This window comes from Pteropus medius, unplaced genomic scaffold, assembly GCF_902729225.1.
Source record: "Pteropus medius unplaced genomic scaffold, Ma_sr-lr_union100, whole genome shotgun sequence".
NCBI classification, from domain to species: domain Eukaryota; kingdom Metazoa; phylum Chordata; class Mammalia; order Chiroptera; family Pteropodidae; genus Pteropus; species Pteropus medius.
Window position 1 is genome coordinate 27341679 of NW_024349519.1, and position 72089 is coordinate 27413767.

General features: G+C 36.9%; 3 protein-coding genes across 9 annotated transcripts in view; 1 reads left to right on the forward strand and 2 right to left on the reverse strand.

Annotated features, from left to right (window-relative positions):
• CFAP96 (cilia and flagella associated protein 96) overlaps positions 1 to 598 on the forward strand; it is an 18660-nt gene extending 18062 nt beyond the window's left edge. For all 6 annotated transcript variants that reach the window (XM_039882678.1, XM_039882676.1, XM_039882674.1 and 3 more), the window contains exon 8: positions 313 to 598. In XM_039882678.1, the coding sequence (XP_039738612.1) occupies positions 313 to 361 (49 nt within the window). In that variant the 3' untranslated portion in view covers positions 362 to 598. The remainder of the gene's footprint in view (positions 1 to 312) is intronic.
• CCDC110 (coiled-coil domain containing 110) overlaps positions 1 to 18175 on the reverse strand; it is an 18843-nt gene extending 668 nt beyond the window's left edge. The window contains exons 1-5 of the mRNA XM_039882666.1: positions 18126 to 18175; positions 17658 to 17762; positions 11865 to 11920; positions 11510 to 11575; positions 7241 to 9356 (exon numbers count right to left, since the gene is read on the reverse strand). Of these exons, the coding sequence (XP_039738600.1) occupies positions 7241 to 9356; positions 11510 to 11575; positions 11865 to 11920; positions 17658 to 17762; positions 18126 to 18135 (2353 nt within the window). The 5' untranslated portion in view covers positions 18136 to 18175. The remainder of the gene's footprint in view (positions 1 to 7240; positions 9357 to 11509; positions 11576 to 11864; positions 11921 to 17657; positions 17763 to 18125) is intronic.
• Positions 18176 to 26772: 8597 nt separating this feature from the next.
• PDLIM3 (PDZ and LIM domain 3) lies at positions 26773 to 56566 on the reverse strand. 2 transcript variants are annotated; one of them, XM_039882684.1, is made up of 8 exons: positions 56326 to 56566; positions 47135 to 47286; positions 45755 to 45839; positions 38268 to 38455; positions 32759 to 33022; positions 31027 to 31157; positions 29257 to 29368; positions 26773 to 27747 (listed from the first exon to the last, which is right to left on the reverse strand). In XM_039882684.1, the coding sequence occupies exons 1-8, from the start codon at positions 56416 to 56418 to the stop codon at positions 27558 to 27560; spliced, it is 1215 nt and encodes a 404-aa protein (XP_039738618.1). In that variant the 5' UTR covers positions 56419 to 56566; the 3' UTR covers positions 26773 to 27557. The 2 variants fall into 2 exon arrangements, with proteins under 2 accessions (XP_039738618.1, XP_039738617.1); XM_039882683.1 differs by lacking the exon at positions 32759 to 33022 and having other exon boundaries at positions 56326 to 56564.
• Between the last annotated feature and the right edge of the window lie 15523 nt (positions 56567 to 72089).

Consider the following 72089-nt stretch of genomic DNA (forward strand, 5'->3'; position numbering starts at 1 on the left):
AAATCTCTTCCTTTTTACATTATCACAAATATTATTCTAAATCAAGTTTTAACTCCCCTTACCCTAATTTTAAAACTAATAAGCTTCTGGGTGGTAATATTTAAAATTGGCCCCATAAACCAACTTTTCCTTCTTAAATTATACTTTTATTTTTTTTAAAGTATATATGACATATAAAGTGAAGCTTTTTATTTTGGTGTGAAAATATGGTTTTGGATTGTTAACTTTTTATTGTAAAATGTTTTTATGAGAATGTACAAATGTATTACTTGCACCTATAAAATTAGATGATCATTTATTTTTTAATTTTAGGACACTAAATATGAAGAACTACAAGACTGCTTCAGTACAGTCCTATTAGCATCTGGAAGACAAATGGCTTTCTAGATCCTGACTACCATTAATTCATTATCAACTGCTAATTATTTGAAAAATATAAGATGTTATGGAACAGATAGGTCAAGCATTTAAAAGAAATTTACTACTACTAACCTAATACTCTACCTTGTTTTAGTACTATTACTTAAGGAATAAATAGTGTTTAACATATAATTACTGATCTGTGTTTCTGAGGAGAACATGATGTTTAGAAATTTTATAAAATCTTGAAGTGTAGTCTGTCATTTGAGAGCTTTTACTCAATGTAAACAAATTGCTGCAAGGTTGGTGGATGTGGGGGCTGGAGGGGTAGAAAGTACACAGTAACTTCTTAAACTGCTAGTTCTTCTTGGACGTATTTGAAAATTGGATTGATAGCCATCCAAGTGTCATATCCTGTTAAAGCATTCTTAGCATCAAAGATAAATATTGATTCATTCATATTGCACAGATTCATGTATACACATTCTATAGTGAGGCAAATGTCTCAATTTATGAGGTATCATGCCTTCTATATATGGCTTCTTTAAAGCATTAGATTAGCTAAGGCAGCCCCAGGATGAGTTGGGGGAAGGGAGAATGGGGAACGCACTCTTAGTTAAGTACTTTATAAAATATTACAAAGTTACATGGTAAATGAAGTTCGTCCTTGGTAGCCTCTCATGCTTCTCTGTAGCTGTTCAAAGCTGCCTCTCCTGGAGCATCTCCCCTAGGTCTTCTTACTCTCTTGTTCCCAAGTTCACTCTTCACTTACCTTACCACTTTTAAAAATATTTGTTAAAATATACAATTTAAATATATTACTGTAATTCATAGTGAGGACTCTATCATCAGTCCTCATTCAGTTTGGGCAGGAGGTGGTTGAGCTTGTGTTAAAAAGAGAAATTTATAATGTTTATTAATATAATGTATTGGGGAAGTTATTTTGATTCAGATGCTTTCTTAGGACTTATCCCTCTGCCATTCTAGTCTTCTCAGAGCTGGAAATCAGAATGTATAGAGGCTGCAGTACTCTTCTTTTGGACCTGGTTTTTTTTTCCAATGGGGGAAACTATGTCAATCCAGATATACATCTGGCTTTTAAAGGGATTACAGATAGCACAGAGAATTTTTACTATTGTCAAACTCACACACATACATATATATGTGTGTATATATATATTTTTTATTTTCATGCCTCAATTGTTTACTTTTTTCTAAGAGAAATTTAAAATTCTTATTTCTTATCCAAAGGATAGTGTGGAATGAACATCCTAAAGACATTATCAAGGGTGTACTTTAACTCAAAGGGGAATACGTTATTTTCACAATAGGAATGGTTTTGCTAGGTGTGCATAACTGAATAAAATTCATATAGTTACACATCGATAAATGTTACCCAACAAGACTTATATATGCCCCCTTTTGAGATAAGAGGTTTGTATTTTCAGATTTTATTAAAATCTACATAATTGCTCATTTTTACCTCTGCCTTTTGTTAGCTATAATTAATTTTTATTACTGGGCCTCTCGTAGCAGTGCATACTTCACATAATATTCATAGATGGGAATACACATCTAATGTCTTACCGAAGAGTATAAAAAGTAGTATGACAACTGGCAGAGCTTAGCTAGAGTTTACATAAAAGCACTGTGTCAATTTACAGAAAAGGAAATACAGAAACCAGTAATAGGAGTAATGAAGCATGTAGAAAAATTATAATTTTTGAAATGTTCAGTAATAGGGGAACACACACACATTTGATTTTAAGAGTGCAAACTATGATGTCCATTGATTGTTTTCTTAAAACAATTGTCTCTTCTTTTAATTTTGAAAATACAACGATACGACATTAGGTAGTTTTCTGTGAAACAACTCCCCTCCTACACACTTCCCCCTGGCAGAGACATGAGGAGTTAAGAGTTAATGGACACTGGAATCTTCTCTTGACAACTCAGGCATCTGGTTATCTACTGTCCCATTATGATGCCTGTGTGACTTGAGTAGTTTTCTGTATCCACCACCGGTAAATAATGGAAGAAATAAGCTTGCTTAGCAGCTGTTAAGCTCTGCTAAGAACAATCCAACAACATCTATTAAAGGTTCAAAATTGAAACAAAGATTGAAGAGGTTAACCTGATCATGAAAGAGAGGCTTAACTTTAAGAGCAACTTAGATCAACAGGAAACTCCAACAGGAACTGGAAGAAAGTTAAACAGTAGCCTATCATATTTTTGGAAATTTTGTCTTGCTTCTTCAGAGACTGCCTGCTCCTTTGTATGTTAATGTTCTGGAATGTGCTTTAAGCTAGGCTCACTAACTTTATAATATTTTACACTAGCTGTGTAAATTGATGTAGATCACTTAAGCCCTGGAGACCCTTTCCAGAAGAATGAAGATTAAATTAAAAATGTTTCATAAGATGAAAAAATTATATATAAAACATAAAAAAAATCTTCCGTCAAATCAAGTAATTTGTTCTAAATAAGGTGTAAGGTAATTTGTTAATTTGAATTTTCATCAATTATAACAGTATTTTAGCATGATACTTTGTTTAAAATGTCAAAAATAATTAATAGCTAGTACTTAGTGTTTACTTATCAGGTTTCATTCCATATGGCTTATGTGTTAATATGTTTATATTTACTAATCAGTTAATCTTCATTTAACAAATGAAGAAACGGAGGCAGAGCAAAGTTAAGTGACTGATCCAAGGTAGCACAACCAACAGAGGCCAGGGAGTCTGGCTGCTTTTAACCACCTATTACATTTTGTTCCCAGGCCACTTCCCCAGTTTTCCACAGAAACAATGATCCTTCTTAAACGGCTTCAAGTTACATTATTCATTTCACTCTGCAGCCTTTATTAGAATTAGAGAGCTCTGCTCACTTGTGGGAAATCAGGTATAGAGCACAAGTTAGCTGACACGAAGAAAGACTATTTCCAATTTATTCCTCCCTATACTTATCAAGGGGCACAAGTTAGAAGCTGTGGGAGATAGGTAGAGAAACATATTCCCAAAGTTATACATATTTTGAAAAATCTTCATAATGCAATATGTAATCTTTACATTTCAGTTAGGGACCTCAGTATCATCTTGTCTAAACTCCTCGATGCTTAAGACTCTTCACAACAATTTCTACCAAGTGAATGTCCGTCCAGTCTGTGCCTGGCATTCTCTAATGTGATGACCACCTCTTCATTCAGCATTCATGTAACAAATATTGATTGCCTTCTGTGTGCCAGACATGGTCCTAGGCACTGGGATGCAGGTGTAAACCAAATAGATAAAAATCTCTGCCATACATTTGTTTAGGAAGACAGATGATAACATCGAGTAAAGACAAGTGCTCTCAAGAAAATAACGCAGGGTAAGGAGATAGAGAACAATGGGAGTGTGTTTGAACTATTTTTTTAAAAGATGGTTAGGAAAACATTGAGGAAGCAACATAAGAGAGACCTGAATGAAATGAGGGAGAAGATAGTTGTTCCAGCAAAAGAAATAGCAAATGCAAAGACCTTGAGGCAAGTGTGATCTTAGAGTGTTTATGAAACACCCAAAAGCCCAAGGTGGGTACAGCAAATTGAGAAACGTAAAGGATGTTAGCAGACTGGAGAGATACACAGGAGCTAAATCCTGAGGGTCTGTAGGTTATGGTAAGGAGTTTTGTTCTGAGTCTTATGAGAAGTCATTGAAAGTTTAGAGGACAGGCATGTCATATTAATAAGTAACATTTAACAAGATTTCTTGGTTGATATTTGGAGTATTGATTGAAGTAGGGAAAGAGTGAAAGCAGGAAGGCCACTGTAATAGAAAAGACTTGGTGACAGCTTAGACCAGGGTGATGGCAGGTTGTGGTAATCTTAGAAAACAGTTTGGAAAATGTTTCTGATATAGAACTGAAATCTGACTCCTTAAAGTTTTTACTCATTAGTTCTTTTTCTACTACTTAGAGATATATAGGAAATATACCAATGCTTCTACAAAGGACAACTCTTCACATATTTGAAGGTAACTTTTCTTTTTCTGGTTGTTTATTTCTTATGCTTTTCAGTTCCTTCACCATTCAGTCCTTTCTTACAGAGTGATAATATGTCTCTTTTTAAAAGGATGAGGCTTAGATTGAATGTACTATTTCTTATATGGTCTGATCATCCCAGACTATATAAGAATTGTCATTTCCTTTTTTAATATATGATATTCTTATTAATGCAATTTAAGTTCTTCGCAAGCTCTCTTCAGACTTCTGTTTTCAACTATTTATAAACCATATCTCCAGCTTAAAACATTTTCCTGAATCAGATTTCTATTTATAATGTCTTTTATTTTTGAAAATACCACCTAGATAGCTCAAATGTCCTGCATCAAAATGGAATCTATCATTTTCCCCCTTAAATTAGCTCTTCATTAATTATTCCCTCTCTCAGTTAATGATACTTCCAAATATCAAGTAACTTAAAACTACTTTTGAAATTATTCAGAAATCATCTTTTACCATCAAATCCACTATTTCACTAACTTAAAAACCCTTTAGTGTGGATTCCCGTTGTCCTTAAGATAAAAGCAAAATTCATACCAAGGTTAAAGACTCTCTAAGATTTGGTTCCTTTTTCTTTTTTAAACTCCATTTCTTATTAACTTCTGAACCTCTTGCTCTTTTCATTGCACCTAGGGTAGATTTTTTTTTTTTTTACTTTTTAAAATGAGACACATTCTGTCCTTTGCCTGGGGTGGATTTTATCAATTTTCTATAGCTTGGAAACTTTCCCAGCATCTATCTTCATCTAGGTTACTAACTCCAACTTGAAGTCTTTCAGATCTCTTCTAAAGCATCCTTCCTTAAGGAAGGCCTTCATGATCTTTGAGACGAGGTTAGGGCCCCCTGTTATGCATTCAAATAGCACCCTCTAAGTTTGCATTTATAGTATTTATTAATGCTCATATTGTCTATGAGATTCTAAGTACTATAAGACCATATCTATTTTGTTTATGACTGTTAGCACCTAGCATAGTGCTTGACACATTATGTAGGCACTTAGTATTTGCTGATTGAATGAATAAATTGTACTGTGGTGGCCATATTTAGTCATCTTTCACCATCACCTTGAATTATCTGTAATTCTTTGAAAGTGTCATGTTATTTTGAGCTATTTATTATGATGTGCTGTTTTCCTTTCCTGGCATACCCTACTCCTTTCAATGTCTTGCTCAGTCCCCAGTTACTACTCAAAACTGAGCTCAATACATTAAAACAAACAAACAAACAAACAAACAAACAAACAAACAAAGACCAAAGCTAAATAATATGATGGAAAACTTATAGTTCTATATGTTTATGTTAATATTTGAAAAAGATTGAAAAAAAAATAAGATAGTTAATTCAAAAAGAGAGAAAACAACAAACCAGTTGAAAAGTAGATTGAATAGCTTAGAATCAGTGTTTTTGAAAAGTCCACCTAGCAAAAAGAGAGAGGTGAGAGAATACAGACTATGTTATGAATTCTATAACATATTTAAGGAAGAGATAGTATCAGTAATACCAATCCTACACTAATCCTTTCAGAAAAATAGAGGAGGAGGGACTACTTCCCAACACATTTTATGAGGCCAGATTTTCCTCATACCAAAACCAGATAAAGACATTAAAAGAAATAAAATATAAAGACCAATATCCTTCTGAACATAGAATAAATCCTTAACAAAATATTATTGTATTGAACCCAGGAGTATATATTAAAAGGATAATTACATGACCTATTGGAGTTTATTCCAGCAAAGCAAGGCTGGTATAATGTTTCAAAATTAATCAAAATAATTACCATATTAGCAGATAAAGAGGGGAAAAACACGCGTGATCACCTCAATAAATGCAGAAAAAGCCTTTGATAAAATTTTACGTTTAATTATATAGCAAGCAGTCTTGGAAGATGCAGATAGTGTCTTCCTCTGGAGCAAAGGGCAGGTTTGTTTTCAGCCTTGGAAGCTAGAGATAGTGTCTCCTCTGGAGCAAGGACAGGTATGCTAACTGTCCTTTATGATAAAGGTAATGTTTCCACCTAGAGCAAAGAGCATGCTTACTGAACTTATAAAAGATTTGAGTTCTCTGTCTGAGTTCTCTCCTATAATGTAACTGACTGTGTGGCCCTTTTCATGTTGCCTGTAGGAATTGAGGCTTAGAGAACTGATGCAAAAATGCTAATACTCTGGCTACTGCTGTTGCTGTAACAAACTGTCCTTTATCTCTGACCCAAGAGCCTCATTTCTTCCACCCCAACCCCCCATGACACTGTCAGGCTAACATATTAGCTTATAAGTTGAGTAAAAACTCAGACTGTTCACAGTTCTTGACAATAAAAAACTATATACCTAATTCCAATTTCTAATTAAAAAAAAAACCTAGTCTAATCAATCACAGGGTAATTGTAGTCATATATAAAAGCAAATTTAAAATTATTTTCTGGGTAAAAAAGCACTTGGACAAAGGATTTCAAAACATTAATTTTAGAGATTTATTTACATATCTTAGATGGAAGCAATTGATACATTTTACCTGGAATTCCTGGAAAAAAAAAGAAGAATTGTTTTAAAATGAGAGCGCTAAGTATACTTCAGAAAAAAATAATAATTAAAAAAACACCTACTCCCTCTCAAAGTTGCTTCATGCATATACAACGTGTAGAAGTAATATAAATAAAATGACATGAATTTTATCAAAACAGCAAAATCCCTAAAAAATTCCATTACGTACTAACTGTATACAAATCTTACAAAACTAAATCTTGTTCATCTTAAAAGTTTTCTTTTTGCTGTCTTCTGACTAGTGCCCAGTAGGCTAAAAGAATCTTAAATACATCTCTACTAATCTACCACAATATACATACCTTTCAAATCAGAAGCTAAATGCCTATTTCTGGGGCTAGAGGTATCTTCATAAGTATCACAGTTGTCATAATGGAATTTCTCTCTTCTTGAAATGTAACCAATTTTTGATAGGTCACTGTGCTGACTACAGATTTTTTCACTTAGATTTAAATATTCTCTTTGAAGATTCCGCATCTCAAATTCCAAGGTATCCCTTTCATTCTCTATACTTCTTACATAGTTTTCTAAAAGTATTTTGTCTTCTGCAAGTCTGCTGATGCTGTTTTCAAATTTTATATTTTCCTGACTATGTTTTTTTAGTTCTTCTTTTAGAATCTGATTATCTGTTTTAATTTCCATTAACATTTTTGATAACAGTTCACATTCATTGCTCATTTCAGATAAACTATTCTTATAAATACTTGCTTCCGATTTTGCATTTTTTATTTCTTTTAGAAAATTCTCTTCTGTAGTAGATTGGTATGTTTGAATATTCTTAATTTCTCTTTCCATCATTTGTCTAGCAGCAGTAGATTCTTGTAATGTTGTTTCAAGATTAATTTTTTCATTTTTAACTGTTTCTATTATTTGAAGAAATGTGTCTTGTTCAGTTTTTGCCAATCTTTCTTTCTCTTTTAGCTGCATTATCTCTAGCTGGTTTTCTTTTAGTTCATTTTCAAGTGAGCTTTTTTCTTTTAGAAGCTGGTATGTTTTTTCCTCTAACATTTCCTTTTCATCTTGTAGCAATAGAATATTTGTTTTCATTGATTCCATTTCTATACTCATTCGATTATTTTCATTATTGACAATGGCTAAATCATTTTGAGTTTTGTGTTCCTTACCTTTTAGTTGATCAAATGTTTCTATCATTTGTTGCTTCTCCAAAGAAAGTTGACTATTTTTTTCCTCTAGAGTTTTATTTTGTCCTTGGAGAATATTATATTTACTAATTATTTTTTTCAATTCTTTAAGACATTCTTTGCCATCTTCTTCTGTTTTAATTAATTTGGACTGAATAATGTTCTTTTCTTCAACCAGATTCTTAAGTTGTTTTTCATATATTTCAATTTTCTGTATCAGAGATTGTGTGGTAAAGACAAGAGGTTTTATTTTGATCTTAAGGGTTAGATTTTCATTCTCTAGTTCTGTTACTTTTTTCTGTATCTGCATAGATTCTTTTAGATAATTCTGCAAGTACTGGATTTTTGCAACACACTGCTCAGTAACAGAATTGACTTTGGATGTTTTGTCATTTTCAGATATTACCGATCCTTGTTTTACTACAAACGGTTGCCTTTCTTTGTCTTTCATTTCATATTTTGCTGGATCAAAGAATGAAAGTGTATGTCTTGGAACTCTGGAATGGAATTTTAAATCTGTAATATTCTTGCCAGTGATAGGAATTTCTTTATTGTTTTTCTCATTCTTCTTTCCCCTGTGTGTTTCACTCTTAGATAACTTTTTACATTTCCTACAAAAATTCACATGAAATTTTGACACTGTTTCCCTGAGTGGGAGTAATTTGTTTACTAATGCCTCTAATTCGGAAATTCTCTTTGATTTTATATCTTCATTTAAGTTACTTTCTATATTTTCTTCCTTTATAAAGTTAATTTTTTCCTTGTGAATGGGAGACAGGTCATAGTTACTATTACTTTGAACATCTGTATCAATTTTTAAAGTTTGAAGTTCATTAGTAAGTGCTAGTTCTCTGTCGTGTGACTTTTGAAGCTCCTCCTTCATTTGTTTTATAGAATGGCAAATATCATCTAAATTTTCACAAAATCCATGCTCAAGAACAGGCATAGTAATTTTGGATTTATCCAGAATTACTGTATCAGCTTGTGACATCACATTTTGAGGTGCATTAGACAGAAAATTATAAAGGTTATTATAATTCTTCAACACGTCAGAATTTTCTGAAGGGTTCATAATTACATTTGAAGCTGAATTATCTGTTGACGTTCTTAGAGTTAATATGTCCTTGAAATGTATCTGAGATGGAATATTTATACCTTGAGAGGAGCCGTTAACACTATCACTACTGAGTTTTTCTTCCATTGAATGAAGAGTCTTGGAATCTTCTAAATGATGAATTTTCTCCAGAGAAAGGATTTCTTCTTGATTGTTTATAGGCTAGTAACAATAAAAAGCACACTATAAATGTACTATCATTAGCCACATGACCAGCAAATTAAGAAAATATTTTGTGGAGGGTTTATTTTTGCAACCAAATGAACATTTTATTCATTTATACAGAAAGGAAGCCTAACAAGTATGATTCATTTTCTCCAGAAAATCTAATAAACAGTTGAGATCTGTAATCCTGGTTTTCACAATTTGCTTAGAGATTGTACTTATTTCCTTAGCGGGTGAGATACATGGGCCAACCTCTCAATTTCAGAAATAGAAATTTAACATCCCTCAAGAGACCATCATAGACAGGTGGAAAAGACAGAAGCAATGGGTTAAATGGAAGTTTAAGGAAAATGAATATTTTCACTTCTGGGCTATTTATCAACCTTAGCTTGCATACCCAGTTTCAGCTGAATCTAGGGCTGTGACTATCCTGGAAATGTGAGTTCTAATCAGTATAGACACAGTGGCTCTGATTTGGACCTATTCTAGGCAATTCACTCCAGGTCTAGGTCAATCCTGAAAGTAGAAAAACTTTTAAGTGGACAGATAGGCTATAAAAACTTTCTTGTATTTCATTAATTTGGAAATCTGCATATCCAGACAGAGTCAAATACCCCTCCCAAGCTCTCCGTAGGGAAATGTGATGTAGAAGTACGGAGGTAAATGCACTTCTTTTAGGGTTTTCAAAACAAGAATTTCCTTATTTTCATCTCTGACAGTCCAATCAGTCCAATCACCATGTGAAGAAGAGAAAAATATAAAGTTGAAGATAAACTGGTTGTAGTAACATTTTTAAAGTATCTAAACGTAGAATGATTTTGTACATAATAACATACCTTTTCAATATGTGTGTTGAATACTAGATTTTTTTCAGAGCTAAATTGTGGGTTTTCTACTTCAATAATACTTTTGTTCAGTATTTCACTGATTTCAGACTGTACCTTTAAAAGATAAATTGAGAATGTTAGAATCTTATTTCAAATGTATAAACTTATGAATGTACAGGAGTAATAGATATTATAATTAAAAGATACCTTTAAATTTCCTGCACATAAAATTCTTTCCCATCACATAGAATATAAATTAAACTTAATTTATTGTTATCTCTATAATTAAAGGAATCTTTAAAAATTATGCCTTTATTATGTGATGATAAAATCAGAATGAATTTAGGAAAATGGTAAAATCGCATGAAGTATACTCAAATAATTTTAGATGTTCATTTCTTACATTATTGAATACATCAGAGACCTTTGATCTCTGACATCAGAATGGAATCTATTCGGTCACCCTCAGGAGTTTATCTTCTCTTCCCATTTCCCTGCAGTTGCTTTTAGTATAAGAATATTGAGATGAGTTTATATCGGGTCTTTAGTGAATATGTATTGTGTTATGCACCCCTAATATTCATACCCTAACCACCTCTTAACATTACCCTATATTTCTTCTGGATAAAGTCCATGTGCTTTTGGTAATACTGATCCCACTTCTAGCTCCAAGGGTGGCAGGTAACTCAGAGGTAACCAATCAGAGCATTGCCTCCCTTTGAACAGTGATTGATTCAAGCATTGCATATGACCCAATCAGGAGCAATCAGAATCAGGCCAAGTAAACTGCAAAGAGATAAAAGCACGGTCTCATCTCTGTCTGACTGGAATCTGGAAGGATCAAGGCCTGGAATTTCTAGCGGCCTTTTCGCCACCATGTGGAGTCTGAGAATCCATTACTGTGGAAAGCAGAACGAAAAGCAGTAGGATTAGCTCCTTGATGACATGAGTCCTGATCACTTAGAGCAAGCCATGTCCAGGTGAAAATCTCTAGGATTTTCAGTTACTTGAGCTAATAAAGTACACTTTTCCCTTAGTTTGGGTTTGATTTTATATCACTTGTAATGAGGGTCCCTATTTGTAGACTATATATAGGTAACACTATAAATGTATGAAAAAAAAAATCAGTGAGTGCTATTTTGTCTCAAATCCAAATATAACAGAATATAGTTTTCTCTAAATTTTGAGCCTAGAAAATGTTGTGGCCTCTATCATATTACATTCTATACTAACTAATCAATTGGTCAGTGACCATCAGCTTAGAAATGTGGAGTGATATCTCAAATTTAGATATTTCTTATGTATAGATTAAATGAAACATACCATGCTGACATTTTGCAAAGTCTGTATTCGGAGAGCCTGAAATGATTCCAATTGATGCTGAAGGGCCTATAACAAAATTAAACAAAGCATGGGATTGAGTATTTTTAGGTAAGTGAATATATACTTGCCTTGTTTTTATTTTTTATTTTTTATTCCCAAAGTTGCCATTTACCAGAAAAGATCCCATGAGGGTCGGGTGACTCACATTCTTAGTCATTCTTGCTAACTCTCCAGTGCATTTTCATGAAGATTTTGGTGGAAAACCCAATACATATAGGAAGCATTTATTCTGAAAAAGATTTATTCTGAAAACTTTACATGAGTTTTCAGAAGCTACAAAATGAAACATACTCACTTTTAACGCTGACTGTGGTTGAATTTGATTTTCTGATTCTGATATGCAGCCATGTTCTAAAAAGAAAAATTGAATAACCATGTGTTTTAATTTTTAACTTTTATTTTTAAACAACTGTAATGGAAAGCAGCCTTACAATTTTCTTGGGTAGTAAGACCAAGACAATGAAAATCTTGATTAGGAAGAACCTAATACTAGTCACATAATACGTTTAAGAACTAATTCTCACTTGACTTAAAATACCTACTTGAGGTCGTAATAGTGGTTTTACTTTTATAATAAACCACTAACTTGTAACATCAAACTTGGAACTCCCCAAAATTCAAATATCTTTGTTTCTGGAATATAAACTACATTTTTTGAGGGTACAAAATAATCCTTATGTTATGGGGAACCCTTGACAAACTACTGTATAGGTGTGATATTTTTCCTTCTTAACATGAAAAACAAATTGGATTAACAGAGCATAATTTTTGTCATGCTCTTAAGAAAGAACAGTAAAAACCTGTGAGTTCCTTCCTAGAAAGTAGACTATAGACCTGTAGCAGAAGAGAGACTATGTCATGTTTGCAAATTTCCTGACATTCGGACTTCTTTGTCCAAACGTTTGGCTACTTGCTGGCTTTGCAAATTTTTATTAAAGAATTTAAAAACACTTAGTGTCCTGAATGAAGTGAGAGTTAGGATAGAATGTGCCCCTAGGCTGGTAATTTCTGCCCTAAGAGAAGATTTTGAAAGAGGTCAGCATATCTTCTCTCTTGGAATGACGGTCTGCCAGATTGCCAGATGTTTGAGAAACTGGTTGCAAAATATAATCATCCCCTTCTCCCCACCACTATCTGGCTCTCATCACTGGCAGGTTTCAGACCCTGGAGCAATTTAGACAATTGACAAATCCCACTTTTATCAGGGGGCAGGGAGGGACAGCAAGTCGATCTGAGTATTGCTTAGCTTTGTATCTTTCTGAGAATAAAATGAGAGTCTAAAATGGTCATCTGAGAGAGATAAAAAGGAACTCAAGTGAGGTCTGGACCAGTGCAGCAAAACTTCCTCAAGTTTTTCAGATTCTAAAACAACCTCTTCTAATGAATTCAAATAGATCAAAATGCAAATCAAAAAGAATATATCACCTAGAATCCCACCACCCAGGACTAACTGTTGTTAATTTACGTACCTGCCCTTCCCTATACATATATATGGAAAAGCTAGAAATGATTTTAGAACACTGAGATCATATTATACATGCTACTCTTAAATAAATGGTATTAAATTTACATTTACTTTAATAGAATAAAAACTGCAAACATTGGTAGTATTCAGATTGTTTTCTCTACATGAGAAATTATTTCCTATGAGATCATTCTAATGAAAGTATATCATGAAAAGGATTAAGAGATTGAAATTTTAATGTTTTTCAATAACATACATTTCTATTATATTCAGTGTTGATTTACTCCCTGCCAAGGAAGAGAGTAAATTATGAGAAAATTAGCATCATACTTCCTCCTACACAGCTATTCCTCACTGTTCATGATATTTGCTAGTTATATTATTTTCACACTGTGAAGTTTTATGATGTTTAATTTTGTTCTGTAACCACAATTCCCACAAAGCTATTTAACACAAGGACAGGATATTATTATTGTAAATATTTTTAGCCTTTAATTTTATTCTTAATGGATTTACTGTTCAAAATTCCATCTCCTTCCTGCACCTGCAGCAACAGTCTCCCTTTTCTTCACAGATTCCCTTTGTCTCACTAAGAGGACTTGTAAGTTCAAGGCTAAATACATAATTCCTTTTGCTAAAGCCGGGTAAGAAATATGGGGCCAAAAGAAATCTAGACTTAGTCAAGGGATATAGTAAATGAAAGATTTAAAAGAAATAACATGGGATTTATACACTGCTTTTACATATATTTCTCTCACTCCATCCCTTCCTTCTCTTTTGACCACAGTGTGTTTGCATTTGCTACGCTGCTGCTTTTCATATGGCTCATGTGCAACCTGAGCAACTCTGCTCAAAATTTCTATTTTCTCTTGACATCCTTCCCTGAGTCCCATTGGTTTAACCCTCCGAGGTACCATTTCAGAACCAGCATATTTTACTACACATTTTTCTGCGCCTTCAAAAATAGGTGAGAGAAAACGGTGCCTGGTGGAATAGGGTGCATGTTGGAAGAGATGTTGAAGGTCAAGAAGGGTTTTTTGTTTTTTTGTTTTTTGTTTTTTTAACCATGGGAGATTCTAACATGCCTGCTTTGCTGCTGGAATCCTGTAGGAGAAAAGGAGAAGAAAAAGAATTCTGAAGAATGAGGGAGGCTAATTGCAGAACTGAGTATTTGAAAATTTCAGGAGAGATAGGATCTGGAGGAAATGATCTTTGATTGAGCAGGAATCCTTGCATTCAAACAGGGGGAAGGCAGAGAATGTGGGTACCCAGGTAGGTAAGTTAGCAAATTTGAAAGCTGAGGGTGAAGGCATTTGGGTCTGATTGCTTCTATTTTTTTTTTTTTTTTATATATATAGTGTGAGATTACATTACAGTTTGTGAGGTAGTGGTAAAAAAGGTTGGAGATTTGAGGAGACATGAAGAGTGAAAGAGTTATCTTAGAGAGAGTTTGAAAAAGCATTTTCTGGGAATAAGGTAAGTTTTCCAATAGTATTGAGATCCATGGTAAGACTCAGAAGTGAGTGTTTTTCTCCAGCAATGTGCAGATGATTCAGTGAAGATAGTGAAGATATAGTGTAGGCAGAGAGTTGGATTTTTGTATTTTTAAAAGCTATTAATATATACATATTTTTTGTTTTTCTAGTGAGTTTCAGAGACACTGGCTGCTACTCATTCCCAAAGGAAAGAAAAAATTTTAAATTCAGCAATACTTAAAAAAACCACATAGAATTATATGATTTGAGAATATGAAGGGAAATTATTGAAGAATCACAGGAGAGAGAACATAATCACATGTCACCATTTATTAAGTCCCTGCTAAATGTACAATATGGGAGGCCTACAGACTAAGTGGAAGATTACGTCCTGGCCCTGAAGAAGCTTAGACTCTTGGGAATGCAAGAAATATTATTCATGTTATATTAAACTTAAATCCTCTAGCTGCTTCATATTCAAGTGTCAGAAGTGAAAAACGAGATAATTACCAGTGGAATGACTTTTGAGGTAATTAATAAAGATAAAAAGAATTCATTCTGAAGCTTGCAGAAGATTATATCATATTCAATGTACAAAGAAAGTATTAAGTGCATACTGTAGCTAACAGGCCAAGGAGAACAAACGAAGTTTAAAAAATGCAAAAGACTTGTACAATCTGAATATGAAGACATTCTGTAGTCAAAGCTTTGTAATTTTCAGTTTCAAATACTGAGTTTTGCTGTGACAACTCACTCATTCCTAGAAATTACTGTTTTACAAAGTCTTATGAGGTGTGTCACGATCTGCATGCGGTGGGCTTGAATCCTGGCTTTACCACACACTTGCTGTGAAGGATAATTCTAGGCAGTGTCTAGTTTGTATGTAAACCCCTTAGCGCAGTACATAGCATATAATATACGCTCAAGAAGTATTTACTCTAATCATTACTGTGTAGGCAAGGGCATTATCAATATGATGATGATTCAGTAAACTTAAAATTTTCAATCGCGACGAAGGGGAGGATGGCTGCTCAAAACTCTCCAATGCTTCCCATTTTGCTCAGAATAAAACCCAAATCCTTAGAGGGGACCACCAAGCCTCCATCCTCAGTTTCCTCTCTGAACCCTTCTCCTACCTTCCCCCTTACCATTCTGCTCCAGTCACACTGGCTGTTCCCCAAATATGCCAGGAAGACTCCCACCTCAAGGCCTTTGCAGTTGCTGTTCTCTGCCTGGAATGCTCTTTGCCCTATAAATCTGCATTGATTTCTCCTTTACCTCTTCAAGTCTTTGCTCAGATGTCACCTGATAAGTGAGGGAATCCTACCACTCTGATTAAAATAGAATTGCATACTCCCCACCCACCTCTGAATCCGTATACTCCCTCGCTCCCTCTGTGCTTTACTTTTCTCTACAGGATTTACTTCCACCTTACACACAATATCCTTTGTTCCTCCCGCTAGAAGGTAAGCTTCATGTGGGCAGGGGTTTTGCATATTTCGTTCACTGTTGGATCTCCAGCACCTAGGACAATACTTGCTCAAAAATATTTGTTAGATGAATGAATGAATGAATGAATGAAGGCTTAGGTAGAACAGGAGTGCTAGGAACACCACAGTGGACATTCTGAAGTTTGAAAGTATCTCTCACATCCTCATTCCAATAAATCGAGGCTTACTTAGGCTAACTACTTGCTCTTATACAACCTCTTGTAACTTGGTATTATTTATGAAAATCAAGTCAATATTCTGTTGGTTAATACTCTGGAAAGGGTCACTAGGTGACAATGAAGCGTAGATAGGAGAAGAGAAAGAGGGGGAGAACAAAATCATATTTCCTAATTTTGCCTTTAGTTGTAGGCAGGAAATCACTGCCATCCTTGGCAGCGCCTGACTTGAAAATCTATCCTTGCTAGACCTTGCACTTGTTACCACTGTGCTCTAGCAAGAAAGACTGTAACTCTTCAACAAGCGTACATGTTATTTGCATGTAACTGCATTTTCTATAAACACTGGCATCTTTCTCCAGAGTCCTAACTCTTACTCACGTTAGAGAATACATGATCTTGCCAAATTAATGTACCACAATCCCTTCTGACCTTAAATGCTCTCTTTGAGGTAAATATTGAGTTGACTCAACGTCTAAACTCTCTCTGAGGACTTTTTCTCCCCTGTTCGGGGGTTCCCATTATCCCTCTTGGTTGCACAGATATGCCTACATATCCTCATAGATGGTGGGGAACAGAAGAGCAGAGATGGACAGGTCAGTGCACTGTCTTGCTGGCCTCCATTGAGATGTTGCTTATCCTGGCGGTCACTGGGTGTCCAGCTATCTTTTGTCTACTGAGGTGTGGCTGCCCTAGCCCCTTCTTCCAGGGTCCTTGACAAGGCTTTTGTGAAGTTCTGAGATTTATGAAGGTGCAGGAATCTCATCCTGCCCTTAGGTCTCTGGCTTGCCACCTCTCTCAGCACCTCTGTGTCTGGAGTACCCATATGCCACACGTGGGTATGGGCAACTGGGGGTCCTAACTTGGCCCATCAGTCTAGATACTGCCTTCTACCCACAGTGCTCTGCTACTTCCCTGGCTGTCACGCTGAACACCAGGCCTCTCAGAGGTGTGTAGCTTCCTGGGGCTTCTCTCAAGGAAGTGAGACTCCAAATTCACTCTTCTCAGATCCTGCTAGCTGGGTATTTACACATGTCTTATTCATTGTTTATGTGGAGCTTTTTTGAAAACTGGAGCTCTTTGGTTGTTTCAAACATCCTCCTCATACGATATTCTGTAGTCCACAAATATTTACTATAAAAGTATTTATTTGGGGAAAAGTATATATCTTTTTGGTGCCTCTGGAAAAAATCAACAATTCGTTTCCTCAGTTTCCTCACTTGTAATATCTGGGTAACTGGTAGTACCTACTTTATAGGGTTGTTTGAAATACAAGTTGATTTATATAAGTGTTTAGAACAATATCTGGCACAAGGTAATGTGCCATGTTAGCTATTATTGGTACCATAATAATTACTGGAAGTACCTATGTACTGGAGGCACACCAGCTGTTGGGCCAGTGGATTTAGGCAACGTACCCGTTACCTGTAGTAGGAGGCAGAAACATCACTGCCATCGGAGCCGTGGTCTTGGAGATTTTACCTGTTTCACTGCCACCACTTTCCTTTACTCGTTCAGAAGAATTTAGGATCTTGGACGCTGAAAGGAGAACGCAGTCAACTTCATCCCCTTCCTCATGATGCTTTTCTGTAACAGAACCGTAATTGGCTTTTGGTTTTGTTGGGAGGACTGCGCGGCGTGGGGATTCGGGATGGCGACTCCCTGAACGGCCACGGGAGGGCGCGCTGAGGTCACGCAGCTGCGGATGGACAGTGGGGCGCGGAGGTTGGGAGCAGTGGCGGGGCGCGGGGACCGAGACCGCGCTTTTCTTCTCGGGGTGAGCAGAGTGTGCAGCTAGTCAAGAAGATCGCAGTCCAGGCTGGACCCATCTTGGGGTGAAAGGGTCGGGGCCGAGGGAGGCGGCACTTTCCACTACCCGCACACTGCTCACGGGTCCCCCTCATGGGACAGCCCTCTTCTCTTCCCCCCTTCCCCAAGCCTGGCTCGTACCTGGGCTCATTTCTGCTGCTCAAGCTTTCTTCCCAACTGCCTTCCTCCATGCATTCCGCTCAGTTGCTTCTCGCTGGGGCAGCCCGTTGCCTGGTAACGGGTTGGCCTGGAAGCCACGAGGGGATGTGGGGCACGCTTATGGGTGGGGGTGGGGAGGAAGAAGGGGCTCTCAAGGTCCTGGGTCCTGGATTCCCATGCTCGCCCTATCAGAGCTGCAGGGTAACAGCTGCATGGTGAGAAGGTCCCACCTTTTGCTGTGCCATCCCAAACCAAGGGACAATCTTACTAGGGTGTTTATCTTCCTGTGCCTTCCCTGCTATCCCAGAATTTGATCGATTTTTAAAATTAAATTTATAGAGGTGATATTGGTTAATAAGATTATATAGGTTTCAAGTGTACAGTTCTTTAATACCTCATCTGTGTATTGTATCATATATTCACCTTCCTGTCATCATATATTTGACCCCTTTTACCTCCTTCTACCTTTTTGCCCCCACCCCTTCCCTCTGGTAACCATCATACTCAGAAACTTGATAAGAGTGACTAAACACAGCACCCATTGGACCAAAGCTATGTGGAGAAAGGAGAATGTTTGGAGACAGGCAAACACCTGGGAACTTTTCCATTTTTTTTTCTTATTACCATTCATTGTTTGCTTTACTCTGTTTAATTCCTCTTATTTCAACCCACCCATCAGAGTAGTTTCAGCATTTTGGGATTTGAATGGCCCAACACTAATATTGTGAAAGGACTTCTGTTTGCTGTGGTTAAAAGGAGACCCCTATATACAATAATGAACTTAAAATAACAATGTATTAAAATATACACATGACAGTTGTAGCAGAGGCACAGGTCTTCATTTGTCAAAGCATGCTAATGTCCTGTGCCCTGGGTAAACCACTTGCAAAAGATGGATGCTGCATTGAAAACGGGAGCTCCTTCAGCTAAGGGTTGGTTGGCATGGCCACAGTCCATCCTTGTGCGACTCGGAAAATGGTGCTCTTTCTGTAAAAGTTTTAAATGAGTATGTATTATTTATTTTGCAATAACGACCATTACAGGTAGAATATAAAATACTTCAAAACTCAAATTTTAAGTCACAGTAAGGAATTTAAAGTCTTGATATAATAATTTATTGTATAATAGTTATATGTTTTGCTTTCATGGAAATGAAAGTCTACGATAGTTTCAATGTTTACTTGTGGTAATTTCTTATTTCCTATGGAAATAGTCTCTAGAAGATTTGACAGTCTTTCTTGTGGCATTGTAGACAATTTCAATAAGTTGTATTTTTGAAAGCTTATGTTCTTCACTGATGATTGATATTGATGAAGTTAACTCTTTCTGGAGAGCTATAAGAGTTTGCAGCAATGTGTCTATTAAATTACTACTCTAAATAAAACGCAATATTTTAAAGGGAGAATGTAGATAAAAAGTGATGCCTCATCATTCTGGAATATACAGATGTATCTTTTAAGGCTATTCTTCAATATGGGTAGAATACAGCCATTAAAATCCAGAAATTAGCATTGATAACATTACTGCCACTTAAACTCAGGCCCCACTCAAGTTTTACCCATTCTCTCAATAATGTCCTTTATAAAAGCAAAGAATCCATTCCAAAATCTTGCATGCATGTAGTCGTTATGACATGTCTCTTTACTCAGTCTCATGGACTCGACATTTCCAGTTTTGTTCAGTGGGTTATAATGAATTATTTTCTGTTGTGAACATAATTTTATTGTTGCTTAAATTTCCCCAATTGGGTCAGTCGGAGTTTCTTCAGCTGGCTTCTGTGTACTTTTGACATGTCTCCTTCATCACTAGAGCACCTCTTCATTTTCTTGACATACTCAGATGTTCTAGGCTCATCCTATACTTTGCCTACCTTAGCCCTGAAATCAGACATTTCTCCAAGGAGCTGCCTTGGTTTCTTTTAGAGAAGAATGGTTTTTAGAAGGCAGGAAGTGAGTGCTAAGTGTGCATGTAGCTGCTTCCATGCCGTCTTAGACAGAGCTAGGGAAAGTCTGTATGTGTATGTATATACATATATACATACACACATGCACATTCACATCTGAATTTATTTTTATATCTATTTATCTATATTGAGAAAGATGAGTTCTTGGTACTTCTAGTCCGCTCTATTACAGTGCTCTTTGTAATTTTCTTCCTTTCCATGTTTTTAATTTCTCTTAACAACAGTGAGAAAGTTGATTTCCATTATCCTTTATATATTTACTTATATGAGAGATACTCTTCTAAATATCCACTCTCTCAATGCCAGTCTCACCCCAAAGTCCCTACATGGATGCCCTTGTCATCTACTTGGGTTCTAGTACCCTACACTGCCCCTTCTCTCCTACCCTGCTTACACTCTGGACCCTATCTTGGACCACCCCTCCATTTAGACAAGTCATTCCTCACTCCATGTGGGCTCTGTCACCCTGTGCTGGGCCTCCTCTCTGTGTAGATGACCTCCTCATCCTCCCTGGGTTCTGACACCACAGACTAGCCAGCCATGCAGGGCCACGCTCCTCGCCCTCTTGGGCTCTGCATCCTGGTGGCAGTGCTCCCCTGCATGGGGGTGCAGTCTTTCCCTCCTTGGGACTGGACAGCCAACATCTACTTTTGCAAAGTCATGAAATGATTCTTCCATGTTTTTTTTAAAAATTAAGAGTTGTATTGTTTTACCTTTCATATTTAGATTTGCTATTCATCTGGAATTTATTTTTACAGAGTGTGGTGTAGGTGCTAATATCCATTGTATTCATTTGACCCACCATTTATTGTAAAGAATACAATTCTCCGCCCCAGCTATTTAATTTAATTTAATATATTGTAAAATGTGTTTTTCTTATGTATGCTCTCGTTCTACCTTCTCGACTCCAAAGTTCCTCATTGCAAGTAAAACGAATATTTGCTTGCCAAGAACTTCCATTAGAATTAGATAAAAAGGTAAGTATAAGGACATTTCCTTTAGACTTCCAAAGGGAGAAACCCCATTCTCCTGTGTGAGACCAGGAAAGCCCTGGCCCTCTGGGCTCCCCTCAGGCTCTTCGGCTGCTGTGAAGCACTAGGTACAGCACTTGGATTTTTAATTCATAGAAATGAAGGGTCAGAGAAATCTGGCAAAAATATGCAATGCACTTGCTGGGGCCCATCTGTCACTGTTCCTGCTGCCATGACACTGAATGGTTGATTCATTAGCCCATTTGAAACCTGTAAACAAAGTTTAGAATCAAGACACTTAATCTGGGAGAATATTAAATTTCCTCCCTTCCTAATGTAGTTATTCTCCCAGTAATTAAGTTATCGGTGGAATAGTCTTGCCTATGGTGTTGAGAATTTTGGAATTTCATGAAAAAGGTTATTTTCCAGATTTGTACAAGGAAAACTGAAGCATGAGAAGATTTGGGAAGTCTTCAAAAACTCTGTAACTGGTCAGTCAGTGCTCTACCTCCTGATTCTGAAACCCCTGTTTTGCCCAAATCGGTTTGTTGTTTTTTTTTTCCCCCATAACAAATTATAGTTTTACGAGGTGGGACAATATTTCATCCAAATTTTACAAAACTATAGAGGTAAACATAGTTAATGCTAGAGCTAAAAGTTCCTATTTCCTCATATGATATCATACTTCACCAGTACAACCTTCTCGGTGTGGTAAGACTGTTTCTATTTCATTCGGCCTCGTATCAGATAGACAGTGGAGCATAGTATGTCAGGGGATATGGTTTCTCTGGTCACGCATCAGTCTGTTCAACAATTGCCCCCCAAAATGTCTGAGTTTTCTTTGATTGTGACGTTCATTGTTAAAAGACAATTAAATTCTGAACCACCAATTTAAAAAAATCTGTGAGTCACAATATTTCAAAATATTCAAATAGTAGCTCCTCTTAGGGAATCCACTTTCACCTGTTGACTAACAGCTGCAGATTCAAGAATCTGGAACAAATTCAAGAGCACTGCACAAAAACAAGCTGGTCAAATCTATTCTTAGCAGTGTATTACCAGACTAAAATACTTCTGGATTTTTAAACTTCAGATCTTTTTTTTTTGAGCCTGAGATCATAAGCCTATCATTAATCATAGCTGAGATCTATAGTAGTACAAGAAAGTGACCAAACTGCTCCTAGGGTATTACAAATCTGGACAATCGTTCTAAGGCTAGTACTTTGGTCAGAGAAGGAGACCTATGTGCTGGTGACTTACAAAGTCTTAGGTGGGTCGTGGGCCTTCACCAGCTCAAAGGCTTGACCCAAATGTAAACACCTTCACACCCAGCTGGCTTTCAGTTTTCTTTAATGTTCATTTTAATCTGATTACATCTGTAAAAGAGAATGAGCCCCAAAACTCGCTAAAGGCAGCCACTAGCTTAGGCTCTTAGGAAGGTGATTGCTGCTTTCAGAGGACTTATTAACAGTAGAATGGCGGGGGCACTGAAAAAGTAGAGTAGATCTAATTCTAAGACGTTTGGTGTGCTAAAGAGATACACAGAGAAATATGACAGAGAAATACACAGAGAAATAGCGTGAGAGGGAATAGGTGTCAGGGCAAGAGATATTTTTAGAATGGTACAAAGTATTTGAGCATGCTTGGAGGCTGAGAAGAAAGTGACAGAGAGGCCGAGTCATTGACAGAGTCTGAGTGGGAAAAATAAGTTGGAAAGAGAATTGAGTAACGGACATGATTTGGACCAAGAAGAAAATGAAATAACAGTCTCTTTGCACATGTGAAGGTTTCCTGTTCTGTAGAGGTGATATAGAGCTTTCCTCCTTCTTCCAGAGATTGAAGCGATGGGGAATACCCTTTCTCTGGAACAAGGCACTTAAGTCAAATAAACGCTCTGTCTGTGCAGTTTACTGAGGTGTTTATCGGTTTGAGTAAATTCAGGGATAGTAGTCTCTGTAGCCTCTCCTGGACTGAGGAGTCTTTAATTCAGCTCCCAATGTGTGACCCCCTTTTTCCAGATGCTAAACTGCTTTCTGATTTTTAGATACTACGGCAGCTGCACTGACTCAAGCCACTGGGTCACACATTAATAATGGTAGTGAATTTCCCTTACTATGTAAAAATACCATTTTTAAAACATTGTATTTTATTAGTTTCAAGCCATTACTGTGTACTTTTAATGGAGCTAATGAATTTGCAGTAATAAATCCATACTGTGAGCCAGGACCTGAGTCAGACATGGTATCTATGACCATGGGAGGGAAACTTCTGAATTGAACCAAGACTCTGGCCACATTGACAGCATGCCCCTACTAAATGGAATGGCCTGCCAGTTAAAGCCAATGTCAAGTATAGACCAATGACTGAGCTGCTAGAAGGCTCAGGTGTCATCTAGTCCATCTCCTTCATTCTGCAGGTAAAGTGGACACCCAGTGGCAGAGCTGCAGCTAGAATCCACGTCCTTATCCAGAGCTCTTTTCCTGACAGTCTGCTTACTTACTCATTACTCAATTGAATCATTACTTAATATATTTTTTATTTCACACTACTGCTAGCATTCATGGAAGAGATGATTTTTATTATAAAGAGAACAAACATGGACCATAAGTTAACACTGATATAAATAAAATGATATAATAGAGAGGAATAATTAGGTTTAAAGATTTCTAAACCATATTATTTATTACTAGGGAATATTAGTGACTTTAAACACTGTCCCCCCCACCCCCACCCCAGTTGTTTGGCACTGTGCCAAAGTTAAACTCTGAAACATTTGTAAAATATTTATTTGGCAAAGTTGTTGTAAGGATTAGAGATAATGGATAAACATGGCTAATATTATATTATGTCAAGAAATTTGTAAGCTTTCAGTTAAAATCTATATACTCAAATAAAATACGTATAGTCAATTGAGGGACCTTTGTCCTCTTTATACGTGCAAGATTCTCACAAGACAGAATGTTGCCAGTGAGTCTTCAGTAGAAGTCAGGCATATGAACTTAGTTTTTTAAAATTGCCCTCCTCAAAAGAGGAAAAGTTCCAGTGAACTTCACAAACCTGATCAGTCTCAGTGTGAAAGCAACTAGTATTTACAGATGCTTTGTTTAAAAATTAATCACGTGAAGCATTCCAATTACCTTAAAAATGTCAATTTGTAAATGTAGACAAAAGTATTCAAAAATCCATTTTATTATGCCTAGTGTTCAACATCTCTTACTTGGTAGATACTCAAATCAATATTTATTCAGTGCTCTCCAAAATGAATAGAGGCTTAAGAGAATTCTCGTGAAATAGTCATACAGATCAGGTAAATGGTTTATTTGCTTGAATTATCTGAATACCTTCATTCTTTCTTCAAATTTTGTTTTTATGCTTCAGATTCAGATGGCATAGCATAAACAATAAAAGAACATTGGGCCATGATGACATGAAATAAAGAGTAATGTTTTTAAGTAGCAGTTTCCTGGACAGAAATCAAATCCATTCAAAGGATAACTTGACAAATTTTTGCAGCTAAAGTTGTTAATAGAAGAGACTCAAAGCTCCATCCTGTTTATCTTAGGATGTTTCCATGTTGGACAAACTTTAGATTATCTTGTGTAGAGATGAGTAAAGTGTTTGTGTGTCACGTTAACCATTAGCTTTACTCTGCTTACACAGGTATAAACATATGTGATAACTAGAACTGTTTTTCTTCAATCAATCATTGTATTGGTAGAGAGTGTAGCAACTCTATTGTAGGTTTACTCTGAAAATAATAGCAATTTAGTTAATCATGAGTCCAAAGTTCATAGATGCCCAGTTCTTAATCATGGGTAGTTTCCTCGATCATTGTAAGTTTTAATAAGCTTACAAATATAAAATGGTGACTAGTCTGTTTCCTAAAAAAATATGTTATTCTGTAAGCTAAACCCAAACTGGTTGGCATTCTTTGTTCACAGCACTCTATATATTTTAAAACAATTTAAATATCACATTCATGTCTATTGATCCTGTCATTAATTCTCCTAGGTATTTAAATCTCTAGATTTAATTTGTCAAAGAATAATTTTTATTAAAAATAATGAACGTACGATTTTAGGGCATGCTTCACAAGCCTTAGTCATATAGTCCAAATTATCAGATTTAAGCTATCTCTCTCCTAAATTTCAGATTAGAACTATACCTTTTAAAAACTATACTTTTATTTTACTATTGTTGCTCATTATTAAACATCTGAACTTGAGCAGCTCATATGTCCTGTACTATATATTAAATATATAAAATATAATTTTAAGGAGACCACTGTCTGATGTCTAACATACAATGTACAGTAATGTAGCATATAATGCCTAATGTATATTTTGCTCATGAGTCTTTCATTCTAACTTAATTTAACCCCTTTTAGTGTGGTGTACATATCCTTCACTGTGCTTCCTGACTCTAGTTCAGAGATGCTGCTCTACCTTCTCCAGATGCTGTTCTACCTTCTCTAGCAGACTTCTGCTGGGAAGTGCCATGGGGTGTGTGAGAGTGTGGAGCAGAGAGGGGACACCTCTGGGGATTAAGTGGTTCTCAAACAGATTCTACTTGAGCCTCCTTGTAGTAAATCCACCATTATCCTCTAGTCCAGCAATACCTGGTGCAGTTAATTTCTGCCCTTTTCAAGATTCTGGAGGGGAAATGGGTTGGTTTTTAGTTTTCTCCACTGCTGCTTTGGATTTTAACTTTCCCAGGTTTTAAGTCAGTTACCATTTATTTTCTCTCTACCTTTCAAACTTTTATGTTTGTATCTTTCCCAGAACATAACATTTTAAAATAACATTTGAACAGAAAATGAAATATATTTTGGATCCATTCATTTCTTTGACCTCAAAGTTTCTTATTTATTTTATTGTAGTAGCTCTATTAATGAATTTATGTTTTGGGACAGGGGTTCCAGTAGCAACCTCAAATGCCTACAGGGGCCAGGCAGGTATTCTGGTTCTTTTCACTGGATCAAAATCCTAGATAGGTCAAGGTCAGAAATAATTAATTTTGGGAGAATTCCTGAGACCAACAACTTGTGCCCTATTTGTCAGTCAGGACAATAGGAGAAAACTTGCTCCAAGCCTGTAGGCAGCAGCTATTGTAAGGCAGAGATGACTTTGTGATGAGGTGGCGAGACAGAGGGCCTGAGATAACCTCCTCTTCCCACCCTGAGGGTTCCCCATGGTTTGTCCTTGGGGAACAAAGAGGGGGCAATTTCAGAAGTTCCCACGTGTTCCCAGGGAGGAGCATGGGACATAGGCAAGACATGCAAGTCAGGGGCATTGCCATGGCACCACCATAGTGAGAGGCAAGGTGACAAAGTAGAGCCAGAGGCCAGAGGGAGTTCATATCCGAGATGCAAAGTCTCCACGACTGCAGGGAAGGCTGAGCCGACACTTTTGGAGTTGCTGGTAGAGGTGGGGTTACTGCCTGGTCTCAACTATCTTGAGAAAACAGACCACACGTGAAACCATGAATTTCAGCAGTGGATACAAGCAGGACCCTGAGGATCTGTAGCCCCTCCCTTCCTCAAGAGGTCCCCTAAAGTGTCGCCTCTTAGAGATGCCATCCTGGCAAGGAGGAGGAGATGGTGATCAACCTGTGAGCACAAAGAAACAGCCTCATGCAGTCTGAACCTTGAATTTGATTGAATATCTGAAAGAGACATTTAAAATGAAAGAGACTATTTCAAAGCGAAAGAAACTTTTAATCTGAAAGAGACCGAATTACCTTTAACTAGCAAATTTTAATGCCCCTCCTATCAGCAGAAATTGTGGGCTCATAGAAAGAGTAAATCAGTAATAAAAACCAAAGAATCCAAATTTTCTTAAAATACCTGAGTTTGTTAATGTACATGTGATTGGGCCCTCTCATTGGAATGCTGATTTTATCTGAATTCATTGAGTGCCACTTCATTAGGTATTTTAAAAACGTTTTATGTGTTTATTATGTATGTTGCATCCAGTGGTATAATTGCTGAATACGTAACTAGAGAAATCCAGGGAGTTACTCCCTGACATGCACTGTAACAGTTAAAGCAGATAACAGACAGCTGCAGGCTGTGTTAGAATACAAGATTATCATTTGGTATTTACTACAATTGCAAAATCAACTTGTTAAGGAAAGACAACTAGACTCCAAATATCTTGATGTTTACATGTTCGATGGCCATAATATAAATTTAAATTGGGGAGTATGACATACAAAATAATTATTAGTTTAAATGTCATTAAGTTATTGCTTGTCCCAAAGAGAAAAAGAGTTGCAAAACATAGCCGAATGTGTGTTTCTGTCATAGCAGGCAATTGCCTCCCATTCCTTCTCCTCAGTACACAATAAGATAAACATCTAAAAGCCTTGGTTTTAGATTTGGACTCAACAGTTTGCTATACTTCCGCCCAAAGCCATTAATGAATGTCTTCCTATGTAAGTGCGCGTGAGTGTGTGTGCGTGCTCTGGTCTGCTTAAGACTTAAGCTTTGGGATAAAGAGCGACTGTGTCGTAGCCCTCCGGGGGCCTCGTGCGGGCTCTTGCATGAGTTTCGCAGTACAGCTCCCCCTCCACGAAGAAGTAGCCCTTTTGCTTGAGGTTGAGGTTGCAGTCAGCGCACACAAAGCACTCCGGATGCCGGTACTTATCCCGCGCCTTCACGACGGGCCCGCTGTGGAGAAAAAGGAGATCAGGTGAAAAATACAAAGCCCGAACCCTGATACAAAGGTGAAAACACCACAGGTAGGCAGGTGGTATCTGCTTCACACTCGAGAAACTATAGACTCCAGCTGTGAAAAGGGGCATAGCAGTGAAATTGATGTAATTGTCAGGGAAATCCAAGATGACCATAATAAACCATCACGTGTTTCTCCCTGATGTGAATATTTTTCAAACAGACCCAATCCACACCTGGCCTTGAGTCCCTCAGCACATCCACTAGGGGTCCTGAGACCAAGACAGTGCCCCAGGTCCACTGTCTCCTCTGAAGGGAGGTGGGGCACTGAGTCTGAGTAGGGGCCAGGAGCCCCCCGGAGGCTGAGAGCAGCGCACACAGGGCCCAAGGTAGGTGGTTCCCAGGCCAGCTGTACCAAAAATCAATAATAAAATAACCTGGAATCATCAGGCTCATACATGCCAAACATGGAAATAAAATTGGCTTTATTTACAAACTGAAAAAAAAATTATAGGTTCTTGGTTCGTGATCTTTCCTCATTGTTTCTTTGAAAGAAAAAGACGTGATACAGATTGACAAACACCTCTGCAAAGAATTCTGATTTTGACCAAGGTTGTTGTCTACACAAGTAAATGTCCCTCTGATTGCTTTCTATGTTGGTGGCCCAGCCTTTCTTTTCTGTGGAGCACAGAGAAAACAGATCGAAAAGCGAAGGTGGTTCTTACACAGTGGGTGAACTTGCCTCGCCTGTCGGAACAGTTTGCTACAATTTAGGAGCAATAATTGCTTTTAGTAACATTACAGACTGTCCCGTTTTAGGAGGTCCTCTCTGTTCCTGAGCTCCCTATCCTGCTTGTTTCTGTCCCACATTCCCGGCTTTGCTCTGACCGGGCTTATCTCCCACTGCCCTCCTAGGATGTATCCTGGATATTGGACGGATGGTGGCTCCGTGTGTGAGCTAATGGTAGAGGAACAGAATAAAAGGGTGGGAGAAGTGGCCACATGAGACATTTACGATGGAGATTGAAATGGTCTAGTTCACTTGAAAATTTGAATTAGTTGTGACTATTCAAACATAATGGCCCTTGAATGGAAGGGGACTGTAATTTTAAAAATTATGTTTTAATGTTTGTGCAACTTAAGAAACTGAATAAAGATAATATGTTTTAATTAACAGCCTGATACCTCCCCTCCGAACCCCCCAATTTGTTTCCCTGGGTTTATACAGACTAGACCTTAACAAAAGCGGGGCTTTGGGAAGGGAAGTTGTGATTCTTGGAAGTGGTTTTTAAAATATACTTCTGGGTATTTTTTTTTCATGAGAATAATCTGAAATTATAAGTCAAGATTGCTGACTCACATTATATGCCAATTTTAGGGTATGTCTAAGGAATTCTGGTCAAAATATGATAAATGTTGTGAGCGTTATATTTTAAGTCATTGAATAGAAATGTGGAACTGCTACCAAGATTTATAGGGAATTCTTGGGTTAAAAATGAAACTTACACAATGCCACTCCCACACTTGTCACAGAGTGGCATCTTCTGTGTGCTGCCAGCACCACCGTGGACTTTCGTAACTGGAGCTCTCACACTCCGAGTTCCAGCAGGACGGTCATCTGAAAAACAAAGTGTTTCCATTTATGGCAAAGGAACAGCTGGCTGCAGTTTGTGCTTTGCTTCTATTTTAAGATGTGCACTTTAACCCAAGGAATTCTTAAGTTGCACCCGTAGTCTCATTTCAAAAGGAGTAGGACTGGTTCAAGCATAACTGGCTCTGAAATAGGGCCTTACAAAACAAAATTAGTTAAAACAATTCTGTTGTTGTAGGGAGCTGTTACAAAATGCTCAATGGAGCAGAGAACATTTTGCGTTTTTTTTCACTGTGGCAAAATATACATAATATAAAATTGACCATCTTAACCGGTTTTAGTGTGTGATTCAGTGGCACTAAGTACATTCGTAATGTTGTAAAATTATCGCTTATATCCATTTCCAGAACTTTTTCATGGTCCCAAACAGCAACTCTGTACCCGTTAAACAATAACTCCCCATCACCTCCATCTCCCAGACTATGCTAATCTTTACTGTACTTTCTGTCTCTATGACTTGCCTACTCTAGGTGCCTCATATAAATGGAATTATATAATATTTCTCTTTTTTGTGTCTGGCTTATTTCACTTGGTATGATGTTTTCTTTTAAAGGTTCATCCATGTTGCAGCATATGTCAGAATTTTATTTCTTTTTAAGGCTTCGTAATGTTCCATTGTATGCATAAACTACATTTTCTTTATCCATTCATCTATCAATAGACGTTTGGGTTGTTTCTACCTTTTGGCAATTGTGAATAATGCTGCTGTGAACATTGGTGTACAAGTACCTTTTGAGTCCCTGCTTTCATTTCTGTTGGGGATCTAGCTAGGAGTGGGAGAGCTGGATCGTACGGCAGTTCTACGTTTAACTTTTTGAGGAGCCACCACAGTGGTCGCACCATTTTACATTCCCATCAGCAATGCACAAGAGTTCTCATTTCTCCACATCCTTACCAACACTTGCTATTTTCCATTTAGTTTTTATAATAGCCATCCTAAGGGGGGCATTTGCATTTTTGTGCAACGTTTAAAAAGGACAGTCTGTGTCTTTGGGGGGTGGAAAAACATCGGTAAGAGTACGAGCCCTGAAGACAGCAGGAGTTGGCTGGGGACTCAGTTCTGCTTCTTACTTGCTTTGTGTGACTTTGTACAAATCTACCCTCTTTATGCCTCAGTTTCTCATCTGTTAAGTAGGGAAAATAACAGCACCTACCTCACAGAGTTATTGTGAGGATTAAATGACCATGTATGAAAAGTACATAGCAGAGAATTTGAAACATAGTGAAGGTTCCTTAAATCGTTGTTCTAAATTTTGATGACTTTGTTTGATGTTCCTTATATGGTTATTCTAAATTTTGATGACTCTGGAGTGTGGACAAGGCTGAGAAAATTTGCAATATCTACTTAAAGCTCTATTTTAAAATTTATAAGCTGAGCTAGCCCTTGACTACTGTGGATGGAATTTGTCTTTGGTGCTTTTTTACCATCAAGTTGGTGGCTACTTAGACACATACTAGAAGTTCCTTTTCTAAACCAGGCACCACTCAAATCCTTCTGGGCAAAGATTCATTTGATTTCTGAATAAAATCAATATTTAGACTTTCATTCCCAGTATGTTGGCTGTCCTTCCCCCCCGCCCCCCCCCCACATACCCCCCCAGCCACCAGCAGTAGAGGCTGCTCACCGGGGCCATCATTAACTAGTTCCTGGAGAACTCTGAAGGAGCCTGACTGGCGAGGCGGAGTAGGTTCGTCTCGATTGTCGTGGAGCATCCGGTACACATCTGACTGGGGGGGCACTGAGGCTGTGGGTTCACTGAAACAATACGGTACGTAAAGCAGCATCAGGAGCATTGTGAGGCAATAGACGTGTAAGAAGCCACAAGACATCAATAAACAGTAATTACTATATTTGCAGTAACTCCTGGGCAGAGATTTAGTATCTTCAAGTTAATCTCTATTATAGTTTAAAAGACAAAGTTTATTCACATGGGTTGCCTTAAAAATGTCATTAATTAACCTAGAGGTCATGTCAGCACATCTCCATTTCACAAAATACTTCGGAGGGCAACTAAAATGTGACTGTTAGGAAATGGTAATTTTAAAAAAAGATTTGTCTGATGGATATATAATTATAGATAGGAACAAAATTAATTTTCTCAGAAAAAAAGACAACATACACATTATAGAAACTGCAGGAGTGAGCCCAATTTGATTATTCTTGGTCATAAAGTCATTAAATTCAGATTCATTTCAGATATTAAACTAAAAATATATGGTTTAATTTTGTTTTAAGATGAATTTGCTTTAACTCCTGGAAACAACAAAGGTATTTTGCTTGTAGATTAAAGAAGTTCAAATCGTCAGTGTTCAAAAGCATAAATGCAGAAACTTTTACATATATATCAGTTATATTGACTACATTACATTTTCTAAGTAGCCACATTTTAATTGATTTACAACAATAGCTTTATTTTAATAAACTTTCTATGAATATATTCATGATGAGCAATTGGAAAATGCCACAATAAAACTACATATCAGGCACTAAATGCTTTATTATTTTATGCCATTCAATTGCATTATCTAGACAAGGTAGTTGCTATCTGCATGTATTTGCATACCTATATCATTTTTAGAAATAATCATCTTATATATCTGAATTTCCTTGCAGAATGGCTTTGAGATACATTATATTATTATCATATTGTATTCATCCCAAGAGATAGCTTTGGACTATTGTTACATAGCATTCTTAAGCATTACACTACTTTAATTTATAAAAAGTGGTCTGTAATATTGAAAAACTAATGATTTTATCTCACAGTAAATCTTTTTAATTGAAGAAACTTGATGACAAAAGTACTTTGAACAAATATTCATAATAAAGAAGAAAGTCAAAACAGAGACCATTGGAAATTAAATATCTATATTATTACTAGTTTGAGGTATTCTCTTATTCATGGCAAAAATTTTATTTGGAGAAATAATTACCTCTCCACGAGATGCCATTAGAAGAGAGAAATATCATCCTTTAAAAAACCCTCTGGATCTTCCATCCCTTCCCAATTTTTGACCCCCAAAAGAGAAACATAGTGTACTAGATTATTAATCACTTTTGAGAAGTATCATACTAGACATTTATAAAGCACATTGTAGCTTTCAAAGTACATATATATTTGATCCTTCCATGATTTCAGTTTATTAAAATTGGTCATACAAAGCTCTAGTTAGTTTATTCTTCAAATCACCTTTATCATTAAGCCTAGATATTTGCAATAAATCCTTAGCATTTTTTTCTTTAAAGCTTCTCACATAGCTTTCTTTCAATTAAGACAGTGTTAAAAGACACCAGTAAAGTTGACATTGCCCATGTGTTTAGTTAATATTCTCATTGTTCAAAAAGACTCATATTACCTCATTGAGGGTGTTTCCCCTAGAGCTGTTGAAACCTGACCCTGAAGTGTTTCCATAATATTGTCATCTGAGTACAACTGCATAGGTGTATTAAACTGAGCATGTACAATCTTCACACCAGGAAGTTCCATTTCCAAAGGAATGTTAGGGGCCATCTTAGCAGCAACTTTCAAGTCACCTGGGCAAATAGTACTAACAGTACTGACAGAAGAAGGGGTGCTACGTCCACTGCTACCGTCAATACCGGACGGAGTACTGCATCCACTGTGTTAATGACCACGTTACACAGAGATGACATAGAAAAACCAGACAGGAGAACACAGAGAACAAGTACAGAGAGGTTAAAAGAAGTTGAAGACAAAAAGTAAGAGGTGAATTAAATCAAATTAAAACAAAATGTTTCTGGCTATGATTTGTTTTAAAAATGGAATGCATTTAAAAATTCATGATTGGAAAACTTGAACAAAATGAAAAGGTACAGGTGATGTTGCATTTTTTGGCTCTGTTCTCCTAGGCCATGTGTAAGTTGAAGGTTGCACATAAACAAGGTGCATAAAAAGTAGAAAAGATATGAATCTACTCATTTTTAAAAAATAGGCCAGATAAATTTAAACTTGACAACATCACAGACAAATGGTGCAGGGAAATTACATGGCTGGGCATCCATTTACATTTCTGAGGTGCGATATTTAAAATTAAAATATCAGTGAATGATTCTTCACAAATAGGAACTGAAGATCCAGTCAAATATTTAGGCTAAACATTTCAAAATAAGTATGTTTCAGAAGTGCTGTTCAGCTTTAATTTAATAGTAATTGGCAACTTGTAGGTTATGTGATAAAGATTATGTTTTAAGGCCATTTTGTAAAAGTTTTATTGTTACTATTTTAACTTTTTCTATTTTCATTCTTTAATTTTATGAGGAGTACACTTTAAAAAATTGTTTGGTGATTTAATACAGGCTCCAGAACAGCCAACAAATGCTTGTCACCTTGAAATTAATGATTAAAGAGCAAATAAGGTGATCTTGGATTCTTTGGAGGCTACCTAGGGGTAAGATATATTTCTTTTATACATAGCTATTTCATGTAAAAATTTGAAAGCACACATATTTTCATGCATGTTTATCATTTCCTTTTGCAGACAAGTTGAAGGGACTTCTTATTGAAACATCAGAAAGGCCAGTCATGCAAGAACAGCTAGGGAGGGCTCATGCTCTCTATGAAGCTAGATAGGAGGTTGGTCACAACTGACATGCCACGGACTAAAAAGTCATTTTTCTACATGCGTTTTAAGTACAGCATGAGAAATGCATTTTATAAGAAAATGGAATATACTCAGATTTTTTTTTAAAGCATAGTCGTTTAAGACGAAGCCAAAAGAAATGTTAGTATTAATGTAAACTTCGGTCATGCCTGCAGATTAGTGTTGCTGTTAACTCAGTTCAGAGAACAATTTGTATGGTGTGTTTATCTCAAGTCAGTATTCTCTTAGGACTCAAATATGGTCCATATCTGTATTTACTCTCTGCTAACGTTGGCCCCACACAGAGAGCACAAAACAAAAGGAGTTGGGGACTGATAACTTTATCAGTGTCGCAGCCTGATTAGTCTGGACAACTCATGTTACTAAATGGATTAAAAATATTTTTTTGTCTTGTGTTATCCAGTTCAGTTACCTGCACAGCCTAAATTAGTTGGGTAAATAAAGACTTGCTCCTTCACTTCTTGGCTCTTGAGAACTTGTTTAAAACGCAATCTGTGAATTGGTCGATCGCATATCACAATGTTAAGTGGCTTATTCACCATTTTCATAGGCTCAGCTCTACAGTGGCTCCCGAAATTGACTTCAGTTGGTAGAAGAATAGAAGTAAAATTTTAGTTGTGTTGCAGTTGAGTCAGGACAATATTGATTTGATCTAAGTATAATGAAGCCTATTAAATTATAATTTAGAGATTTGAATCACTGAGTTAAATCTTGGGAGACCTGGGCTTAGAATAGTGAACCTTTTCAACAAGCATTTATGACTTCTCTGACCTGACTGTGTCTCAAGCATAGTACTAGACAGTGGACAGATAAATTATGATCAGTTTAGAACTTATAGAGATACCTTATTTTATAGTTGTGATTAGTAATCTTTGTCTGTTGTTAATGTTCTTGTATACACACAGGCCTGTGTGTGTATATAACTTTATTTAAACAAAGATTATGTCTTCTGTTTCCTAGTTTATCATTCTATTTAGGGGCCTGTGTCTATTAAATAGATAGGAAATAAACTCTAAGCGAGCAAGAATTACTTGTTAATAAATTTCTGGGACTATTTTAAAAGATCTCTTGAACTGATGCTTTAAATAAAATAGTTTTTATGGATTCCAGTCACTATGAATATCATCATGGGTCACCCTGACCTAGTCCTGTGACTTGGAAAGGTAGGTACTAATGAAATTTCTTGACATTGACTTGGTGACTTGGCAAGACCACCTACCTGTAAGGTTGATGATATATACTCAGTTACTTCACTCTTAGATCATTAGAGAAAGAATTAATTTTCCTGGTATGTGTGCAGACTCTTTGGGACATGCTTCTGGAAGCAACTTGTCCAAAACCATTCACAGGATTGTATTTTATCATTTGATTCTCTAAAATATCTTTTTTATATTTTTAATGATAGCTTCATGATAAAAATTTACATTTGTATATGAAAATACTGGCTTTTTAATATGCTTTGATTATGATGAAATCATTAAAAGAACCATAACTAGAAATGAGACTCTAGGGAGATTAACATATTATCAATTTAGCATCTCCAATTTACTTCTGATTAAAAAGTTGGTCATTAATGGTGTAGTTATAGCTTGGTATGTAGTCACTCAAAATTCCACCTTGATGAAGAATTATTTGGTGAGAACAAGAAATTCAGAAGCTAGAGCAGATAGTGAAGAGCCACAGGAAGAAAAGAAGGATAGTAGAGGTATTTTTACAATTCTTTAAGATTTGCGCACTGGTACCTGTTTTTTAAGCAAATCTCTCATCCCTATTTCTCCTCTTCCCTCTTCCAAATTCAGCTATATTAAAAGGCACCTTATGATGACAAAATTATGAATGGCTTGTCATTATCACCATATTTAAATTAAAATGAAAATATAAAAGAAAGCCATTATGTACCTGAATCTCTGACTTTTCCTGAATTTTTATAAAATTAAATGTTATTGGTCTTTAGCAAAGGCAAGGTATATGTTATTCTAATGTATCATTTTATTCAAGCCTCCTGAAGTCCTGCAGTTAGTGAACTTAAGTTATGCTAACTTCAAAAGAATGCAAATTAACTGTGCTTCTTTAGGAAGACGTATATATATTTATTCAATAGTAAAATAGCATTTTAACTTTTAATCTGGTGTTATGTTATTAGGAGTAGGGCTGGGAAGCTATTGAATGTAGAGAAATAGGGAAAAGATGGAGAGGAAAATAGAATGGGAAAAAATGAACTAACAAAGAGAAGTAAAAAAGTGTTGTGCACAGTTGCAAATATGAGGGAGGGGTAATAGCTCCTGGTTATCCTTGCTGCTCAGGAAATATTATTAGGTATTCTTTGAATTTTGTTCCTTTATCTAATGAACATTTATTGAGTTCCTTTATCTAATGAACATTTATTTTGTTCCTTTATCTAATGAACATTTATTACTCTGTTCCAGCTGCATTTCTAGGTGGTGGGAATATAATTACATGCTTGCATTCTAGTGGGGGAAGATCTATTCTGTAGTAACTGCCTTTTAGCATCTTTCTCCTGTTCTTTCACTCCACTGCTTCTTTCTGAGTCTGACATCACAAAATTGTCTGGCTTATTTTGAGGTAATCCTCTGGTCCCAACTCCAGCTTATGAAAGGTCTGCACATAGACATCATATATCAAGTGATGACTGACCATCCACAGCAGGCGTCCTAACCTCAGATGTCTCCAGGGGCCGCACTTGTACGAAAATGGGCCAGGTATCATACATTTAGGAGTGATGGGCATTTATTTGGACAAGCTGGAGAGTAGGTGTTCCATCTTAAAAGAACTTACTTAGGTTCATTTTTGTTAAACAACCAGAAGGTTAAATAAAACATTGTCTGTGAATGAATCTACCTATGGCCCACTAGTTTGGGACACCTGATGTAGATCATTATTCAATGTTCCTAACCTGTTAGGATCAATGTAGCCTAACTACCAACTTCCTTCCTCTTGGCTGACTGATGAAGCGGAGGTCAGAAGAATGAGTTTGAGGTTTCCTGAAGTCACTATTTCCTGGCAATACAGGGCTTTAATTTCTTCTCCTGTAGGTTGGAGTTTAATTTCTAGAGAAGATATTTGAAAAGGACCATCTGAAGATGATCTGTTTCTCTGAAGGAGGGACAGCAATGAAGGGCCTGCCCATTATCATTTCAATGTGTACACAGTTATTCATGAGAGTAACCGACCTATCTCTCTCCCTCCCAACTCTGTTTTTATTTTCCCCTAGAGGAAAAGTTCCTTTTCAAGTAGCCTCTCTTCAGTTGCAAGTATCCACAAGAATGTAAATTGATTTTTGTGTAAGAGCTAGAACGGTTGGGATTACATAATGAGCTCTGAGGATGCACTAAAAAACAAGTGCTGAGGCCAGATGACCAGAGTCTGTCCAACCTATAAAGCTATACCAGTGTCCCCACGTTTGCCCCATCTGCTTCCTTACTCCTGATGGGGTGCTGCTTTCCATTTCTGTTCCTGCTGGCCGGGCCTTCCTGAACTGGGATAGGGTACAAATGCCTGCCTCAGAGGTCGCTGTGTTCTGGATAGGATCCTCAGGGGTATTAGTTATAAATATTTGTGCTGATTGCATAACATCTCAAGCTCTATTATCTTGTCGATGTTTACTTTCAGAAATGAAGGTTAGTTGGCTCTCTTCTCTTCTAAGTGAGTTTGTTCCTTTTGCTGTTGAAATAAGCTTCAAAATGAGAAAAGTCACTCCAAACATCTAAAAGTTACTTTTCTTGGTGATTAGCAAGGATTTATTAAAGAAGCATGCACTCCAAACTTCACAATCTCAAAGCTTATGACCTGCTTCGGCCTGGGATTACGAAAGGTTTGGGCCGAATATTGTGCTTGTGTTCAAAGTAGTTCACATCCTGTAAAAACAAAGGGTTAAAAAGTTCCTCAGTGGAACACTAGTATATATCTTCAGATAAAATTAAATGAACAATAGTCGTGCAGAGCAGATTATTTACCACCAAATATTGACATGACTAAGAAGGGTGATGATGGAAACGGGGCAATTTCTTCTTTTTAACCATCTATGCACTGAATGTTCAGGAACTGGCGGATCGGACTCCAGAACATTAGAACCATGTTCTAGATGCTTGTCTTTAAAATAACACTCTGATCGTGCCTTCGGGAAAGTAAAAATAAAACAGCAAGAGCTGGACTTTTGGAAGGAAAAGACACCGTACTATCACTGTTAAGAACATGGTGGCCAGAGACTGAGTCCGATACTTACTTTTGAGGTGAACTAGGAATGAGACCCCGCAGCTGTCCATGAAGCGCATCTTGTATATTGCTAGTTGAATAGAGCCCAATGGGTGAGTTATAGGAAGCGCTCACTACCTGTCTTTTGTCATCAATGTTTGCTGCTGCAACAAAAGGCTGGGCCTTTCTGTTGTGCGCGGTACCAATGGGTTTGAACTCCTGTACAATGGCAGACAAAATACACAGAGCCACAGAATGCACGACAAAGCCGTTAATGAGCAAACCAACAGCATTGTATTGTTAATCAAGGCTTCTTTACCCACTACGGGATTAATGGCAAGGCTAAAGGAGGAGTTAGGTATAAACCTTTCTACATTTTTCATGAAATTTACATGTGCTATATTCATTCGCCAGCTGTTAAGGTGCAAAGGAATTGACCTTAGTTAAAATATTATAAAATAATTCAAACACTGTATCTTTTGTCTGCCCCCTGCTGACTTCTATGATTATAGCTTTTTAAAAGAGTCTCCTATGACTCATTTGAATACAGAAATTTTATGTCAGAAATGAAATTTAGGGCTTAGAAAAATTATTCTAGTTAACATTTTCTCAAGTAGAACTTACGTATGCTTTCTTTTCTATTAATATTTTTATAAAATTTCCCTCATTTTAGGAAATGGAGAAATAAAATAGAAAGGGAATGAGCTTTTGTAAATAACTATACTGAATCATTTTAACTAATTCAAGTAAATGTTGTTTTTTCTTCATACCTACAACAAAGAGCAAAATTCTTAATTTGAATTAAGTTATAACCTTAAGTTTAGAAAAATAACAAGAATTAAAAGACTTTTTCCTTATGAAAGCAGAAATAAAATTTATAGAAATGACCCCTTTTTCATTATGATGATTGCATGTTTTGTATTTAAAGAACTATTCATGTTTACTCGAGTCTCAGAAAGGCTAAGGTTAGTAATGCAGAGATAGCTAATGTACATGATTCATACAAGGATTTTCGCTTTACTGCTTGAGAAAGAGGATCAAACAGAGTCCTAAACTCTGAGCTCAAAATATGCCTGAATGATCCGAACCTCTATATTATTATTTTTTAATGTCGAACTCACATTTTTCAATTTTTATATAGATTTATAATTTTATAAACTTGTTAAAATTTTTTTCTTCTAAGCAACTGCAGAAAACCAAAAGAGAATGTTAAAATACACATGAGCTGATTCTCTTCCCAAACCTTTTCATTCGGCAGACTTAGTAAGATAAATCTTTACAACAACATTTTCACTTGCACAGTCACATCGACTTCAGTTACTTTTATGAATGTGTTACCAGTGTTTCACACAGATTTCAAGTAGTACAAACATTTATGATTATTGAGGTGTTACTGGAAAGAGACTGTTTTTATTTAAAAAAAATAATGAGATCTTGTAATATTCTTGTTTGTCTCATTTTTTTTTCCTTCTTGTCATTAAGATGACTAAATTGTGGGATGGTGCTTTTTTTGTTAGAAAAGAGACTATCTCCCCTTTTTAGTGGTGGAACTAGACAGAGTTTTACATAGAGAATCTTATGCCTGAGGACACCAGCAACTTCCTGTAGGGACCCAAGCAGCATAATGCTTTGTTTTGGTTCTCCTGAGCAGGCAATCACCACACATATTCCTTATATCCCCATCTAGGTCTATTGGCAAAGCCCACTAAAAAAAAAAAAGTTATGACAAAGCAAATGAGGTGGAGTGTCAAATGACTCTGACTCCAGCTGCCCCAAATCTCATGGTACCTGAAAATCTGTGACATGGTCCTCTTATCAGCCTTGGATAGCATATTTTAACACCCTTTTGAACTTGACAAGAAGGTTTGAGTTGAATACAATAGCCTGTGGTACTATAGTGTGATTTGAGTTGACTACCAGCTTAACGATTCCATTTTTTTTCCTTCAGAATAATGGCTCACTGCTTAGGAGTTGGTTGGGTGACAATATAGTTGCTGCGTTTAGATAGCAGAATGTCTGAAACAACCAGATGTGGCTTCAGAAAAATGCTGAATTCCAGAACATGTGAAAATGGCGTAGTCATACATTTATATAGTGGTCCAATCTGATTGTTTTGGCTAATTTAAAAATGAATTTGGTTAGGCTGTGTTTTATGATTAACCATTAGGATTAGACATTATTATGGCATGAAATTGTGAATTGGTAATAATTGTAAGTTAAGACAATGGCCATGATTCAAGCCTTTCTTACACTTTTTTGATATGAAAGAAGACAGAAAGTTAATTGCCTAATCTAGTTTTGGTGGGTTATAAATCTCAGGCTAATTAAAAGAGTAAATTAGACAGGACTGAAGGACTCAAACTATATGGAACTTATTTTTATTTTTATTTTTTTTTAGAATAAAGTATGACATACCTTAAAGATATATATTGGTAAATAGAATTGAAATTACAAAAATTAGTTAATACAATGTGATGGCTTTATGGGAAAAAAAATTTTCTGCCCTTATTTCATTTTATTAGTCTTTAGATGGTAATCAAACATGGATGATGATTGTCCTGTAAATGGGGCGACGTCTCTGAAAATATTTGTGCACTAATAATCTCTAGTAGTACTTCCAAATAACAGCACATAAGTTGATCAGCTCCGAGCCTTTTCTTAGCCATTTTCAGTTTTGGTTATATATTGCAAAGGTTACAAATGTGTAATTTGTTAAGGAGAAAATATCCTTCTATTTTCTACTCAGATCATAAAAGGAAGTGTTTCTAATACATGTTTCAAACATTTGTATTTGGGCTTTGCAAAGCATTAGTTTATGCGCTGCTAAGTTATTCCAAAAAAGCACAATGAAATGTATACACCAAAGGTAAACAGAATTTAATTATGGCACCGAGAGGCAACATTCTATCCAACTCTTACATCACTGTTGATGGTGAACAGAATTGAAAGACAAAACCAATTAGATATTTGCTATTCCACTTTAAATTCTTTTTATTTATAGTGGAAAATTATTAGTAATAGAAAATAGCAGTAAAAACTTTATATAGAGGTTAATATAGTCCAGCTCTTGTGTTTATTCTATCCAGACAAAAGCATCCAGATGATTCTTATCTCTTAGGAATTCAATAAATAATCATTGCAACTAATTAAATTAAATATTATTTTTAAATGCTAGGAGCTTATATTGAAGAATTATATTTTGAATTAACAACATACTAAAGCTGCCAGAGTAAAAGCTAAGAAACTTGGCAGAGATCCACTGACATCCAGGAGAATGCAGCTCTTGACAACAATCTCCTAAGTCCTGGAATGACCTCAGCAATGACAGCATTCAAAGACAGTTCACCTTTCAGTTTCTCACTTGGAGACATCATAAAGATTGAGTCTGAGAACTGAAGCAATTGCTGATTCCAATAGAAACATGTTTGATAATATACATACATATTTATTTACTAGAAAAAATGGTGGGGAAATAAAGGAAACACACTATATCAAGTGTTTCGATCAAGCCACAGTAATTAAATGATTATATTTTATCATGTTTGGAATTTATGAACAATCACAGTATTCGATCAAGCCATAGTAATTAAATGATTATATTTTATCATATTTGGAATTTATGAACAATCACTCCCCCCGCCTCATTCTCACTCCACAAATGAAAAATCAAATCACTCTTATAATTATTTTTTCTGCAGTGATCTGTTTCAAGTGTTTCCTATCTCTTATTGGGGAAGAGTTTGGAGAAATGGGAATTATGAAAGCTTGCTTTATGTTGCCTGCCATACAGTTATTAAAACTTTGTAGAATAAAGGTATGAAAATATAAACAACTTCAACCCATACCCCACCTGACCGTGCATGTAGCATGTCTTTATTTTCAAATCTTATATGCAAAGATGCAATCCTTTATACAGAAATGGAAATAGCTAACTTTTCATTTAGAAAAGAATCATTTTTGTTTCTCAAAAACATCCTTCCTGTCTTGTGATAGCTCCATTATAATTTTTGAGTTGTTCAACTAACATTAAACAAAGATGAGGTAATATTTTATTTGAAAATGTAAGCTTCAAAGAAAGGCAAAAAACTCTAATATACTTTTAGTCTAGAGCATTGCTTTGTTATGAAAAATGCATATGTCTGCTCATGGGCCAGGTTCAAAATTGTATGGAAGCTGTTTCTTCATTGGCTGGGGCTGATTTAAATTACAACCTTTAAGATTTCAAGTAGAAATTTATAAAAATGAAATTTAACTATTTAATAACAACATGGAAAAATGAAAAAATAGATATTAAAATTTTACATCAATTATTATTATAACTGTGTAGGAAAAAATCCCCAAAGGCTAAAGCTGTTCATAGGGAAAAAGACTGAAAATAAATATACTAAGATTTTATTAGTTGTGGCTGGGTTTGGATGGTAGTATATAGTAGTGGGTTTTTTCCAACACATATATATTATTTTTAAAATTAAAAAGCATTTTATTCCAATAGCGAAGTCTGCATAACTTACAGTAAAAATTTGACTTGGGTTGAGAAACACAACTCAAATATTGCATTGCCCAGTGGCATTTTACTGTTCATCTGCAATGGCATCTTAAGGCATCATATATTAAAGGCATTTGTTTCTCACACTGACACACCTTCATTGTCTAGAAAGTTTTTTATTTGCAGAGTTTTCATTTGTGGAAAAAAAAAAGACATCTCTTTGCATAGCTTTGCGTTAATTAAAAAAATAAAAGAAGAATACAAACATAACCACAGTTTAGCTTTTCTCCAATCTCATTCTACAAGTTAAATTCACTGCTTGGTTTTTATCTCTGCATTTTGTCCTAGTTTATGCTGTAAGATTTTCAGATAGCAGAGGTTGTGCTGAAATGGAGCTATGTTGTATAGGGAATGTCTGTCCTGAAAGTGCCATCTTATGTGAACTGATTGTGCAGAATTCTGGCCTGAGGATGCAAGGAGTAGGAATCCTCTGGAATCCATTAGGAAAAGAACTGAAATGTTTCTTATCTCTGAGCCCTTTAAACACTGTCTTCTTGGAGAAGGTGCCAGTAAGAAATAGTCATGACTCAAACTAAAGGAATGTTCAAGGGCTCCATCTGACTGGCTTCTATAGCCCTTAACCTAATCTTCATCTTTTTCTAACCTATCTCATTTTCTTTTCCCCATTTGTAGTATCATAAATGTTCATATTGTCTGACCCCAAACTGTAGGACACATGCGCTAACACATAACCAACAAGAGGCCAGAGTATTTAAAATTAGGATTATATTTTAAAATTCAATTTTTGGAATAATCATAGTTATAAATCATAGAATAGTTATAGAATAGTCATAGATTAATACTCATAGTTTACAAAAGAGGCCTCTTCTAGAGCTAAAGCTCAGACAATTGCCCTTAAATTCCAATTTTGGAGAGATGTTAGCAAAACACAGGCTCCCATTTCCTTGTAAGCTCACCCTGTGCTTATTAAGTACTTGTTGAGTCAGTCACCCACATGCCAAAGGGGCGCTGCAACATGATCAGGGATCACTGGGACTTTTGTCAGACCTATCTAATTGACGCCATATCTTGGCATCTCACATGAATGAAATGGGGTTTAAAAATTAGAAATTTTGGAAGGAAAAATAATTGCAAGAGGGTGCAGTACAATTTTAGATGTGTGCTATACATGAAAAAGGAAATTCAGAATTCTATCCAGTTTGTCCTGGTTTTAATAAGAGATTGAGTGGTCAATAAATGCGTGTATGCAAGCCTTAAATTTCTTTCTTTTTTTTTTTTTAGCACCACATGATCTTTTTTTCTCATGTATTACCTCTAAGTGATGAATCGATTTAGGTGGGAAGATGTGGGTGGGCTTGGGCATTACTGCAAAAGGCCATCTACAAATGACAGCTCTGCCTCAAGAACTCTGTATTTTCTTCCTCCAATATTTTCTTCTATCGAAGATGATGTCGATTAGAAGTGTTATTATGCACCAAGCCACCTGAGAGGCCAGCCTAAGTCACCATCACCCTCCCATTACATTTATTACTTGTGTCATCCATTTCATCTTTTGCTCGTTTACCCTGAGGAGGAGAACACTTATCTGACCTAAATATCCCACTTACTTGCCCAATCACTTTTACTGTGCAACAGCTGGGGGTGGTGGTAGTATGCTCTTTGAGAACTGGTTCCCAGGATTGGTCCTGGGCAATGTTAGAAAATGCAGTTTATCTTTAGACAATCCCGTTTCTTTTATTCGTTGGTTATTTATTGAGTGTTTTAACTGAAAATAAAGCTTTCATTCAAAGTAATTTGTAATGACTCTTGTAAGAATAATGAGGACAGCTTTCCTGGTGTCTAGGAAGGCCTATAACATAGGCAGCTTCCTATCTCACTGTCATGATGAGGCCAGAAGGCCTTCTGATCACAGGGAGGGAGAGTACCATACTAACAATTTCGAGAGCTCCCGCTGAATTCAATATTCCTGTGAATGATTCGATGTGCCAGCTTCTTTTACTATATTATTTTACTTAAATCTTTGAGAAACTCTATGAGATACATGTATATTTGTCACTCTACATATATTTTACAGAGAAGAAAATGGAGTCTTATGGAGACGAGTGGACAACCTGACGGACAAATTCAGGAGCTGATGATACTGAAAGGGAAACACTGAAGTGTAAATTACAAATACATTTTCACTTCATTTTCATTAGATATTTAGAAAAACTACACTTTGGGACTATCAGTTTAGTAGGAATACTTGTTTTAAAGGGGATATTTAATTCATATATCTGTCTCTCTAAATTTGGGGAGTTTCTAAGTAGAGGTTCTAAAACCCTTTTCTTAATTACATTTTCCATACAGCACAATTGGGTTGGTTTAATATCAGATTTTTGGAGCTTTTGAGGATAGACATAGTCAGATATGCATCAGATTATTAAATTAATTCAGCTCAGTAGATAGAGTTGCCTCAAGGGTATATCCTTCATCTTTGTAATTCAACTGCATGTGCAGAATATCACCATGATTACATAATGCAAAACTTTTCATAGAGTAAAATTAGTTATAGAATGCCATAACTGAGAATTAAAGAAGGATGTAAAATAAGATCTGTGTGAAGACCTTGAAGAATCAAAGTTCATGATAACTATTAGATTAGAGACACCTGTTTCAAATGGTAGACTATTTTTGTTTTGCTTTGTTTTAACATCTTAAACTTCTTGGATTACCTTATGGTCACTTGGCAGAAGTATATCATAAAAAATGAAAAAAAGAAGTGGATATAGCCAAATTTCTCCTGATAAAAACATATTTGCTTTTTAACGAGATGTTTGCCTAGGCATTCTCTTTTTTCTTTATGTAAGAAGACATGGATAATATAAATTAATCTCAGAGTAAAGACGGACAACTGCTTCATCAAGTGGCTGATTCTAATTTTTTATATTTGCCACTTCTTCCTCTTGCAGGTCATCAACATCATTTAAAAGGAAATGTAATGCGAATATCATTTACTTTCAAATTCATACCTGTGGTTCTGATTCTAAGTTGATTTTGAAAGGATGAGACTTCCCATCTTCAGATACCTGTGGAGACCATAAGCGAGTTTCTGCCCTATAAATAAAATAAAGTTTGTGAACTCCAAATTCTAATGGTACTTCTGTTTTTAGTATCCTTTAATTTCTTATTATGTTTGTGAAAATGCTATCAACTCTTGATTATTTAAGCAAAAGCAATATTCCTTGCTCATTATTCTGTGTTCTCCCATCTAGTCTTACTTTTGAATGTACTTTTGGGGAAACTTGAATGGACCAAAATGGACTACTATGGATTGAATGTTTGTGTCCTTTTCAAATATGTATGTTGAAACTCTAATCCCCAGTGTGATGGTATTTGGAAATGGGGTCTTTGGGAGGTAATTAGGGTAAGATTAAGTCATGAGAGTAGAGATCTGATGGTGGGATTAATGCCCTTATGAAAAGAGGAAGAGACACAAAAGCTCTCTGTGTGTGTGCATGCACCTAGGAAGACAAGGCGAGGCCATAATCAGGAAGAGGATTTGCTGTTGGCACCAAGGAAATGTGCTTTGTCCAATCCTTCTTATGTATCTGTTTAGGACTGTATGCCCCAAAGGGACTGCACGCTGGGCAGGAACACAGGTTATGCGTATAGGAAAAGAGTCAGTTTCATCCCATGAAACGGCAGATCAACTGTGTGCCTTCTGTACCAGCAGGGGAAATTGTGAATGTGATAGCAATAGGAAAAATACACACAACTACAAAAAAACAAAAACAAAAACAAAACATTATTTTTACAATTCAGTTTTATATCAGGGCTCTGATGGCAAAAAATCTGGTTCAATTTCCTAATATTGTTTTTGGTCAGAAATGTCTCATTATCTAACATAATCATGTGTGCATGCACTCTCACACCTTGTGGGATTCTTCTGGGCTGAATTCTATACAAAAGAGCTAATGGCATATAACATATTAGCAACCAATTTTTTAACATGACCACATTTTGTCAAGAGATTCTTTTAGGAGGATCCTTAAAAACCATTCACTACCGCATTTAGAACAGTAGAATAACTAGCTGTGCTGTGTCGTGTTCCTGTGGTCAATACCTTTAATGTTTCTATTTTCATAGTCAATTAATTGGATTAACATTCATTTAGCCTCTTTCATTATTCTGACATTCCCGAGAATTCCTTTTAGAAATAGTTTGTTAACAACTACTAGGTTGACTAACTTCGGTGAAGAACAGAACAAAGTAGTTGATATATAAAAATGTCAGTCAAAATTCTAGGTTCTGTGACACCCTTCTCACTGGGAGGATGAAATCATTTATAATTCTGGCTCAGGTTCTCCTGCCAAACAGATCACATTTTAGCACCATTAATTAAAGAGCACCTGTCAATTTTGAGACATAGCTGGTGTGCTGCTGCTTTAATCCTGTCCTGTGCATCAGCATGAGTCATGGACTCTGTACCAAAGCCATCAATAGCCAGGATGACATCTCCAGGACACAGGTTAGCAGCTGCTGCCTTGCTTCCTGGAGTAATCTGGAAGAAATCATGGCACCATTTAAAAATCAACATCTTGCAGTATCTTAAGTTACATGCCCAAAATTTGTATTTCAGCTTGGTAACATTTTAAACGCTTTTCTGGGCAAAGAATCTGGTCTAATTTAAAACAACTGTTAATCAATCAATTGTGTTAGCTCTATTTTTCCATCATGTTAAATAATTTTGTTTTTTACTAACCACATTTCATCTCTCATGACATCACTTATTCTTTTTAAAACACCGTCCATAACTCCATTTGAATTGTATTTTCTATGCTTTAAACAAAATAATTTATTTCTTTTAGGGTTTTTGTCATCTCAAACTCTTTAGGAATAGAACTTCACTAAATTAGGGAACTTTTATATTTGAATTGAAAATGCTAGAGTGAGCATGTATATGGTGATGGAAGGAAATTTGACTTCGGGTGGTGAACATACAATGTGATATACATATGACATATTATACACTTGAAACCTATACAATTTTATTAACCAGTGTCACCCCAATAAATTTAATTGAAAAAATAAAAAAGTAAAAAAATAAAATACATCTCACCCCTCCTCTGTGTGTGTGTTTGTGTGTACACATGAATAAAAATGCTTTAGCATCTTTACAAGTTATGATTTTTAAAATTCACATGAGGAGGGGGCGCCTAGGATGTGGAAGGCTAGAAAGAGAATCACTCTTGCATTAATAAGAAGAAGCCATATAACATATAAAATTATAACTTTTCATGAACTCTTCAGAGAGCTGAAGTTGCAGGGCAACCAACTAGCCCGGAATTTCAGGAAAGACAGGTTCCTCCAAGGAAAGACAAAATGTAAGCATAGGCTTGCCTGTATCAGAGCCCAGAAGAAGATGGGGCTACCATACTAGCTGTTAGGAAGAATTCAGCTAAAATTATGAACAAATTGCTAAAGGTCAAGTGCAAATTAGCATTGAGAATCTAGAATCCTGGGAACCGCAGACACACAGGAAGCTTGTATTCACGCACAGCCTCTTCTCCATGAATGAAGGATAGGAGGAACAAATAGAAAACAACTAACAGGATGCCAGATTTTAATTAAACTCTATCAGCAGTTACATTAAATGTAAATGGTCTAAACAATCAACACTTTTTTTTTTTTAAGAGATTGTCAAATTAGATAAAAAAGCAAGGTCCAATTTTATGCTATCTATAAGAAATCCATTTTGGTTTCTTTTTTAGGCAGGGGGAGGGATGAAAGGACTACTTAAGGATATGGGGAAAATATGGTCTTTAAATGTTTAAAAAATAGAAATTTGAGATTATTACCATGTTGAGTATTCAGTTAAAAGGCAATGATTCTTTTGATTGCTATACCTGCGCCCAGTTTTTCTGGGTAAATTCCAACTATTTACCGCTGCCTAATAGTCCTCACCTGATCTTTCATTGCCTAATTCTCTAGCTTCATCTCACCTCATTCCCGCTCCCCCTCATCCATTGCACTGTAGCCATTCCGATTTCCTTTTAGTTCCTCAAACAGGCCAAGCACATACCTTCTTTGGGGCTTTACATGAATTGTTATGTTTGCCTGAAATACTTTCCCCACGCTTTATCCAGTTGCTCCTTCTCATCCTTTAGGTCTAGGCTTAAAAGTCACCTTCCCAGGGAGACTTCGCTAAACATCTGAAGTAACCTCCCCAGGTCCTATCGCATCATTCTCCACCACTGCACCCTGTTCATTTCCTTAATGAAGACTATTCGTACTTTTACATTTGTTTATTTACTTGTGTATTATCTGTCTTCCCAACTGGACTGGAAGTTCTTGAGGATATATGTATACTATTATGTATATTCCTAAAGCTTCACAGTATATATTACAGTGTTTTGAATTAAAAATTAATTGAAAAATGAATGAAAAGTCTATTTAAATCAGAGTTTATGAAACAAAAAAAGCTACTTTCTACATGCGCAAAGATTATGGCTCTTATCGTTAACCTATCATTGTTATATTTGCAAATTCCTACTATTAAAGCAGAATAATACATACTTAGAACTTGAATTAAACCTGAAACTGCTCCAGGAATAAACTAGATTGTTCCTAATGTTTTACTTGAGGATCTGTCATTATTTCATTTTTTAATAGCTTAATCTAGCTATTCAATGTAAACTTGTGCCTCTAAGGAATATTTAAGACTCATCTAAATAAATAAAATTGCCAAAATAGTAAATTTTCACGGGTCCTAGGTCTTTAGTCTCCTCACTGAAGTGTTTGTTTGTTGTACTCACTTTATTTCCGTGATCATCCTACTGTAGTGATCACAATCGTTTTTCATTAGGAATTGTGTATAGGATCTGGGTGAAGCAACTGGGAATTATTATATCTCAGTCTTTGGGAGGCATTTCATAGCTATTTTCCATTTAGAAATTCTCCCAGAGCCAGAAATGTTAGAAGAATAAAAGTTTTCATTCCCGATGTGACTTGTAGAGATAAAAATAATCTTAAACTTTCAATTTTCTCCAGCTACAGTTTGTCAAAATTAGTACTATCCATTTTCTTTAACTCCTAAGACCAGAATATGTTCCTTTGAGTTAAAATATGAGAAAATCGTGGCTCAATGTGTTTACTTTTAAAGCCTCACCTAGATTTTCTAATATAATTAAATAGATTTAGGTTATATAATACTTTTTTTTTTTTTAGCTCTGATTAGAATGAGTGAACGGTAGGGTTGGGTGTGTATCTGTCTGTATAAATTTGGTGTACTGAACTTAGATACTGAATATTACTAAATTTTATTAACAGTATTAATACCAAAGTTAATAATACTATTTTATATTTACTCAAAATATTACATTTGCAAAGCTCCTTCTAATAACCTTGACTACTACAACTCTAGGACAAGCTGGAATAAGTAGACTGCTTTTTTTTCAGAGGAGAAGTATCTAAGTAGCCTGTGGCTTTTTATTAAGTTAGGAGAAGCTGTACAGCTATGTCACCAGCTGATTCAGAAGTCAAATAGGAAAGATAGTTGACAGTGATGGCCAGAACCCGTTTCTGATTTTGCATTCAACCTGGATATCCTGGGACCTCAAAGGAGAGAGATGATAAAAAAGAAGAAAAAAAAAGAATAATGAGAGAAAAGGAAAAAACATGATCCCTTTACTTCTTTCTATTTTTCGAGTTCAGCTAGGCTAGTGATCAGAAAAGACCACTAAATTGGCCTGGTTTTAGTAAGTTAAACTATCTGTTTAATCATAAGAATGTATTATTTCCTAACATTATTTTATATTATTACTTTATATTATTCTATTACTTTATATTATTGCTCACGTTTTTTGTTAACATGTTTTCCCAAAGTGGGAGAAGCGAGAGCTAAATGAGGCAAAGTTTTCCAATAGCTTATTTATGATTCAGATTCATTAGGGTCTCAAATAGCAAAAGCATTGCAAAGATCATTGGAAATAGTACTGCCATCAATCACTTAGCACCATGTTTTCAAACTTGTCTGATTAGAAGAATCACTTTGGGTTCTTGATGAACATAAAGGCTCTGATCCCATTCCAGATCTTTGGAATCACGAATCAGACGCCTGTGGAGGGGGGTGGGGGGCGGGGCAGGGAGCTAGGGAATTTGTGTTTTTAACAAGTGCCTCAGATGATTTTCATTATTCACATCAACCTATTATTTGAGTCTGTTTAGAAAAAACTAATTTAAAACATAGATAAATCGCCTATAATATTCTATTTACTGTGGGAGAAATGAGGGAAGTCCAAGACATGGCCTTGATGGGATTTTTATGATAAGAATAGAAATGATTGAAAAAGTTATGAAGTAAGACAAATATATACAGAAGGGTTGTTCTGTGGGGTGTGGGTCAAAATACAGGAATACTTCGGAGGTATTGTAGGCTCAGTTCCAGACCACCGCGCATTGCGATACTACAAGGTGTAATCTTTTTGCTGGTAGATGGCCTTGCCTTCACTTAGCACAAAAACCCCGCAATATCTGTGAAGTGCAATAAAGCAAAATACAATAAAATGAGGTATGCCTGTAACGAAGAACTTTATCGTTCGGTTGTTCTCCATTGCCTACGAATAAACTCCAGTCCCTCACCTGGCATCTTGAGCCCTCTAGTACCTACAGTCTACATTTCCAGAACCATACCCTGCATCTGTTAAATCAGAATCTCTGTAAATAGTACCTAGGCGTGGATATTTTCCAAACATATCTCAGTGAGTCGAATGTGCAGCCAGCATTGAGAACTATTATGGTATCATTGCTATTATTATGGGTATTGTATTATTATTGAGAAATATTATCACACTTAATTCTCAATATGATCTTTTAAGGTGAGAAAACTGATGCTCAGAAAGTATAAGGAATCTGCTTAGAGTCACACATCCAGTGAAAATCTGAATTTGCCTTATGGGTCTCTCTAACTTTGTAGCTCAAGCTCTTCTACTATCCCACCATGCCATTCCTGCAGCAATCTCTCTCCCTGACTCCTATCTCTTAGGCCATACTTTTTTTCCATAGAATCCTGGACAGGTTGTATCATGGTGGTTTATGAACATATTCCTTCTCTTCTACTGATATATGAGCTACTCAGGGCATAGAAACCCATTAAGTTATAATTGCATCCCCCACAGTGTCTTCCACATGCAATTCTTTCTGCACTTAATAGATATTTATGGGATGTATGAATGTTCTCAACATATGAACCAGCACTTCCGTGCAGACACATCTTTGGTAGAACAAAACTAAACAGGGTTTTTATTTATATCAACCTTCCTTTTTATAAAATTTTATTTTATTAGTTTAAGTGTACAGTACATTGGTTAGACATTTATATAGTTTATAAAACGATTTCCCTAATTGCTTTCTCTCCTCTGGCTTTCCAACCTTCCTATTATACCTAGGAAAGGATTGTATTCAACTGTAAACATTTCTTTCTAAAAGTTCATATTTCAAATATAGTTCATATTAAAGTAATATATTTTTCTATGTTAAAGCTTTGAGTAACTTAAGAATTACACTAACGTTTTCTGTGTTGGACCTGAATCCATATAGCATTCTTGGTTATAGTGATCTGGAATCTGGGTATACTCTGAATAGAAAGGAAGGAGGAGGGAAGAGGAATTGAGTGGGAAAGGACATCCTGGCATCAGAGATATACAATAATTCTACATCATATGCACGAAGAAGCTTGTACTTCATTCCAAATGGAACCATTTGTGAAAACAAACAATCTGTAAGTTGGCAGTGACAGTAGATCTACCTTCTGGGTGGTCCAAATACTTCAGAAAGAAAGACTCTTTAGAACCTTCTTGCCAGAAAAAGAAAAGCAGCTCACTTAGAGATGTGAACCTTAAACTTTATTCCGTGAAATACTTAGGCCAGTTACATATGGTGTTTGCAAATGCCTCCCACTTCCCCAAAGTGAACATCCACAACATAATTTATATTGCACAAAATCTAGTACGCCTAATTGGCTAGAAATTGCTTTCCTGAAAATCGTGTGTATCACAACCAATTGCTTTTTCTTTTCTTTTCTTTTTCTTTTCTTTTTTTCTTTTTTTTTTTTGAGAATGTTTGGTGTTTGACCTACCTTACTTTTGATGTTTTTCATGATGCAAAGGTTAACCCAGCTGATGAACTGGATTGTATGGGGCATAATTTTGAATGAGGAAAGGAGCCACATTTGAAACCCCCTCCCCCGACGCTGGTGAAGCGGAGGGCCACTATCCAGGAGCATTGCTATAGTCTGGATTTGTAGAGTGGGAGGCAGGGAGGGACGGGGATAGCTTGTAGGAGGACAACAAATGATTTGACTTGAGGAATACATCTCATTTACGGGACTTACGTTAAGTGTAGGCATTGCTATTTCAGTTCTTTGCATGCTTCGGAACTTATCTAAAGTAGACACATCAATTAACAGTAAAACAATTCTCACTCATCTTTATCGTGGACTTTTTTGAGGACAGTCTGTACTTATTTATGATAGTTATGTCAAAAAGTGAACGATTTAGTCAATCATTTACATTAACATATATATTCTATAATATATATGATGTACCAGGTGCTGTGCTTGGCACTGAGTAAGCCCCCAAATTTGAAAGTTCCTGCTATCGGGGAGCATGTGATATGTGGGATACAGATGCACTCAAACATCGGTGGTTTGAGCGTAATGTCAAGAGAGGTCGTAGGTCAGAGCTATGGTAATCAAATGTATGAAATACTTTTTACTGAGAGGAGGCTAGGAGAGTGCTATCTGACTGTGTTTCCACAGGCATTTAGGACAGTGGGGTCAGGTGCAGAAGAGCATTCTGGAGAAAAATGATAGAGGAGCAAAGATATGTTAGAGAAATCCTAAGCAGTCCAGAGTAGCGGACTGCTCTGTGAGTGAGAGGAAGAAAGGGAGAGAGAAAGAAGAGAGAGGGAGGAAGTGAAGTTGGAAACTCGAGCTGGAATAGAAGGTGAAAGCCACAGATGGGTAGAAAGACCACACATATATTCTATAAACTAGGAATGCCATCGAAGGATGTTTGAGAACAGGGAAGATAGGAGCAACCTTGCATTTCCCGAAGATGGTTGGGAAGAATACGGAGGGTGATTGGAGAGGGGCTGCAAACAGGTAGAAATCTTGAAGAGAGACAGTGGTAGAAAAAAAGGAAAGTGGTAGATATTAAAAATATAGATTCAGTAGGACCAGGTGATGAAGTGGATGGCACAGAACATCTATTTGGAATTATCTGTACAATTAGCAGAATTTTTCAATCTGTGGACTTCAGAGTGCAGACTTTGGAGGCAGATAGGCCTGACATCAAATTCTAACCCACCACTTGTGTTCATCAGCAGGTTAATGAATCTCTTGAAGACTCACTCTCTTCATCTGTAAAAAGGGATATTACTGCTACTATTCTTACTGGATTATTGTGAGATTTAAATGTCAGTGCATATAAAGGGCTTAGCTGAGTGCATGGCAAGCAAGAGTATAATAACACACATATAACCTTACTGACTACCTTTACATGTAATACAAAAATTATAGACGTAATAGAATAATTTTATCTACTTACAAAACCTATGGTTATTTTTGTGCAATATATTTTAATCTTTTTCCAAATTATTTTTAGTATTCTTATAGTTTTAGTGGAAATAGTTTCAATTAGGTGTTCGCTAAGGCAAAAAAAGTTCAAGCAAATATGCTTTCATTTATTCAATGTAAATCTACCATTTGCATGATTTTAAGGACACCTGGAATACAAAATAGTTTAGTTTTACCTGCTCTCATTGAGTTAAATTAATTGAAGAGAAAAAGACATGGTCAGATAAAGTAATCATATATGGTTGTACACTGTTATTGAATCAAGTGTCAAAACGAGTGATACAAATTAGCAATGAGTTAAAAATTCAAACAATAATTAGTTTCCCAAATACTAATTGTCTTTATTTCAAATATATTTGCCAATAGCTCTTTCAGTCCAACTCCCAAATGTAAGCACTGCTTTAAATAAACTTTGTTCAAAATGTCAACAATTCAAAATTTCAAACATAAGATGAATCATATTGACATGTTATGTAGTAATAGTAAGATATCTCCTTTATAAATTACTTAAAGAATTTTTGTGACAAAATTAGGATTTGATATAAATATGATTTATCCTTTGGTAGAATTCAAAAGCTTATTTCATTTAATATAAACAAATGAAAACTATACTCCAGAAATTTAAAAAATATTTCTTAGTAGAGATAATGGAAACTGTTTTCTTTGGTAAATCCATAAAAGGCATTGCTTGGCCCAGATCACTGAACCATTTTCTGCTTAATTTACTTAGGAGCATTTTTGGATATGTTAAGTTCTCGTGTCTCATACAAAAACACATGTCAGATATGTTTATATGTTTTTGAAAAATGTAAAACAAAGCTTGAAATGTTCTATGGTGTGCATCCGTATGATACATGATTGGAGATATTTTTAAAAGACATTGGTTTGCAAATCTCATAGACGTATAAATAGAACAGAATTTAAAAGATGTTACCTTGTTCAAAACTCTAGGTGAGTAAATCAGATTATAAAGTATACATTTATAAAATACAGTATAATCAATAAGGAAGAAAAGCACACAAAGTATAATAGTCTCAATTTTTTGCTTTTAACTTAGGTTTAATATGTTTTATATGTGGTAATTGAAGTAAGAATTTTCTATTAAGACAAATACTGTGTTAGGAAACAATTAACGAGACCAACTAGAAATTTACCGACAGGACAGAAATCCTGAAGTTTCCTTTTTCTTTTTCCCCAATTAGACAATACTTGAGAATATTAAGTAAGGAAAGCTTGACTTTAATGGTAGAGCATTACTTTCAGAGTTATTAGGCTGAGTGGTGACTTTCCATCAGGTAAACTAAACTATCTGACCCGTTTTCTTCATAGTTTGAGTTATAGGTGATGATTCCTCAGCCAAGTTCCCAGGTTTAAAAAAACATTTATTCAAAATGCCTGGAAACTTAAGAATACAGATTAGTAATATTTTCCCTGTCTGGGCTGATATAAGCCGTTCCAATTTGGCCGACCCGGTTGTGCCCCGTGAACAGCGCCCTGCTGAAGTTTTCATCCAGACAAGAAAAGCACTTAGATGCACTACTCCAAGACAAAACCGTAGTGTCGCTCCTCCGTCTCTCCTTACCCGGGTCCCCATCTCTCCTTCCTGGGACCCATCTCGTTTGTTACTGAAAGGAGACAGGAGTGGAGGACAAGAGGGCACCCAGCCCTCGCAGCCTAGCCTTCTCTGAGCTCAGGGAGATCACGCTGTCAGTTCAACTCTCCTCGAGAAGTCGCTGGGGACCGAAAGGATGCAGAGGCCATTGGAGCTGACTTGGTTAATTCTCTAAGCTGCTCTGCATGCTCCCAGCCTCAGTTTGCCAAGTCGTCGCCGCCGCTGCTTAAACCGTGAACGCGAAGCCGAAGACCCACCCAGCGCACCTGCGCTCACTGGCCACTCTCCGCTCCTGGGGGGCCCGCTGCACACCAGAGTCCCCAACTTGCAGCAAAAGAACGGAAAACACCTACCCTGGTGATGATCAAAGGCTGGTTGAAATCTATGCCCCCCGAGAGTCTGAACCCCCAGGGCGCAGGGCCGGGGAGGACCACGTTCTGGGGCATGGTCCCTCTTGGCGCGGCCTTCCTAGGGTGGGGGAGCGTTGATGTCCAGACACTGCGGCGCAGCGAGGGGCGGCCCTGCCCACGGCGAGTGTCCCCGAGCCGGACAGCCCACTATGCTCCTCGGACAGTGTCCTCACTGCGACTGCGGAGGAGCTTTATCTCCGCTCCCGAGTGACGTCACGGACCGACCCTCCTCCCCGCCTCCTCCCACTAAGGAGAGCTCCAACTTTGGAAGAAAGACACGCGCCAGACCCAAGGGAGTTTACAGACGCGCACTGGCTGGGTGCAAGCTCCAGACCTCTCCCGCGGGCCCTGGAGGAGGCTTCGAGTTACAACTTTCATCACTCTATTAAAGTAACACCTGTCCTTCTGTATATCGTCTACTTGGAGCTCAGAGGAGCGCTTCATTCGAAGTTAAAAGCAGTTAAACCACAGCCTCTATGCTTTCAATTAAAATAAAACATAAGCATCATCAATACAATGAGTTATTTAGCAAATTTGAGTATGCTATTTACTTACTAGTTATGTGACCTTGGTTAAGTTACTGAATGTTCTTAAGCCTCAGTTTTTTCATCTGTAAAATAGGGGTACTAATTGTACTTACCTCATGGGATGAAAATGTCTTGTATATACCTAACCCAATGAATCATTTAAAAGTACATATGAGTAAATGATTAATCAATACATTCAAAATATGTTTTCATTTTGATTGGAGCAATTGTCACCTTTTTCAAATTCAGTCCCTAAACATGTTTTTGACGCACGGAAGGCGAGCATAACAGAAATCTAAGAGTTGAGACCGTCCTGTGTGGATGCTGCAGCCAGAGTAAGTATATGGTGTCCAGTGCGAGTAAGAGGACTCCCCAAACTGGATGCATCTGCAGAGGAGAAAAGGCGGGGTATGGTGAGCACCGTGGTCCAGGCTCTGTAGTGATCGCCTTGTGCGTGTGACTTTCTTCATCCTCATAAGTCCATTAGATGGCTATTATTATTCCCATTTCTTTTTCCAGATAAGGAAATAATTTCTTAGAAGCTGAGTAACTTGCATAAGATCATACATATAATAAGTGGTGGAGCTGAGATCACAAACCCAGATCTGACTTCAGTGGCTGCTGGTATAGGAATAAAGGCCAGGAGAGTCTGGGGAGGAGCCTGTCCTAGTCTCAGTGTGGAATCAATTATTGCTGGTGTTATCCCCCAGGGTGTTCTGAGTCTCCTTTTGGAGGAGGGAGAGAACTATGAAATGCTTCGAAAACCCAAGAATGAGGGTCTTAGACTTTAGGCTCAATATAATAGGGACATATCAGTCCAGGAGAGCAGAGCTACAACATACTTTTAATAGAGCAGTCTGTTTGGAAATGGTTTTAAGACATAGAGAAAAGAGAAAAGAGATTCAGGAAGCTGTGAGCAAAGCAGACTATACTGGGGATTGTGTAAATTGCAAAATCAGGACTAGTACTACGTTGCCCACTGTGGTGGAATATATAAAAGTCCCAGGGGATAGATGTTTTCTGGTCCCAAATATTTTCCAGTGCTCTACTTATGTTGGGTTATCATGGAAATGATTATAATATATTTTTGTTGATTTTGCCTATTTGGGCTGGCTATATTATTGTAAAGCACATTTTCTCTTCCACTCATTGGCTGTATCTGCTTGGTACATACACAGACACGCATGTAGAAATCAATTCAGAAAAAAATCAGACAAGTCATTTGATATACTGTAATTATAGAAATTGCTTATACCTTATCTCATGGCTTGTATAACCAATCAATTATAGGTTTTTGTTTTTCTGCCTTTTTACCAGTCTTTTTTTTTTTTGCATCATTTTAGGTAAGCAACATCCAAACAACATCAATAAAATACCTGATGCGTCGTTAAAGTTCTGCAGAGAGCATGGGAGGCGAGTGTAACAGAAATCTAGGAGTTGAAACTGTTCTGTGTGGACACTGTGGCCTGGGTGAAGGTGCTGTTATTGGTTCAACCTAAGGAGTTCTTTTTGGATGAGTCTTTCATTTATTCTCTTTTTAAAAGATTATGGTAAATTCTTTACGAATCTGTTAAATATTACTTTTATATTATTATTTTAAACCATATTTGGAAAGCCCTTTAACTTTTTCCTCTTAGAAGAGGGTCAGTAAAGTTATTTATTCTACTCTGATATAACTGAAAAAATTTTCTGTTGGTTAAAACAAAAATCTCTGATTTTGATTTTCAAATATGTAATTGATTTCATCTATTTTTTGATCTTGTTTTTCTAACTGCCTACTGGTACAAATACAATTTAACCTGTGCAGAACCAAACCTATCATTGTCGTCACTCACTTCAAACTGATTTCCTGGCCTCTGTGCCTTTCAATTTCCTCATTTCTGTTAAGTTTTCTACTACTATTTCAGCCTTTTAGGATTGTAATTTTCCCCTCTATTTACTATATATCAAATGTCACTATATATTGTTTTATTCATTCATTCATTCATTCAAAAAACATTTGTGGAGCATCTATGACATGCCAGGCATTGGGAATGCAAAGATAAATAAGACTCTCTGTTCTCTAAGAGCCAGTAATAAAATATGGGAGATGGAGAAGTAAAATGTGATCACGTAATGTGATGAGAGCATTTTGTACAGTGATAGAATAAGAAAGAAGTACAAAATCAATTCTCCTTGGGGAAGGTATCAGGGAAGGTTTCCAGAGGAAGGGACTTTAGAGCTGGATCTTAACGAGTAAGAGTTTACCAGGTGACTGTGAGTTGGAAGGAGAAAAAGAAGGAGGAAATTCAAGAGGGAAAGAACTGCATAGTATGTGCAGTGGCAGGGAGGAAAGAAACTGATGGCAGATTAGGAAACAGCAAGTAATTTGGAATAGATAGGTCTCAGTGAATTGGGCAGGCATGAGAGACAAGGGTCATAGCAGTCAGGGGCCATATCAGAGGGCATTTTATATGTTACACTATTGTTGTGACTTTATCCTATCAGGATCCTTGGTAGAATTTTAAGCAACATGTGCAATAATTATATTTGCATTGTACAGACTTCATTCTGGGAGGTGAGAGGATGAATCACAATTGAAGGAGATAGAAAGTAGTGGCATGGAGGACAAGGGAGGAGAAAAATTCAAGGAAAGAAGGCAAATATCACAGAGAGGTGAAGTGAAAGTTGTAATGGTAAGTGCCTATTAGATATAGGTCTTAGAGCAGTGTCAAAGGAATGTTGAGGACAGAAGCAGACTGTCGTGCTATGAAGAGGTGATTAGACTGTCTTCTCAAGATATTTGTTAATGAAAGGGAGAATGAGGATGGTCAACTGAGGGGGATGCAGGACAAGAGGAAGAGCTTTATTTTTAAGATGGGAAGCTTAGCGATGTTTGCTGAAATCAGAAGAAGGAAGATGCTGAAGAACCAAGAGGAATATGGATGAAGCAACTTCTGAGTATTGACACGAGAGGTAGAAGTAAAGGTCTTGAAGAGGCAGATTCCTATTCTTCTGAGAGTAGATGGAGTTCCCAGAAATTGAGGTATGTTAGCAGTACAATAGACTATCTAATTCTCTTTATTTAAAATTCTACCTGCCTGTTTCTGGCACTCAGTGACTTTACCTCTTGATGGTGGCAAGTGTTCTGAGATTGCCTCCTCGCTAAAAATCTCTCCCATTCTTTCTACCTCACAGACCACTGCCGCACTGAAGTACTGTCACTCTCTTGGTTAGGAACTTATGTTGGCACTCGTTGCCCATAAGATAGAGCAAAACTCTGCTAATGAAAGGCTGTGAGGGCCTTTTATCATCTAACACGTGCCACAGACATTGTCTCCTCATCACGCGACAGTCATTGTAGAGCCTGCCAAGTGTACTCTGACACCTCTTCCCAAGTTGTTTTCTATACTTAAAAATTAAAAAAAAAATTTTTTTTCTTTCTTTGTTTTCTTTCCTTCCTTCTTTCCTCTCTCCTTCCTTCCCTACCTCTTTTCCTTTATGCTTATCTTTATGGGAAGAGTATGTGTTTGCTTGAGTCTGAGATTACCTTAGCCAGTGGTTCTGAATTTTGATGAACCTTGAAAGAGCCTGGGTGCTTATTAGAAATGCAAATTCCTGGGCTCCACTCTCAAGAGATCTGAATTCAGTTGCTGGGGCCAAAATCCACTGTGGGTGGTCTGTGGACCACACATGACGAAACAGTAATTCAAATCAACACATAGGATTGTAATTTTTATAGTATGTCTGAATATGTGCTGTGTATTTTTTCTGGAATGTTCTCTTTTCTCTATCACATCCCACTCTCTTTCCACACTTTCTGGGATTGACCACCTGTATCTACATCAAACTTTCTCTTTACTCAACTTTTATTTCTAGTCAATATATTATGATTTTGAACTTAGCTATTCTCTGTTTTAACCAAGCACCTGGCAGTGTGATGGGTGCTGGGGTTAAACAGAGCAGCAAAGCATGAATCTGAACTTTGAGAGGCACATAATCTTACAAGGATGACTTTTTCATGAGAGCTGTTTTTGCTTTCCCAACCAGACAATAAGGGTCCTCCAGGGCAGGGACCAAATTTCTTTGGAATCTATTACAACTGTCACCCAGTTCTGGACCTTGAGGAGGTGGTCAGTAATTATTGGTAAGCAGAAACAAGTTTTAGTCTTTAAATTTGTCAGATTGAGGAAGCTCGTTCTTCCCTCTCAAGTCTTCCTTCCACAATAGTCCTACCAAGAAGCACCTTCCTTGACAATTGCCGTTATACTCATTGCTTACAGTTTCATCTCTCTCAACTTCACCTTAATGTTGCCGTATTTGCATGTACTTGCTGCTTTGGCTGTGCAAACCAGCTTATCCAAGAGCCCGGGCAGGCAGCCAGAGCTCCCAAGCCCTTCCGTGCATTGTGTCTGACTTCCTCTTTGGTAAGAGCCTGTGTGATTTTCTGCTTTGGAGGATTTGGGCCCTTGTGAAATCTCTTCTGGGGAATTAGCTACACTGAATTCCATGCTTTGTGTCTGCCCTCAGTGCTGCCAGGAACCTATATTGTTTCATTCCCACGTTGTTACACTCCTTGGGACGATGTGATGGTTCAGCTCAAGTTCATTTGGTATTCCCCTCTGAAATGTCACTTAGTTTGCTCTGAATTAACTAGTAACAATCGAGGAATCATTAGTATGCTGGAAACATGAACTGAGGCCGAGCAACAAATAGGGGCCTCTCCTAACAGCTTCTGTTACTGCTGGTGGCTGCCATTTTAGGGCTAGTGCCTTTGCAAATTGCAGCAAGAGAGAGAGAGAGAGAGAGAGAGAGAAAGTTGGTCAGATAGGGGAGTATTTAATGTGTTTTCCCATCGAAGCAGCTTACCTGGGACATTTCCATCCTTACTGGGTGGGTGGACTGCAAGCTGAATGAAGGCACTTTGCTTCCTGCCACTGGCAGGTTGAGAAAGATGTTGTTTTCTTTGTGGACTAATTACCTGTTTCTGAGTCTGTGAAAATGAATTTGATCAGAAGATCTACCAAAATATGTCTGACATTTGTGTTACTCAGTTAACATGCTATTGTTTCTAATTCTTAAAACGATCTTCTACCATAGATATTCTTACTCTAGGATACAGAGACTGTGAGAAGATAAGGAATTTATCTTAGATCTTACACCTTGTAAGTAGCAGAGCTGGATTCAAAACCTAGATCTGCCCCTTTCTGTAACTTCCTGATTCTTCTACTGTTCCATTTTGCCTCTTAATGCACATTTGCTATGGTTTATTGGCCCCAGAGAGCTTTAACATCCTCTACAGACTATTTAGTGCAATGGTTTGAGGTCATTGAAGAGCTAGCAGCTCTATTCAAACTGAAGTTTCATTCTCCCTGGGCACGAAGGTAGTGTCCTAAACCACTGTGGAAAGGACTCTTCAGGAAGCTGAAGGTGACCTCTTGCACTGCTGTTAATGTTGTTAGGGTCCCACACATTCCTGCCCAAGTATATCTCAGGAAACTCCAGACCTCATCTTCAGTCAGATGGAAGTTTCCTTGACAGGGTTAACTGCCCTCAGATTCCCTCTAGATGTACCTTCACATTTTTAAGACACCAGAGAGCAAGCAGAAGAGCCAGGATGCATAGTTATAAAAGAAACACATCCGAATCTATTCTTCAGTAACAGAGACCATGTGTTTTGGGACATTTTTATTTGGAGTTCGTTTATCATCACTATAAAAACATTTTAAATGAGAACGGAGTGAAGGGAAACCCTGGGGAAGTGTGCAGGGAGTGCTCAGTTTGGATGACTGAATGCCTGGCCTGGGTTTACTCACTCAGAGGGTTTGAGGCTAAGCACAAATGCTAGAATTTAATCTATCACAGGCCCTTTGGCCATCTCCCTGAGCATTCTCACCTGTTTCGCCACTGGGATCCACGGCTGGTGTCTTAACAAATAAAATGCGTGTGTTCTGTGCTTGACATGTCAGTTAAGTCACGAGAGGACTGAATTCCATATTTGGTCATCTTAGTGGTGTCTAGTTTTCTTCTTTAAAAAAGAAATCCTTTAACAAGATGAAAAATGGGAATTACTCATGGCTAATTACTTTATACAGTCCGTATTTAAATTGTATGGAAAATGTTATTCTAGAACAATGGTCTCAACCTCCTCTTATGTGTGGGACACATTCTGGAGTGGAGGAAAAAAATAAAGCACTTCTGCTCTGTTTTTTCTCCAGTTTTCTGGTGACACTGGGCAGGAAATGAGCATTTTAGATTCCAGGTGGCAGTGATTGGAGGGAAAGTCTTATCTCTGCAGGAAAGTCACCTGCAAGGAAAACATACTTGCTGCGCCCCTAGAATAATGAAATCATGAAGTTTTAGACATAGACTTGGCTGTTTACAGTACAAATTAAAACCAAACTCAGCAAAGGCTCTGGGCCTATGCATTCAATTAAAATCATCCATCACTTGGATCCTGTCATACCAGAATCTTCCAGATTTTCTTTGGCTTGTCACTGAATGCTCCTCCCCAGTTCTTTCAAAAGTCTCCTTTTATAATTGCCTCTTCACTGTCAAGTGATTCCCAGACTCATCTCATGTTTTGGAATGTCACTGGGTGGTTTCATTAAAACCCGTATTTTTTTCAAATGTATATCCCATTATTACTTTTTGGGGGCGGGGGAGTGTGCTGGATCCAAGATCCATATATTGAAGTGTCTATTCAACTTTTCTCTCAGAGAAACTCAAACTTGTCCAAACCTAAATCTTTTGCTTCTTTTTCATTCCCTCCACCTCTGTTCTGGCGAAGAGCTTCACTATGATAGTTACTCAAAGCTCAAACCTATTTTCTTCCACTCCTCCCCTCAACCACCCCAAATACATGACTGCTCACCAAGTCTCATAGATTACATCAGTACGTTACCAGCTCCTGTCTCCAATCCACTTCTTTAGTTCAGGCACCTGCAGATTCATTCTAGGATGACTAGCAAGCTCTCTTTACTTCTTTCCTGGCCTTTGGTCCCACTCCCCTCCAGTTCGCTTTAAACACTGCTGCCAAAATGATCTGTTCTAAAATCTAAGTGTAATCATACACCTTATCAGATTAGAATTCCTCAGAGGCTCCTCAGTAGCATTCAGGATAAATATCGAACTCCTTAGCTGAGCCCACAAAGCCTCTACATCCTGCCTCAAACTTTCATGCTCTGCTCTAGCCTCGACTCCTGATCAGACACCCTTTCTCCAACCATATAAAACTTGTGGTTACAGAATTCTCTGAACTGCTCAGTTTGTAAGTCCTTAACCACAGTACTTATTTGGCCTGGAATTCATTTATTCATTCATTTATTAAATAATTTATTCAACAAATGTTCGTCTAGTGTTTATTCTGTACCAGGCAACATTCCAGTTACTGAGAACGCAGCAATGAACATGAACATGGCAGACAAAGGTTTTGCTCTCAGGAAACTCACATTCTAGCGGGAGAAGACAGTACAAAGCAGATGATGAGTTGCAGCTAGTTCTGAAAGATATGAAGGCAACGAACCAGGATAATGAGATGGCAAGTCTCTAAAGGTATATGTGACTGTGTGGGGACATCTTTAAATAGGGCTTTCTGGGAAAGTTTTTCTGAGGAGGGCTATTTGAACAGATCTTTGCTGGGAGGGAACAGCTATCAGGTCTAGGGAATAGCAGGTGTAAAGGCCCTGAGTTGAATATACCTTTACCATTTTCAATGGCCACTAAGAAAAGCAGTGTGCTGTAGTTCAGAGACTGAGGGAGACAGTAGTAGGAGACGAGGGTGAAAAAGTAGGCAGGCTCCAAACAGCATTAGACCTTGTAGGTCACAACAAAGAGTCCAGTTTTTATTTCAATCAGGGGAATGATATGATTAATTTGTATTTTAAAAAGTTCATTCTAAAATAACAAGTGTTGGCAGGATATGGAGAGATTGGAAGCTTCATACATTGCTGTTGGGAATGTAAAATAGTATAAGTGCTGTAGAAATCAATTCGACGGTTTCTCAGTAAATTATTTTACAGAGTTACTGTATGACCTGTTAATTTCATTCCTAAGTATATGCCCAAAATGATTAAAAACAGATGTTTGAACAAAAATTTGTTCATGAATTTTTATGGCAGCACTATCTAAATAGCCAAAAGGTGGAAACAATCTAAATGTCTTTCATGTAATGAACAAATAAAATATGGTATATCCATAAGTAGAATATTAGTTAGCCATAAAAAGAGAGTACTGATACATACTACAATATGGCTGAACTTTGGCAATATTATGCTAGGTTAAAGAAGCCAGACACAAAAGGACAGATATTGCATGATTCTATTTATATGAATATCCAATAGAGGCAAATCCATAGAAGCAGAAAGCAGATTAGTTGTTGCCAGGGTCTGATGAGTGTGGGAAATGGGGAATGACTACTTAAATAGTATGGTGGTCTTTCAGAAAATTAAAAGTAGAATTCCCATACGACCCCACAATCCCACTTCTGGGTATACATACATAATAATTAAAATCAGGATCTCAAAGAGATATATACCTTTCCATGTTCACATGTAGCATATTCACAATAGTCAAGATATGGAAACAACCTAAATGTCCGTTGACAGATGAATGAATAAAGAAAACGTGGTATATACATACAATGGACTATTATTCAGCCTTTATAAAGAAGGAAATCCTGCCATATGTGATAACACGGATAAACTTGGAGGGCATTATGCTAAAAGTGAAATAAGCCAGTCACAGAAGGACAAAGGCTGCATGATTCCACTTACGTGAGATATCTAAAACAGTCGAACTCATAGCAGCAGAGAGTAGAATGGTTGCTCTAGGGGCCATGGAGAGGAGGAAGTGAGGAGCTGCTGTTCAAGGGGTATAAGCTTTCAGTCATGCAAGATGAGTAAGTTCTAGGGATCTGCTATACAACATTGTGCCTATAGTTAGCAATGCTGTACCATGCACTTAAAAATTTGTTAAGAAAGTAGATCTTGTATTAAATATTCTTACCATAATAAAAAAAAATTGAGTTGAATATTGGAAAAGAGTGGATCTATAATTCACATGTAATTATTCACCTTGCAGCAGATGTCCAGTGAGGCAACTGTTCTTTCATGTTTTTGATAAACTCGCAACTGTGATACTCAACTGGAGTTTGGAGTCTTCTTTGAAAGTTTTCTGACCTCCTACAGTCATGAAGTGATATCTTCTTGTAGCTGATTTTCTGAAGTCAATCACATATATCAAGTTAATGAGCATTTTCAATCCTTGGAATAGTGAAAGGTAGTTCTTGGGACCATCTATATTATCGGAAAATTGGAAAAGGTAGATATAAATTATAAGTGCAAAAATGAATCCCTGTCAGGAGACTTTGGGTAGTTTTATGCCAATGGTTATGGGTTTTTGCTGTTCTGTGCATATATTCTCATCTAGTTTCCCTATAACTAGGGACCTCATTATTTTTGGTGGTTGGCTGCGTTCTTGTGGCATGAAATGTATTGGAGTTAGCTTATATATGGCAGTTGAATTCTTTGATTTGCATTTCTTTAATTTTCTTTCTCCAACTAGCAAATTAACCTGCCACAGATTATAAATTTTCTAAAAATTGAGCCGTAAAAGATATCTTAATTTAAAAGATATTTTGAGCTGTGTCAGTATCTTGAAAAATGTTAGTTGATTATGTATGTCATAAGATATTGTGTTACCTAAAAATTTTAAACAGAATAGTTTGAACATTATGCTAGTCTGCAGTGAAACAAGTAATGAATTGTACATTAACCAGGCTTCATGATATTTAAGAGAAGCCAAGATTAAAAAGAAAAATTTGCATCCATGGGTGTCAAAGAGAAGCTACTGTAAAGATGTCTGCTGTTCATGTGCTACATGTTAATTTATTTAGTGGAGGTATGCTTCTTTGTCCTAAGAAAATGCTGTATTGTGTCTCTCTCTCTCATGGGTTAAATTTAGTCCCTCCAGCCACAGCTTACCATGTACTTTTAAATAACACAAGGCCTCATTGGAACCGAGATATCTTTTTAGCTAAATGTTTTTTGAAGGTGGATGAGATGCAATTCCTAGAATTGCAGGCATGTCTAATTTCATTTTACAAATCAGGTTTTAATAGAAGACGCAGAATTAGTCTGTCTCAGATCTTTAATATTGCCTCGTCATCCAGCTGTGAAGGGGAGGCCACAGCAGTGTCAACCAGAGTGCTTGGAGCCCTCAGTAGTATGTCTTCTCACAGGTCTTTCACTGGGGTCTCAAATTAGAAAAGCTCTCTTTATCACAGAATTGTCTAAGAGAGTCTTAAGATCCTCACATTGTTATACCCAGTTATGAAACTCAAATGTAACTGAATATAAATCAATTGTCAGGAACATAGAACTTCTTTTATTAATGTTAAATTTCTTTACCATTTTCTGTTAAGGTTTTGATGGGATCTCTCTCAGTATTAGGACACAGATTTTATTAAAGAAGATCATGGAGTTACTTCCAGGGACATAAACAAAGAAAACAAAGAACAAGAAAATAACTAAGCAGTCAAGATAGAGCTGACAGCCTATGCTTTTTGCAGCTCAAGTTTTGAACTTCTATGTTTCTCCACCGCTTGACATAACTAAAGATAAAACAATTTCTTATTGTCTTGGAAGTAAATACTCTCAATAAAAGATATTTGCAGCAGGCTTATCTTGGAATTCAAGATTATCTGGGCACGTATGGAGGACTTGTGAGCCCACGAGGTACTAAGTGGGTATTTAAATGAAGAGTAATTACATGAGCAACCCTGAAGAAATTGAGCCTAAGGGGAGAGGAAATAAGAAGTTGGAAAAATACTCAAAGGTCAGTGCAAATCCATGGACCCAATAGTTAACATTCCAGATCAGCCATATCAATGTGAGTATACCCAATAGTTAACATTCCAGATCAGCCATATTAATGTGTTTCCAAGCCCTAAGGCAAGAAGTTACAAGAATGAGAAAGAGTGATTTTTATCAAAATATATGTGATTTAAGTATGCATGTGGCCAGTTACACAAGTGCCAGAAACTGGTAGCTTCAGAGAGCAACTTCCTTAGGCAATCATGCCCTCGACACTGGGTGTGGATAGCTGCTGCATGTTGCTGGCACTGAAACATAAGTAGGTAGACATTAGCAGCAAAATTGTTGCCTCTGGGAGGCAGGGCATCACCGAGCTGGTGTAGCCATATTGCCCATTCTTTTGGGAACTGTTACCAGGATCAGTGACTTCAGTGGGCATACGTAGGTGTGATGACAGCTTCTCTGGGCATTGGTGATTTAACTTCATCATGTTTCATTGGCATAAACTGCCATTTTTTGGTGTAAACAGTTGTAACAGCTGGACCATGAAAGAAGGGATTGGGAAACACATATGAGGTGCACCTGGCGAGGTAAAGGAGAACTGGAGAATTCAAGGGAATTCACTTGGAGTTATTCGGAATAGTGGGGGTGGAGCCAGTGTCTTAGTCTTTGTTCTTTAATTGTGACTCTTTTTTTATCTCAGATTAGAACAATTTGAGAATAAGATTTGACCAATTTGGGTCAAATATTCAGCTTAAATTTTGCTATTTTGAACTTTTAGGCGTTTAGACAGAACCAATGAATAATTGAGAAAAGAGAATTGTAAAACAGTTCTTTTCTTACTGTTTTCTTTCCATCTTCCTCCTATTCATGTCAAAAATGTTTAAATTTCCTTAATTTCAAGATTTCCAACTTAATTTGGCGTTAAAAGAAATGTGTAAAAGTAGATATTCTGTTTATATTCTTTCCACAAATGTAAAGAGAACATAAACGAGGATGAATTTTATTGAAACTCTGCAAGCCAGAGCCAACTAGATAGAGCCTTTAAAAATATGTTATGACTGTTACTCTGGAAATTAAACATCATTATTTTCCATTCTGCCATTTACTCCTCAGTGGCTCAGCTCCATTTTGATTGTTAGAATCAACGTCACCTCTGAGCTTGGCAAACAGCTGCCCTGTTTAGTTTAGAGCTAAAGCCTGTTCTGGCAAACAAGATGGATCTGCTCATTCCAGATGAGAAGGTTTGGATGGAAATAGTGTGGCTTTCTGCCAGAGCCGCAGGGATCAGAATGAAGGCCGCAGTGTATGTACTCTGTGAGCTGGACCTAGGAATACAGATGAACCCTATAAACTTGGGAGCCTGTGTTCTAAAGGGTCAGATGGTGAACTCTCAAGCCAGCAAAGTCCAATCATGGAACAATTGCATAGTCTTGGATCTGGGTATGTCGCATCATATCCTCTGAAAATACTTACACATGGCAGAGGTCAGTTATAGCTCTGTTCTCTTACCAGAGGAGTGTTAATCTGGTTCCTCATTAAACTACCTGTCCATATATCACACTTAATGATCATGGTAATAGAAATAGTGATTTATTATTACTACTAGACATATTTTAGATAATAGTGTATTAAGTTAATCCTTAAGTAGCCATTGTGAATCTATCAACTTCTTGCTTATTTGTTTGTTTAATAAATGTCTATGTGTTTAACACTGTGTAATGGAAGATAAAAATGAAACAAGAAATGACATTCCCTGACTTTGAGAAGACAAGATATACTGTATAAAATAACTTGAGGGTAATACACAGGCAGAATGAGTGTTAGAGGTTTCAGGAGTTAAAGACAATACTGAAAAAAAAAAGTAGGGGTGGGAAAGAGTCAGGGAAGGTTATCTGAGTTTCTTGCACATCATGGCGAAAATGCTTGATCTTAGTTGGCAGAGAAGAGAAGATTTAGCTTTGCAGTCTGGTAAACATTAGCAAAACTGTAGGTAGGAAAGAAAACATCTCGTATGGATTTAAGGTAATGGGAGAAGCAGTGGGGAGCTTGGATAATGGTTGGAGTGGTAGGAGAAAGACTGAGTAGTGAGAAAACCAGCCTAAATGTTTCTTGCCAAGCTTATTGGAAGGAAACGTTGGATAGGTTAGGTGGCTCCATGTAATAGAGACCCTTAAATGTCTGGCAAGGGTCTTGGGTTGTCATTCATTCATTCATTATTTGTTTGTTTATTTATCAAATCTTTGTATGTTAGGCCCTGGACTAGACATTGGAGACAAACGGCACTGATACTTGCCCTAAGGAATTCACGTTAGGGAAAAAGAGGCACATAAACAGTCATTACAACATAATAATGGCTCTACGAGAAGTCCGTAGAAAGTAGTCTGGTAATAAAAGCAGTAGGATTAATTTCACCTGGGATGGAGGCAGGGCTGAAAAATCTTGGAAAAATAAATGTTCTTAAGCTGATGAAACTGCTGAAGCAGACTGTACATGCTGTTGTGGAACGATCCAGACACAATGAGAATAGAGTAAATGCTGTATCATCAAGTGCGGTGGGTGCCACGAGCAAGGAGGACAGCAGAAATACCGTAAAGATGGAGCTAAAATAAGTGTGTCGTAGACCTAGAGAAAATTAAGCCTGAAATATTGGCGGAGGCAAAAATGGCAAAACTGAAGCTGTCCTGCTTAAGGCATCTCATGAGTATTTGGGGTTCTTTGGAAAAGGCGATAGTGCTGGGAGAAATAGAAGGCAGCAGGAAAAGAGGAAGACCAAATATGAGACGATTAACTCCATAAAAGAAGCCCCTAGACATGAGTCTCCAGGAGCCTAGCAGGGCTGTCGAGGAGAGGACATTACGGACGTCACTCATTCATAGAGTTGCCGAAGTTGGGGCGCATCAACGCACGTCACATGAGCATACCTGGTTTGGGCTGCTGGAGAAAGGCAATGACACAGAGCGCCTTGGCGCTAACAATTAGAAACTGCCGAAGTTGTCAGCAGAGACAAGGAACTGGCATCACGGCAAGCGACAACACACTCTGTGGGAAAAGACTGTTGGATTCTCCCTTGAGTTCTCATTCACAGATGTTGCATTTTTGGTGATTTTCTTGGCTGACCCCTCAGGCATTTTTTTGTGCCTCTGAATCTGTATTTTACTCCCTTCCCTTTCCACTGCCCCTTCCCCCCACGAATGCCCTGGTTCTCCTGGAGAAATCTTATTTATTCTTCAAATGTCACTTCTCTGACGCCCCAAGGAATTCCTCACTCTCGTAGATAAGTATCTCTACTTCGTATACAGCTCTACTTTGACACTCATATCGTGTTATATTTAGTCATTTACATTTGGATCTTTACTAAATATTTTCATTCTCAAGGACAAGGATCGTGTCTTATTTAAATCAAAAGCAGGCTTGAGCCTAGTCTTGGCCATGAATCCCTGCTTTACCACCAATTAGCTTTGTGACCTTAAGAAACATGGTTAATCTTTTACACATGTTCTTCATTTGTAAAGTAGGGCAAATAATATCTACCTAAAAAAGTTACTAATTAAAAACTAATATATTGTGTGCTAATGACCTGTCATAGTGATTTATTCAGAGACACTCAATTAATTTTTTTCTTCCTTCTTTCTCGCCTTTTGTATTTGCAATGCTCAGTATGGTGCCTGATATGTATTAGAAACTTAATAAACTTTGGGTGAATTTACAATCTTTAACATTTATTGAGTGCTTAATACATTCCCGGCACTCTTCCAAGTGTTATAGATGTATATTAACTCATTTAATACTCTGCATAACACCGGAAAACATCATTAATATCCCCATTTTATTTATGAGGAAACGAAGACAGAAACAAGTTAAGTATGTAATTGGGGAAGCCCAGAGAATAAATGGCAGAGGCAAGATTTGAATCTAGGTGGATGCAACGTGAAGCCTATACTCTTATCCTTTATTCTACAGGTTGACTCTATGTAGTTTACATATGATGTTGAACTTTCTGGAAATTTTCTGCTGGTGAATTTTCATCTGGCCCAGAGAGTTCTAAAAGTAGGATTGCCATATTCCTTAACCAAATCCATCCCTAGTATACTGCTCCAGGGACTTCTGAATGCTCTTAAATTCTTGAGAAATTATTTCTCATGAGAAATAAGAGCTAATTTGTTTTTTCATGGGAACTCCTCCACTAGTGTGGACATCCATTCGAATTAGTCTATGAATTAACTAAGTAACATATTCATCTGAGTCCTACTCAGAAGTTGCTTAATCGTTGTTAAGCTGTAGGAGTATAAGACATGGTAGTTGCCCCTTGATGAATAACCTACCACCACCACCACCACCACCAACTACAATTTACAGAGCTTCTATGTGGCGACACTGTGGAGTA

Coding starts and splice junctions, on each gene's coding strand:
- PDLIM3 (XM_039882684.1), bottom strand. CDS start 56,418: ATGCCCCAGAACGTGGTCCTCCCCGGCCCTGCGCCCTGGGGGTTCAGA. Junction 33,023..38,267: donor ATTCCTAGTTCACCTCAAAA/GTAAGTATCGGA, acceptor TCATTAACACAG/TGGATGCAGTACTCCGTCCG. Junction 31,158..32,758: donor GGGGAAACACCCTCAATGAG/GTAATATGAGTC, acceptor GTATTGTTTCAG/TGAACCCACAGCCTCAGTGC.